This window comes from Akebia trifoliata, chromosome 10 (assembly GCF_017979445.1).
Source record: "Akebia trifoliata isolate Shusen 1 chromosome 10, ASM1797944v1, whole genome shotgun sequence".
Taxonomy (NCBI): domain Eukaryota; kingdom Viridiplantae; phylum Streptophyta; class Magnoliopsida; order Ranunculales; family Lardizabalaceae; genus Akebia; species Akebia trifoliata.
Window position 1 is genome coordinate 3,049,930 of NC_141384.1, and position 71,614 is coordinate 3,121,543.

Sequence of the window (71,614 nt, forward strand, 5' to 3'; positions counted from 1 at the left end):
TTAGGGTGCCGAACGGGACCTACTATTATATATATTATATATATATATATATATATATCTATAGGGTCCCGTTTCGGCCCCTAAGTTTTACCACACACTTTAACAAACGTGTTTTGTCTTACATGGGTTAGAAGTTTCGGAATGGGCTGATTTTTGGTGAGGATGATCTCTATGATGAGGAGATCATCCTCACCAAAAATCAGCTCATTCCAAAACTTCTAACCCCATAAAAATGGTTTACAAAAAATGGACGGTCCACGATTTTTCAACGTGTAACATGGGGCTAAACATTTCGGAATGGGCTGATTTTTGGGGAGGATGATCTTTAATCATAGAGATCATCCTCACCAAAAATCAGCCCATTCCAAAGCTTCTAACCCATGTAGGACAAAAAACATTTGTTAAAGTGTGTGGTAAAACTTAGGGTGCTGAACATTTCCCATATATATATATATAGGGAGCGGTTCGGCGGCCCTAAAGTCTAACAACTTTGTTGCCAAGTTTTTTTGGGCGTTAGATCGAGTGGCATCCGACGGTTCGGATGGAAAACACGGTTTTAAAATTAAAAATCACGTTTTTACAAATTGCCCCCTATAAAAATATTTTATTCTATTTTAAGTCCCTAAGCCTTCTCTCATTCTCTTCTTCGAATGTCTCTCCCTCACAAAACCCAACTGAAACCCATCTCTCTCTCTCGCTCGAAAACCCATCTCTCTCTCAAGTTTCACTTTGGCGCCATCTCTCTCTCTCTCTCTCTCTCTTTCTCTCGCTCACTCGCTCTCTCTCTCTCAAAAGTTTCAGTTCGAACGACCCGAAGCCATCGCCGACGAATGTGACTCGATCTCTCTAGTTTCAGTTCAAACTTACTTGAGATCTCATCGTCTTCGGAGCTCTCTCAACCCTCTCTCGCCGTCGCCGTCGCCATCGCCATCGCCGTCAATCTCTTTTTATTTCGATCGAACGGGTATTTATTTAACTCTTTTTTTTTAGGAAAATCGATTGGGTATTTAATTTTTTTTTATTGTAGTTCTTGAATTTGAAAGATAATGTGGATGGGTTTTTTTTTTTTTTTTTACTTAGACATTTTAAAGAAATCAGTTTTTTTTTTTTTTGGGTTGTAATTGTTACCCTTGTAAATTTTGTAGTTTTTACCATATGAAGAAGAGGGTTCTTCTCGCTTTTTCTTCCTGTTTTTTTTTTTTTCTTAAGAACAAGATATGATTTTTAAGAAGGTTAAATATGATGGGTTTTGAAGATGATGTTTTATCCAAAAAAAAAAAATTATGAAGTCTGATTTCGACTAATCTGAACTGAAACCCTACCAAATAATGGTCGAACCCGAACTTGTTTACCATTGTTCACTAAGAAATCTTTTAAAAGTAGGAAAAATTTTAAAAGACATGTGCACTTCTAATGCTAATTTTTCATAATTTACAAGTGCCTATATCGAGATCATTTCCCACGACAGCAATGAAGAATCTAGTGTACAGATCTGTTCAAAAAGCTCTTATTATAGTGCTGTTAGATTCAGCTTTGCTCTCATAAAACTTACACAGGTCCTTTAACTTTTCTTTGCTAATTATAGTTCTCACCTAGTACTGTAAACACCATGTTTCCATGTATTACTGTTCTAAAAAATTCACATATGTATTTTTGTGTACATACAAGGTGGTGCTTGCTTGGCTCCATTTTGGTCAGTCACTAATTTTTTCCCACCAAACAATGTTCTCCCAAACAATGCAGGTGCGGGGGGGGGGGGGGGGGGGGGGCTGGTGTAACTCTCCTCAGCACCATTTTGATCTCTCTCAACCTGTCTTCCAATACATTGCTCAATACAGAGTTGGGAGTTGTACCTGTTGCGTACAGAAGGTATGTTATGTGCTATTGTGTTGTCCATCAGTCCATGTCTTATAACACCAATTTTTTTTACTTATAACACCAATCCTTTCTTCCCAAATCATATCAAATAGCAATCCCCTAACTTAATAAATGAATTGCTGCGAAATTAAAACTTTAGTTACATTCAATCAGGTTAAAACCATCCTGATTTTATGCAATCAGTACCTGCATCAACCCTTCTCTTTTGAAGTTTCTGCAATGTGGGGAGCTTATAAATTTTGAACATGGTGGTCACTTGCTTATAACTTAATCTGCATATTCAGTGTTCAAGCTTATAACTTTTGAATGATTTGTGCAGATGAGTTTATACGAGGACTTGGTAGCAACTCGGGTACCAGCAAAACATAAATAGTTGAAACTTCGATGTTTCCAAGTGGGGATGCTGATGGCTAATGCCAGACCCTAATCATAATTGTAAACAACAATTGGAATTGATTGTACGAGTGTGTTTGTTATAATGCTTTGTAATGTTGAGATTATAATATGAGCCAAACCTTTGTAATGCTTGAAGAGTGTAATAATCTTTAATTGGGATGTGATTAAAATTTTTTTTTAAGAAATTGGGGTATAAAAATTGGGTTGCTAATAGAAGCTCTAATTAAAATAGTCCACAGCTTTAATCTGCTATTATTGATTTTTTTAGTTTTGAAATTTTAATAAGAAAGTTATTATTGCAGCTGGAATGTCAATAGAATTACCAAGTGGGGATGCTGATGGCTAATGCCAGACCCGTTATTACTCTTCTTTTTGTATTCTGTTTGACAATGACCTTCACACATTGAGGGGTATATTACCCTTTATTCAAAGTAAACTATCTAAAAGATTGGCGCCATTGCTTTGCTTGGGTAGATCTATAATCATCTCAAAGATTTGTTACAGCAACCATCATTGGTCTAAATTTATCAGTTTTATTCTTCAATTTTTTTTATTTTTTTTTGAACTAAGCTGACCGAAAGGTAAGAATAACAGAGCTAAGATGACACAACAGAGTCATCTGTCCTTGAAGTTGTGAATTTTGTGTCACCAACTCTTAAAGCTATGAACTTATTAGATGAAAATGAATCTAGCTCTAAGCAACAAAAAAAATTCAACAATGGATCTTTATTTGGAGTCTATGATTCTCTTTAAGATAGCAACTTTGGAAACCTCATCAGCTGTTGGTGTAATACTGTGACTTTTTTATGAATACATTTTGAAAAGGGTATATTCCCAAATAATTATCGAAGTTTTTCTGTATTTCCAACATGTGGTCTTGAACTCATGTCCTCCACTCTCCCAAGCCCATCTCTTCGACCCTTTCATAATCTCTGTCCGCAAACATCATTTGATGCAACCTTCTCTCTGATGGGTGCCTCCCGAAGGTGAAACCATCATTTTTGGTGTCCTCCAATCATTGTTGCCTTTGAGGACATTGATTGCACCAGCAAGTGATGCCATTCCCTCGGTCCCAACATGCCAAAGACCTTTGATAGAAAACAATAAAGAGCCTGTTGTGATTGCACGTGTTGCTGCACTAGCAGCCTGAGACACTCATGTTGGAAGCCCAACGTCTTTCTTCTTCAAGCTATTTGTTGTACCAAGCTTCAATGGAATATGCTGGAAGAGACAATCTAATATTCTTGAATTGGCAAAGTCTTGTATACATTGAATCAGTCTCTGCCTTGTTGGTGATGATGACAACAACAAAGCCCAGGTAATGAAGACATGAACCTAAAGATTAGAAAAAAAGAATATCACAATCAACAAACTCCCAACATGTGGAAAAAAATGGTTAGATGGTCCTCAAGATTTGTGTGGCATTCACAAGTGTTTTGGTTTATGAAAATTGGTCTTAGTATAAGAACTCAAATCATTGGTGGTGGTGTGTACAGGCCTCTGTAGGATTTGCTGATAAAAAATTATTGGTTCCTTTGAAAAAAAAATAGAAGAGGAAATTGCTTCTGATATTTACAATTGTATGGACTCTGTAGGATTTGCTTATGAAATATTATTTGGTTCCTTGGAAAAAAGAAAGAAAAGGCAATTGCTTCTGATAGTGAAGGCCATAGCTAAATTGCATGTTTGAGGGTTGAACCCTTCTCTACCACTCCAATCTTTTGTGATAGTGAAGGATTTTTTACCAAATTGAAAGTAAAACTCTTAATCTTAAACTTACAAGTTTTGAAGCATGCTTCTTGGTTGACATTCAGAATTGTTAACCAAATCGTAACTACCTAAATTCGACACCTATGGGACCATATATGAGTTGACCCATACATGTTGGTACCTATGTACCAACATGTGATAGCTTCATTTGGTGGACATGAAATCCTAACCCAACTGGCCATTTATTGCAACATAAACATATTGGGAACTATTTCTACATTTTTTCCGTAGACATTCATTTATGCCCAACATAAACATACACCATTTCATAAATTCAGAGTACAATTCAAGAAGAAAAAAACTATAACAGTTCCATTTTGTTTTCCTAACATACACCATTTCATATACGAATCAATGTCAATTATAATATGGGTAATTCAACTAAAACTCAGTACAAGAACCTCTTGAGCAATGTCCACGCGACAGCAATGGCGAGAACTGTTGTTTGGGTGCCAAAATCCGATGGAGAACCATTGGGTTCTCTTGAGAGAGAGAGAGATAGAGAGAGAGAGAGAGAGAGGGATTTTAGAGGGCGAGAGAGTTTCAGTTCTGAGATGGAGTGAGAGTTTCAGTTGGCGTCGAAGTTCCCTTTTGGAGAGAGAGTTCGAAGAAGAAGAGGGTATTTACAATCGGTTCTGTGTAAGAAGAGGGAGAGAGAGATAGTGCGAAGATGGAGTGAGAGTTACAGTTGGCGTCGAAGTTCCGGTGAGAGAGTTCGAAGAAGAAGAGGGTTTTGCCGAATCGGTTCTTATGTAAGAACAGGGAGAGAGTGCGAAGAGAGAGGTTCGTGTATGAAGAAGAGGAGGGATTTAATAAAGAATTAATTGATTGATTAGGGGGCAACTTGTAAAAACGTGGTTTTTAACTTTAAAGCCGTGATTTCTATCCGAACCGTCCGATGCCACTCGATCTAACGCCCAAACAAACTTGGCAACAAAGTTGTTAGACTTTAGGGCCGCCGAACCGCTCCCATATATATATATATATATATATATATATAGGGAAATGTTCAGCACCCTAAGTTTTACCACACACTTTAACAAACGTTTTTTGTCCTACATGGGTTAGAAGTTTTGGAATGGGCTGATTTTTGGTGAGGATGATCTCTATGATTAGAAGATCATCCTCCCCAAAAATCAGCCCATTCCGAAATGTTTAACCCCATGTTTACACGTTGAAAAATCGTGGACCGTCCATTTTTTGTAAATCAATTTTGATGGGGTTAGAAGTTTTGGAATGAGCTGATTTTTGGTGAGGATGATCTCCTCACCATATAGATCATCCTCACCAAAAATCAGCTCATTCCGAAACTTCTAACCCATGTAAGACAAAACGCGTTTGTTAAAGTGTGTGGTAAAACTAAGGGTGGCGAACGGGACCCATATATATATATATATATATATATGGGAAATGTTCAGCACCCTAAGTTTTACCACACACTTTAACAAACGTTTTTTGTCCTACATGGGTTAGAAGTTTTGGAATGAGCTGATTTTTGGTGAGGATGATCTCTATGATTAGAAGATCATCCTCCCCAAAAATCAGCCCATTCCGAAATGTTTAGCCCCATGTTTACACGTTGAAAAATCGTGGACCGTCCATTTTTTGTAAACCATTTTTGATGGGGTTAGAAGTTTTGGAATGAGCTGATTTTTAGTGAGGATGATCTCCTCACCAGAGATCATCCTCACCAAAAATCAGCTAATTCCAAAACTTCTAACCCATGTAGGACAAAAAACGTTTGTTAAAGTGTGTGGTAAAGCTTAGGGTGCTGAACGGGCCATATATATATATGGGAAATGTTCAGCACCCTAAGTTTTACCACACACTTAACAAACGTTTTTTGTCCTACATGGGTTAGAAGTTTTGGAATGGGCTGATTTTTGGTGAGGATGATCTCTATGATTAGAAGATCATCCTCCCCAAAAATCAGCCCATTCCGAAATGTTTAGCCCTATGTTTACAAGTTGAAAAATCGTGGACCGTCCTTTTTTTGTAAATCATTTTTGATAGGGTTAGAAGCTTTGGAATGAGCTGATTTTTGGTGAAGATGATCTCCTCACCATAGAGATCATCGTCACCAAAAATCAGCCCATTCCGAAACTTTTAACCCATGTAGGACAAAACGCGTTTGTTAAAGTGTGTGGTAAAACTTAGGGTGCCGAACGGGACCCTATATATATATATAGAGAGAGAGAGAGAGAGAGAGAGAGAGGTAATAAGCTATCTTGTAGAGGATAAAGAGTTTGCTTCTAAAGCCTTGGAGGTGGCCTTTTATACAACTCTATTTCCCATTTTCTTGCCATTTGGCATATAATGTGTGGAGACTGCTTTTTCATATATTTTAGACCTACTCTTTTGTGAATCAATGGATCAAAAATCAATCTAATTAACTATTTTAAAATATAGGTTTCATGATCATTTTTTTTTTTCCGATATCGTAGAGTATCCCCACACCTTATGGGATGGGACTATGGTCTCATGTCCTGATTCCACAAAATTTTTCTAATGTGCAACAAAATAAGTTAAGAGATTATCCAGTTTTAAATACACGATCAAAGAGAGAAATCCGTCATCCATTAATTGAATAAAAATCACTAATAATTTTTTTTTTCTTGCTAGTCCAATGAAAAGGGTCGGTGGGCCCAGAAATTGTGCCATGTGGATACACAGTAGACATGGAGCAAGATAACTACCCAACTCTCAAGAGTACAGGATATCCTTTATTGGGTTGGTAAATCCTGTTGAGGTGGACCAAAACTGAGTAAGATGTTACACAGGTGGGGCTGACATATCCATGTTTTTGTTTCTATTACTTTGAATTTCTGTTTTTTCTAATGATGCTCTCTGACATTTGCATGGCCATAGAACCCCAAAAAAATTAAAATAATAATAATTGAAAAATAATAATTTGGAGTATAAAATATGATATTGCTGCCATGATCTTCTTGACCCCACCAAGTTCACCAAACAAAATCCCAAAGTGTCACACTCTTGTGGGCCCACTTATACATGAATGTTTGATTTCCCTTGATTTGATGGATCCACAAAACAAAAATTGGTATGATTAACTCTAGTCATTCATTTTTTCATCATTTGTGGCCAGATGAAAGATAAAAAATTAAAAAAAGAGTCGCGATCCAAAACGGTGTCCTGTAACAACGTTAGGGTTCTACGTGACAAATTTTTGTTGAAATTCAAACACATCTAGATGTGTGCACAGGTTGGTTAAGAGCCCTAGTTGTTTCAAACTCCAACAAAAACGTGGCATATAGACTCTTTACCTTTATTATAGGAACGGGACACCATATTGGATCCTCGATCAAAAAAATAAAAAACAAAAAATCTCAAATCCAATAGATTGAAATCATTGATCTATGTAATTATGCGACAACAATAGTTGTAGATATTATTGCATAGTATCAAATAGAACCTACTAAGCAAATTCTTCTTTAGGTAAACTAACAAGTGTTGGTTATAATGGTCACGGTCTCTCTCCTATAAAGGAGAGGTCTTGAGTTTAAAGACCCTTGTTGGCCACCTTAAGGATTAATTCCTACTTACCTCATATGTGTGGTTTGTGGGGTATGCATACATCAGGGGGGATTTGGTAATATATGGTTCTCTAAGATACCAGTTGCCTCACTCTTACTAATCTAGCCTACAAGTTCGGACACCCTCTTGTACAAAAACATAATAATTATCTTCTTCATATAAAATGATAAAATAATACGCTTGGAAGGGGGGGGGGGGGCAAAATCAAAGTTTTTCCTATAATTTTATATTACAATTAAATATTAATAAGTATTCTCACATAAAATGATAAAATAATACCCTTGTTATTTTTAACGGGTTTTACTTTTATCATTTAACATCATTTTTTTTTCACACCATTCTCTGCGTTTTTGTTTGTGGTTTCTATGGAGAACATTCAAAACTCTAACTGTGGAGGGAGTAGTGGACAGGCGATCCAAATCCAACGAAGGAGTGAAGAATGGCCAAGTTCTAGTGAGTTCTTCTCTTCTTCTCTAAAACTCTATACCATTCAATGTTTTCATTCTAAAAAGCCATTTTCTACAGACTCTACAAGACTACAAAAAAAATGGGTTTTAAAAATCCTCCCTTCTATAGAAAAATCAGCTTCAAAATCCACCATTTTCTATCTAAAAATTTCATCTTCATCAAAATCTTTTGTGGGATTTGATACATAGTATATGATTAGGATCTGTACACACATATCTACAACGTGTTTTGTCCTATGTGGGCTAAAAGTTTTGGATTGCGCTGATTTTTGGTGAGGATGATCTCCATGATGAGGATATCATATTCACCAAAAATCAGCTTAATCCGAAACTTTTAACGTCATATTTATGAGTTGAAGAACTATGGACTGTCCATTTTTTATAAACCACTTTTGATGAGGTTAAAAGTTTCTGATTGAACTGATTTTTGGTGAGGATGATCTCCTCATCATAGAGATCTCCCTCACCAAAAATCAGTTCAATCCGAAACTTTTAGCTAAATTGGACAAAACACGTTATAGATATACAAGTAGATATATGTGTACAAAGAACCTGATCTATATATAATTATTACATTCATGCACTTTTTTAGAAGTTTGGTGTTATTTAATACTACTTTTTATTTAAGTCAGAGTGAAGCATCTATATTTTTGGTACAAAATCATAACATACATGTATAAATATAATAGCGAGTCAAACCTGGGCATTTTTGGGTTCTATCCCAACTCGGATTTAACTGGCTAGAAATTTTTGAACCCGACCCTATCTTGGGAGTCTCAAAATCAAGATCCTAAACCTATTTTTTGGCCGGACGAGTCCGAGTTTATGAGCCAGCGAGTCAAACCGACAACCCAATCACCAAACCAGCCCATATGTTTATATAAGCACCTATATAAACCATAATGAAACAGTGGGCCCTACCAATAGTGCACGGATCAGAAAGACGGGGAACCAATTACATGTATATGGTGTACGTTTTTTTCTCTTTTAAGTGTGTTTATGATATTGGTACACCATCAAACATTGTATAACGTACTGAAGGGCCCTCCCTTCACGAGTGACCAACATTAGACTTTAAAGCGAAAATTACTTGAAGGACCTTGAAAGAGGGATTTGTTTTTAAATAATCCCTAAATTTTGAGCAGAAACTTTATAGGATATTTAATAAATTTTTTATTTCCTAATGGTCCCTCATTATTAGCTAATTCACCAATTTTTTATTTATTTATTGTCGAGTTCACCATTTTATTTTATTGTCAAACTCAACACTTATAAAATCCACGCATTTTCGATTTTTGAGTTTTTATTATTAAAATATATCGAAAGATAAACTAAAAACTTGAGATAACGATTTGTTTAGACGATTTCAAATCAAAAGAATCATTTTTAATCGATTTTCATCAAAAAATTAAGAAAAAAATTCTAATTTTTTACACGCATCTTCAAAATATTTGAATTTTTTTTTTTAAATGACTTCTTCTTCCTTTTTAAATCCTTTCTGATGGAATGGAATCTCCGAAACTCGATTAAGATGTCAAAAATCTATTTTTATTTATTTATTTATGAAAATGATGAGTTCAAATAGTTAGAACATTCAATCTTGAAAAATGCGGGAGATGAGGTTGAGGACTATTAAGAAAAGAAAAATTTATTAAATGAATTATTAAGAGATTGTCTAAAATTTATAGACTATTTAAAAAAAAACAAATCCTTCCACCAGGGTTCTTCAAGTAAATTTCTCAACTTTAAAAGTAACAACCTTTGTCATAATATATATACGTGTACATCTAAAGCATAAGTTAAGTGTTAAATAAATTTGAGGTACTTTTTTCTATAATCTTGATCAAAATATTGTGATGGTAAAAATTATCATTGTGGGTCCACTTGATATTGTCTTATTGATTTAACGGTGAAGATCAACTAAGAGCAACTTTGATGATATGAAGTGGTACAAAAAAAAATTATGGGTCATTGGACAAGCACTTTTTTTTCAAAAATTTCCGAACCAACGTCTTCAACTTTTATTTATTAATTTTGAATTTTTGATTATATGTTTCTATTAGGAGTCCCAAATCGAACCAAAGAGACTAGAAATTGACATGATAGGAGATATGAAATAGTATCAAATCCTTAACATGGATAGGAATAGTTGAACGACAAGAACATATTCTGCCATGTCACGAACTATAAAATGACTGAAATAGAAAATCATCGTTTCTGCAACTAAAGTAAGTCAATGACGTCAACACGATAAAATAGTTTGCATGAGTTGCAATTGTTAACTAGAATTCAATGCATAGATCGTACATTTGTTTTTTTTTTTTTTTAATAACTGGGTATCCCTACAGACAATGGATCGGACCCGTATTTGGGCTTTGCCTAGTCGATAAACCATGGTTTTGTCGATAAAACATGTTCTTGCCTAGTTGAAAAAATAGCTTTCAAGTGGTCGATGAGAAATTAATGCTTATACTGGGTATCGAACTCACGACCCACATTTTTTTACTCTTTTTTAAATACATACAAATGAACTTAATAATGCGCATCTCAAGGATATTTATTTCGAGGGTAAGTCTTAATAGGATTTCGTATTTATATAATCGGATTCATGTGTTTTTTCATAAGTCATTTTCCACGAATATTTTTAAAAATGTGTTTGGACTTAAATTTTTTGATAAAATACTTGCCTTTAAAATTTAAAAAAAAAAAAAAAAATTTAAAATCTATGAAACCAAAATTGACAATAATGGGATATTATTGTCATTTTGCAAATTGTAAATGGTGCTAAAGAGAATCTACACCCTAAGCTAAACCTTTGTTTAAAATATGAGATTCGTGAGAAAAGAAACGACAGGGACCTAACAATAGGCTAAATCATAGTCAGCTTTGTCGTCCACCAAGGTAAATGAAGTACTCAAATTATAACCTTTGAAATTCCTCGAAATTCATTGATCTAGTGGTGTGAACGTAAGGATGACTTTACGTCTTAGCTGACAGCTTTGTTAAAAATTAACGGTAGATATAGATAACCTACCTCTACGACTAGCAGTAGAATAGTCAAACTAAAAAAGAAAATAGTGATTTAGTCATAACCCCTCCATGTTTTGATGAATATTTGAGATACCCCTGTGTTTTCAAACTGATGACGCTGACAGTCCCCTTGACCTCGGACTACTCTAAAAGACTCATGAAAAATGACTTAAATGCCCTTTTCTTCAACATATAACAAAAACCTCTTCATTTTTCTTCTCAGAATCAATAATTTTTTTTTTTTTTTTTTTAATCTTGATCCTAGACCCTAAGAGTCAATCTATTTCAATCTTCAAACCTTAAATAAAATAAAAATTATAGAAAAATAGAAGATGGAATTTTGGTGAGAAAAGATCATGGATTTTCGACCAAAGGTTAAGTTGAATTTGGAAACAATTGATTGAAGATGATGTTGAACAAGCTAGTTGATTCTTTTGGTAAATTTTGAGGGTGATGATACAATAGACCTAGGCTTAATTCCCACCTTCACTGAGTTAATTATCTCCTAAAAAACATTCATATTAAAAAAAAAAAAAAAAAAAAAAAAAAAAAAAGAGGTAAGGTTTAATATATTAAAATGATTTACCATAGGGATTGAAGGGTTTGAAAATGAAACATTCTTAGAGAAAATTAAGAGGTTTGATTGGAGGTTGAAGAAGAAGGCATTCATGTAATTTTTCATTAATCTATTAGAAAACACTAAGGTCAAGGGGTGTATCATCAGTTTAAAAATATTAGGTAGTTTTCTCAAATATTAACCAAAACTTGAAGGGATGTCTCTAAATCACCCAAAAGAAGAAGGGAAAAAGTCTTATTTTCGAATTAGATTAAGAGGTGCCCCATACGCAATTCTCATCATAGTTTTCCAACCAATCACGCCTAAAATTAGGATGTCAGGAGTGTTTGCGAGCGACTTTAGAATCTATTTTCCTATAATGAGACTTAAAATACTAACTAAAAATAGAAATAGAATTGTGGTCCATTTTTTGCAATTTCGACTTATTTTTATTATTTTCAAGTAATGTTTTTTTACTACCCCAACTGTTACTACTTATACCTTATTCAAAAATAAAGAAAATAAGTAAATGATTGGAAATAAGTAAAAGTTGGGGTGACAATAGAAGTTCTCTCATTTTTTATTTTATTTTTGCTAAATTTCTATTTTTTGAGTTTAGGATTTATATGAGCCTAATCATAATAGTAAACAATTACTGAAATTGTTTGAATGAGTGTTATAATGTTTAATTGGGGTGTGATAAATAATTTTAAAAAAGGTGTAAAAGTTGGAGTGCCAATAGCAGCACTCTATTTTATATCACAACTGTACACATAATTAAGGTGGGCAAAATGAGATTTTGGTTTTAGAGTCTTAAATTAGTTTCTAGAAATAATGCAGCCAAACGAGATTATTCTAGATTCAGAATTCCATTGTTATAGTTTGTTTCTAACAATGAAGAATCAGAATCTAAAATCAAATCTAGTAATCCGTATTGAGTTGTCAAATTATTGAACTTGAAGTTCGAATTGAGTTGTCAAATTATTTATATTTTATAATTATTCTTTATTAATATTGTTAATTCATGGAATAATCAGCAATGGTCATGATTGATAAATTCAGGATAGATATTGCTACATTTTCTAAATATAATGATGAAAGGGTAGGTATTGTTGTCGACAATTCACCTTAAGTAACTTTCAATTAAATTTATAAAAGAACTCTTCATCAAAGATGTATTCATCATTTTTTTTTCGTCTCTTTTTTATTTTTGTGCTTATTGTGGGTATCACTACCCTTCGGGTGAGACGAATCCTACCATCACATGCACTACCTCCTTAGAAAGTCCTACATGTGATCGGTTGAGTCAAGGGACAAACATTTGACCTTATACCCTTTCTCCAAAAATTCTTATTGATCTTGCCTTTGACCACCTTAGTTAGAGTTGTGTTGGGGTGACACATTTGACGTGATGGCATGCATATAATCGTAGATGTTTTTCTACGAAACATGAATAAAAAGCATCTACGATTATATGTGTGCTATTATGTCAGATATGTCTTTTATGTATCCCCCTTGTGTCACTCCAGCATTAGTCCCTTAATTATTATGATTAATGCTGGAGTGACCTCGGTGAGAGACATCTTAATGTGGTGGCGCGTGTATGCCCATAGATATGTTTTGTTTGAGATACGAGTAAAATGCATCTATGGACATATGCGCCACCAAGTTATATATATATATATATATATATATATAGAGAGAGAGAGAGAGAGAGAGAGAGAGAGTAAATTTGTTTTTTCTTAAGTGGTAAAATAAGAAGGTACAAAAGGAAAGCTAAAAATAATAAACTTTGAAGTTGATCATCATCGGCCATTGAAACAGAGGGTTTAAATCTTGCATTTTTGGTGTCTTAATAAAATATCATAGAAAGGATTCATTGTAATAGGGTGTGTATGGATACACCAAATCATGCTCTTTTCAAGTTTAATGATGGAGACTCATGTGCTGAGACACCAACATGCATGATGGTCTCAATATTTTAAAAACATAAGGTAACATGTTCTACTTTTCATCAATGCTTCCATCCTACGTGGTGCAGTGTATCCACGTGGCATATAATATACATATATGATAACTTTTATTGGCTCAAATAAAACTATAATTATGAATCCAATATGGCTAAAATCTAAGCAGCCACAAAGTCACCTTTTAGAATTACAAATATTTAAAGAGAAGAAACCTGTGTGTGTGTGTGTGAGAGAGAGAGAGAGAATTTGATTTTAAATTTTTTAAAAGAAATCATAATTTTCATTTCTTTTTAGAAAAAAATGATCTTATAATAAATCTTAGGGTTCAAAAATCTTTTAATATTGAATTTTTTCAAAAGAAGAAAAGTAAAAAATCATTCATATATATATAGGGTAAAGTGTAGGGTGTTGAACAATTCCCATATATATATTATATATATATATATATATAAGGGGGCGGTTCAAGGGTCATATGTAAAAACATATGAAAAAAACAATGGTTTTTCAAAATAAGGGTTAGAGATTTTGGATTGAGCTGATTTTTTGCAAGGATGGTCACTTTGATGAAAAGATCATCCTCACAAAAAATCAGCTCAATCCGAAACTTCTAAATCCATCAAAAGTGATTTACAAATTAGTGATAAAGATTGATAAAAAATTGACGGTCCACATTCTAAATCACTTTTAATGGGGTTAGAAGTTTCAGATTGGACTGATTTTTTTTCCGGATGATCTTCCCATCATAGAGATCATCCTCACAACAAATCAGCTCAATCCGAAATTTCTAACCCATATTTTAAAATTTTATTAATGTTACATTGTTTTTACATATGTTTTCTCATATGGGGTCAGGTTCAAGGGCCATATGAGAAAACATATGTAAAAACTTTGTTTTTAATAAAATTTTAAAATATGGGTTAGAAATTTTGGATTGAGCTGATTTTTTATGAGGATGATCTCTATGATGGGAAGATCATCAAAAAAAAAAAAAAATCAGTCCAATCTGAAACTTCGAACCCCATTAAAAGTGATTTAGAATGTGGACCGTTGATTTTTTACCAATTTTTATCACTAATTTGTAAATCACTTTTGATGGATTTAGAAGTTTCTGATTGAACTGATTTTTTGTGAGGATGATCTTTTTATCATAGTAACCATCTTTGCAAAAAATCAGCTCAATCCAAAACCTCTAACTCTTATTTTGAAAAACAAAAGTTTTTTCATATGTTTTCTCATATGGCCCTTGAACCGCCCCCTATATATATATATCTCAAATATTTGGAGGAAAAGAAATGGGTTCAAAACTCACTTTGAAAAGAAATATTTGAGGAGAGATCTTTTTGCTCTCAGAAAAGTCAATTCAAAATATCATAGAATAAAGAATGACTAATCGCATGTAATTGTCGATTCAGGATTGTTTCCCAATAAAAGATCTCTTTATTTATTTATCATGTCACTGACAATAGGTTTGTTTGGTTTGAGAGATTATTGTAATTCACATTGGATACCATGCAACAAATTATAAATCAAGGATAGGACAAAGCCCCTGAAAATTAGCTTTTTTTTTTTTTTTTTTCTTTTCTTAAATAAATATATATATATATATATATATATATGGGTCGGGTTCCTGCAACACACATTGCGACACACATATAGACAACGTGTTTTGTCTTATATGGGCAAAAATATTTGGAATGAGCTGATTTTTTGAGGATGATCTCTGTGATGAGGGGATCATCTTGGCAAAAAATCATCCCATTCCAAAACTTGTAACCCCATCAAAATTGATTTACAAAAATTGGACGGTCTAGAAGTTTTGGAATGAGCTGATTTTTGGCAAGGATGATCTCCTCACCACAGAGATCATCCTCACAAAAAATCAGCCCATTCCAAACATTTTTGCCCATATAAGACAAAACACGTTGTCTATATGTGTGTTGAAATGATTGTCGTTTGAACCTGATCCTATATATATATATAGGGTCCCTTTCAGCAACAAACATTTTGGCAAACATTTTGGCAAAACATTTTTCAAAACATGGGTTAGAGGTTTTGGATTGGGCTGATTTTTGGTGAGGATGATCTCTATGGTGAGGAGATCATCCTCATCAAAAATCAGCCCATTCCAAAACTTCTAGCCCCATGTTTACAAGTTGAAAAATTGTGGACCGTCCATTTTTTGTAAATCATTTTTGATGGGTTAGAGGTTTTGGAATGGGCTGATTTTTGGTGATGATGATCTCCTCACCGTAGAGATCATCCTCACCAAAAATCAGCCCATTCCAAAACCTCTAACTCATATTTTGAAAAATGGTTTGCCAAATGTTTGTCAAAATGTTTGTTGCTGAACATTTCCCATATATATATATATATATATATGGGTCCCGTTCGCCACCCTTAGTTTTACCATACACTTTAACAAACGTGTTTTGTCTTACATGGGTTAGAAGTTTCGGAATGAGCTGATTTTTGGTGAGGATGATCTCTATGGTGAGGAGATCATCCTCACCAAAAATCAGCTCATTCCAGAACTTCTAACCCCATCAAAAATGATTTACAAAAAATGGACGGTCCACGATTTTTCAACGTGTAAACAGGGGGCTAAACATTTCGGAATGGGCTGATTTTTGGGGAGGATGATCTTCTAATCATAGAGATCATCCTCACCAAAAATCAGCTCATTCCAAAACTTCTAACCCATGTAGGACAAAAACGTTTGTTAAAGTGTGTGGTAAAACTTAGGGTGCTGAACATTTCCCATATATATATATGGGAAATGTTCAGCACCCTAAGTTTTACCACACACTTTAACAAACGTTTTTTGTCCTACATGGGTTAGAAGTTTTGGAATGAGCTGATTTTTGGTGAGGATGATCTCTATGATTAGAAGATCATCCTCCCCAAAAATCAGCCCATTCCGAAATGTTTAGCCCCCGTTTACACGTTGAAAAATCGTGGACCGTCCATTTTTTGTAAATCAATTTTGATGGGGTTAGAAGTTCTGGAATGAGCTGATTTTTGGTGAGGATGATCTCCTCACCATAGAGATCATCCTCACCAAAAATCAGCCCATTCCAAAACTTCTAACCCATGTAAGACAAAACACGTTTGTTAAAGTGTGTGGTAAAACTTAGGGTGCTGAACGGGACCCTATATATATATATATATATATATATAGAGAGAGAGAGAGAGAGAGAGAGAGAGAGAGAGAGAGAGAGAGAGAGAGAGAGGTAATAAGCTACTTGTAGAGAATAAAGAGTTTGCTTCTAAACCCCTGGAGGTGGCCTTTTATGCAACTCCATGTCCCATTTTCTTGCCATTTGGCATATAATGTGTGGAGACTACTTTTCCATATATTTTAGACCCACTCTTTTGTCAACCACTGGATCAAAAATCAATCTAATTAAGTATTTTAAGATTTAGGTTTCATGATCATTTTTTTCCCCAAAATTGTAGAGTATCCCCACATTCCAACTTCACAAAAATTGTCTAATGTCCAACAAAGTAAGTCAAGAGATCACTCAATTTTGAACACACAGTCAAAGAGAGAAATCTGTCATCCATTAATTGAATAAAAATCACTAATAATTTTTTCTTTTCTTTCTAGTCCAACGAAAATGGTCAGTGGGCCCAGAATTGTGCCATTTGGAAACACAGTAGACATGAAGCAAGATAACTATCCAACTCTCAAGAGTACAAGATATCCTTTATTCGGTAGGTAAATCCTGTTAAGGTGGACCAAACTGAGTAAGATGTTACACAAGTGGGCTGACTCAATGTGTTAACATATCCATGTTTTTGTTTCCATTACTTTGAATTTCTGATTTTTCTAATGATGCTCTCTGACATTTGCATGGCCATAGAACCCCCAAAAAAAACTAAAATAGTAATAATTGAAAAAATAATTTGGAGTATAAAATATGATATTGCTGCCATGATCTTCTTGACCCCACCAAGTTTCACCAAACAAAATCCCAAAGTGTCACACTCTTGTGGGCCCACTTAGACATGTGACAATAGTTTGAAATCATTGATCTATGTAATTATGTGACAAGGGTAATTCTAGATATTGTTGCAAAGTATCAAATAAAACCTACTAACTAAAATCTTCTTCATGTAAACCAACAAGTAATAGTTTAGTAGCCAGAGTCTCCCTCTTAAAAAGGAGAGGTCTTGAGTTCAAGAATCCTCGTTGGCCACCTTAAGGATTTATCCCGACTTACCTAATATGCGTGGTTTGTGGGCAGGGGCGGATTTAAAGTGGGGGCAATGGGGGCACTTGCCCCCATAAGAATTTTCAAACTTTCTGTAGAGTCATGAGCTTTTACGACAGATAATAGTCGCAAATAAAGAAACCTGTCGTTATTGCCCTCACAATTTGTTTTATACTCTTAGTTGCCCCCACAAAAAAGTTTCCATTTTCATGTTGCCCCCACAAAAAAATTACAATCTTTGTTGCCCTCACAAAAAAATTTCCTCTTTAATTGCCCCCACATGAGTAAAATCCTAGCTCCGCCCCTGTTTGTGGGAGTATTGTATGTATCAAGGGGATCTGGGCAATATATGATTCTCTAAGATGTGCGATAGAAATCATACTAACAGTCTAGAGTGCCAGCAATGCTCTATCCTCTCTAGTGATGTGGTGGATTCATGGCGCCTACATGGATTTATTCTCCAGGATGAGATGGCAGCACCCTAAAGCGACACCTGTTAACGAAGTCTTGCCCTAATGTTATTTAAGACATGAAACCCTACTTGTAAGATCACCTTATCCGTCTATTACACAAAGTCGAGCATTTTAAAATTGGGAGGCCAAAAATAAGTTTTTTTGAATTTTTTTAATAATCTGATCTAAACCAAGAATAGTAGAGGGATGAGGTGTCACTCAGTCCAATGTGACAGTCTACGTGACCCAAATGAGAACCTAGGTCCAGACTCTACATGATCCTTGACCTACTTAACCATAAATCTTAGTAATACTATATACACTTTTACATGGCTTTACTCAATAATAATAATAAAGTGTTAATTTAGCTAAGTTGGTAAAATGAGTAGAGTTTTGTTTCCACATCCCAAGTTCAAACCCCTTTGAACCCAACTTCACTAACTACTAAACCTTTGCCTACTATTTAAAAAAAAAAAAAAAAACAAAAAGTGCGAATTTTGCAAATTAGTCACAATGAGTTAGGAATCATGCTAATTAGTGAGAGTTATAATTTTAACAAATTTCTGTATGTTAACAGTATATACTACAAAATAATTTAACGAGTATTCTCATTTACAGGTTTTGATGAATAAGGAAGAAAGGTCATGTAAAATTACATTTCCTTCACTTGGCTCTAAACTCAATAACCAAAATTTTTAATTTCTGACACGAGAGAAGTCAGATTTTCTTGTTCAAGAAAATCCAAATATTGAATGTTTTGGAATCCATGATGTTTCATTTCAATCACAGTGAAAACCGAGACATCTCAGCCGAAACATTCCGAAAAGAAAATCTTACTACTCTCAATACTTGACGAATCCGGTGTTTTTCTGAGCCTTGCCCAAAACTGACTCTATGCCGCCTTGGTACAAACCGAGTTTCTTTGCCACAGCAAAACCAGCATACAAGCCATCAACAGCAGCACTCACAATCCCTCCAGCATAGCCTGCACCTTCTCCTATTGGGAATAATCCTTTCAATGACATGCTCTCATAGGTATCATTATTGCGAAGAATTTGAATAGGGGAGCTCGTCCTCGTCTGAAAGCAACAAATATGAAGTTTTAATGAAACATCTGATAGAGACACAAAGACAGTTATGATCCAGTTGTACTATAGACTTCAGGCAACCAATATTGTTGGGTGGAAGTGTAACAAGAGAAACAAATAAAGACGAAACAATCACAAAAGCTTTACGTAGTTCAGCAAATTGCCTACATCCACGGAGGAGAGGAAGAAAGCAATCCACTATCAACGATAAAGATTATGCACTCTCTGTCCTCTACAACTCTCTCAGCTGAAAGGAACCTCACAAAGTAAAAAAAAAACCCCAAAAATACATTTGTCCCATTCGGGAAACAACATTAGGGAGCCAATGTTTGTCCTATATGGGTTAGAAGTTTCAGAATGGGCTGATTTTTTTGTGAAGATGATCTCTATGTTGAGGAGATCATCCACACAAAAAATTAGCCCAATCTGAAACTTCTAACCCTATCAAAAGTAAATTAGAATTGTAGACCGTCGAGTTTTTGCCGTTAATTTGTAAATCACTTTTGACGGAGTTAGAAGTCTCAGATTGGCGTGATTTCTTGTGAGGATGATATCCCCACCATAAAGAGCATCCTCGCAAAAAATCACCCCAATCCAAAACTTTTAAGCCATATTGGACAAATTTTGACTCCCATCGTTGTCTCCCTAACATTGTTTGTCGAATGCTACCCATATATATACATATATACCCTCCATTCATGCAAGAAGTATATAAAAAGTCAAACAACAAAAACTTGGATATATTACCTCCACTCCATGAAGAAGGGCTTCTTTGGAGACAAAGCCCGGCAGCTTTTGGTTCCCACAAGGTTTGAGCAAGAAATAAACCATGTAAGCATCTCATAGCAAATAAAAAACAGTTGTTTCTCACTTATAAAAAGGCAATTAAAGATTACATAAAAGAATAGAAAATCACACCTCTCTTTCGAACATTGAGATAGACCTCTGTAAAGCCTCTGTTATATGAATGGGGAACAATTCATGGAGATTTGCTGCCTTTACTCCCAACCGATAACTTGATGGTGGTACAGAGGTTGCTGGGGAGTAATGGAGAAGTGAGAACTAGTTGCAGAGTTGGAAGTAGAGAAAATAAGGAAGGAATTCAACAGGTTCTACCTGATAACTTGTTTTCAAGAAAATCTGTTACAGTCTGCACAGGCACGGAAAAATTCCCCCCTCCCATCGTGGCTGCTCTTCTCTCAAATTCTCTCTAGATAAGAAGGCTAAAGTTAAACTAAAAGGAAATTCTGTGCGGCATGAATAAATTTATAAGAACCAAAGTAATGCCATCAAATTGGTGGTGCAGGTACTATTTTATAGGTTCAACCTAGGCTGAAAATTAACCTGATTGGGTGAAGAACTATCTTATCTTCCATTAATTTGGATGGTCAGACTCTGCAGAAAGGTTGGAAGAACGTATGGGTGGAATCAAGGTTTAAGATCTCGACTCGGACAATGTTTCGATCAAAAGAGAAAACCGAGACAGTCTTGACCGAAAATGCGAGACATTCCAAAACGTTCCAATATAATCCAAACTATTCAATGTTTCATTGCATGTCATAGATGATTGTTACAGTGCCATATGGCAGCTTAGATTTCCACAGAAGAAAAAAGGGGGTATCAAGGAACTAAAATCTATACAAATACGAGAATAGTAGAAAGTAGTCAAAATATTCAAGCAATAATACACAAAACAAAAGCAGAAATGGTACCTGAAATTCAACCCCAGCTAAAGGTCCATGGAATCCCAAAGCATCGAAATCCTTTGATGAGACTGTGACAACAAGTGCTGCATTTGCCCATCTAGATGCACGTCGAGAAAATGACATGCCATTGATACAAAGCTCTGATGGATTTGTGCTGGTGAGAACAACCTACAAGCACTTTGTTTAGTGTTTCTTTCCATGGAATTGTAATTATTACTGTCTCCTGTCCCTCAATGTATCAATCTGTGGTTCTAGACTAAATAATTGATAGGGAACCACTGGGATGGGCAATTAAAGAACTGCATTGACTGGCAATGCTACCATCCGATTAATGAACATTGTTGATGTTGTTTGCAGGTATTTTATCAACATCCCAGAAGAAAGTTATTAATCAGCTTGTTAAAAATTTTCATCAATGCTATTTCGGGCTGCTAGCCCATCCAGAGGTGTTGTATCAATTGGACGATTTGGATCAATATTACCAGGTTTGTGGGTTCTCTCGGTTCGAATTCAGGTTCACGAATCACCACTCTAGAATGAACCCAGTTCGTAGGGGTAGATAGAGATGAGAGCAATTGAAACTTGAAGTGAGAAGAGAAGGGTAAAAAAGAGTTTGAACATGGTTGGTTTAGAGAAGAAACATTCAAGATTTTTTTAATTACAGGTTAAAGATGAGGGCATTTGGAGGTCAAAGGGGTATGCAATCAGTTTGAAAACTTGGTGAGATACCTCAAATACTTTCAAAAAACATGGAGTGTTATGTAAAGATAAGTTGGATTGACACAGTCCTTGCGGACAGTACTGCGAATCAGTTCGATTTGAACCAATTCGCAGTTCACTTTATGTGCAACGAATTAGATAACCTGATTTGGATAATTAGAACTAATAGAATTGGGTGCTACGGTACAAAAGAAGATTATCAATGATAAGGTACTGTTCAATGAAAATCATCCCAACTGTATGCAAGACAATGATGTCTCTTAGTGGCTATGGAAAATAAAGTGTACCTGCCCTCCTGGACACATGCAGAAGGAATAACAACTACGACTTAATTCCCTTGAACTAGCGCTTGTGCCGGCATCTTCTTCGTCCACATACTTGACAACTTTGTAATCTGCAACTGGTACTTTTCCACGTCCATTACGAACTTCAGTGGCCAACGCAGAATACTACAAATACAATGAATGGGTTTATTCAGAATTTCCGTTAACATATGAGCATTAAATTGTAAATATTGGGCAATTTATACAGGACTATCAAATAAGCTAATAGTAGAGGTTGGAAAGTCAGAATGATCGGCCAAACCAACTTCCCTAAAACAAATTATCTCAACTATGGAATAGCATCTCCTTCATTAACACTCCTGTCATACCATCCTCCAACACAATTTGGTCCAGTGATTCCCATTGTGGTCTTATATTTATACGTTGCCTCTTTATGTTAACTAAGTTCACATACGTGTCATGTACTGTAGAATATAGGTGTCAGATTTGCTTCACCTCCTAATTACACAGCATGCTTACATAATGATACTAAAAATTCATAATAAATAAGATATGCCTTCACTTGTTCGATTACTACTATTGCCTCCTAAAGTTTGTACTCAAAATATTTTTTTTTTTGATAAATATAAATTTTATTAATGAAAGAAAAAGGATAAGAGGAGGCTGAGATAGCCCCCAAACAACAAAACCATAAAAACAAGAAAAAAAAAACAAAAAAAATAAAAACACGCCCAACGGGAGGCTATGGTTCACAAACCATATCCCAATTAAAAATAAAATCTTGGAAGCTTTGTACTCAAAATATTACGTATTCCTAATTTGTATATGTGCCTACATACCAATGTACCTTATCAACATGGATAGCCCAGGAAATTCTGAATGAACCAGTAACTGTTGGAGTGCTTAAATATTAAAACAAGGTTAATATTAAAATAAAAAATTAAGTGTTTTTCCTGTTGGATATAATTCTCTGGTCTTACAGAAAATGACCTTTTGGCATTGTCAGATGTATGCACCTCGCACATTAACCCATGCTTGCATATGAGGGCACTATAGCCACACTTTGCACTTTACATGTGGACATCAATGAGATTCATTTTGACCCATACTACATGATGCATCACTATTGGTCAGAGTGATGAGAGTCATCAGTGTGATGTAGTCAAAGGAGTCTTGAAGGCAAGTTTTGAACCCAGGTTGTGTTGATATGCTTACAGACTTCAACCAACTCGGCAAGCTAGCAACTTGGTCTTTTCACACATCTAAGCCTTGGTTCAGATTCAATATTTAAAAAAAAAATTGAAAGAAACATAGGATATCATAAAAAGTAAAAAACAAAATAAATTGTGTGATGCATACAGTTCAAGGTTGGCATAACTATTGAAGAGGTGCATCTAAGTGGGTATACAAGTCTTTCTGAATGCACTTCGACAGCTTGTCTCCAAGCATAAACCCCAAATGTCTTTAAAACACTGATCTGAATGCAATGAAATTTGCTAATTTCAAACAGTAAATACATCACTAGAGTGTTAGGTCTCATGTAGATCAAGTCTCTGGTAGAATGATTCCAAAAGGCTTCCCATCATAATTTTAGAAATTTCCTAATTTCTTTGAAAAAAACAAAGCAGTTTGTGTTTTATGCTTTTCTAGTGGTTCAGTCATATGAACACCACATCCTTAATTACTTAGAAGTCTGGTTTCAAGATTTTAAACCGTGTAATCGAATGAAGGAGGTATTAGCTGGCAAAGCGTATTGCAGGAAAAACAAATCCTCTTCTCTAAAGCAGAATATGAAAGACTAAAGTTTGACTTCTCATTGGATTACAGGTGTGAACTTCACGAGATAAATCCCAATCAGAGCATAATTCAACAGAAAGAAAATGGACCGTGAACCTAACCTGTATGCTGTTTATCAGTTCTTGGGGATGCTCAACTCGTAATCCAACCTATTAAGCCAATTAAAAAATTATTAAATTGCAGAAAATATTGAGAATCTCAAGTGTAGTAACCAACTTTCTAGCATGGTTCACACTAGATCAGATGCTAATAATTACAAGTCAAGCAAATGAAGAATTATAACCACTCCGAGCATTCCATGGCTGGACTAACCAATGTATCTGTAAGGTAATATATTAACTACAAGCTTATACAAGTCAAAAGCTCAATTATAAGATTATACACATCAAAAGCTAAGAGCGAAGCACATGAAGTTCAGATGCAAATATCATCACATTTAAGGTATTAGTAGTTGTCCAAATTATCAAACTTTTGGTGTTATATCTCAATTTAAGCCACAATCTCTTCATAAAATAGCTTTTTTTAAAGAATTACAGCATTTTATGGAAATCAAGATCCAACAAATCAGTGGCCCAAAGTACAGCCATCAAGCCAATAAAAAAAATCCAAGAAATAAGAAATATTGTTTTTTTTAATATCAAGCATAAAAACATAAGAAATATGTGGCTATGGTATAAAAAATAGTAATTATTGGCTTGCATTTCTATGAGAAATAAGAGCATGTAAAATTTCTATAACTTCATTTTTTTTTTTTTTAAGAAAAGAAAGCAATATTATTAGGAGATAAAACATCTCCAAAAGTCTTGGCTCGCATGTATTATTAGGAAGTAGGAACTCACAGCAAAATCTTTTGGGACTAGGTCTACATTATAAGAGAGAAGCATTTGATATATATCCCGTGCAGAGTGCCCAACCGCTAGAACAACTGCATCATATCCCAACTTCTGGCTATCAAAATGCATGTCGTGTCTTGAATCAGAAACTTTGAGTCCTACAACCTGTGAATTCTCTAAAAGCAGATCATCTACCCTTGTTCCAAACTTGATGGTAACCTAAATAAATAAAACCAAGAAATGAAATAAGTAAATCTTCCGAGTTATGCCAAAATCATTCAGAAATATGCAATTGAAGTTAAAAAAAAATATGCCACTCACACCCAGCCCTTGTAGATGTCGTCGAAAATTGCGCAGTAACGGAATCAACTTATCTGTTCCCAAATGCGGCTTCCCATCAACTAAGATATTTGGTGGAGCTCCAAAGTGGACTAGAGTTTTCATTACCTAACAAAAAATGAATGAATTCAACTCATTTAAGGGGTAAGAACCAATGGAAGAATACATGTGAAAATGTAAGGTAAGCAGAGGCCAGATAGATATTTCCCTCCCACCATTCTCCCTCTAACGAATGAATTGGATAAGCTATACATTCAAGGATGACAATCTAAGTCAATAAGATGGTTAAGCATAATTAGTTGAAAATGTAGCTCAAGAAAACAGGAGTTGCCCTGTTATTCATTTAAGAAGTTTACATCATACAACAGACATCATGCAAGCAACTGATATGATTTATGGACATTGCTGGTATTAGTAATGTGTTATATTAAATACTAAATCAATTACCTGCATGGTTACACCAGAAATAAAATATATATTTAACTTTTCAAGAATTACAAAACAGATCAGATGACAATCAATGGTGGTATTATAGGAAAAGTTGCAATTATTCAATATGTGGACAACATGTCAACAAAAGTAGGAGAAAATAAATAATAGAGAACTATATAAATTCATAAACATGGATCCAAAATTTCATGAGTATAGAAACAAACATGTCATGCTGAAGAGTGGTAGCTGTTTTACCATGAAGACTATAGATATTTGGAATCAAATTTGTAACACATTATTCAAATAGTTAAAAATGAAAGTCACTAGGATGGGATCCTGATGCTCACTGCAACAACACTGTCATTGTTCCTTCCTATTCTGGTCACCAACTTTCCATCACTCCAGGTACCTGCACCACCCTGCGATGCATTAGTTCTAAATAAATGATTTGCAAGGAACAAAGTATAGCAGAATCAGAGAATACATTAAAATTAGCTCACAAAAATAATAATCAAAATACGGGAAAAAGTAACAAAATGATGACGATGAAGGAAACAAAAATACAAACTATAGCTAGAGTTACAACATTAATTTAGTAAGCACATGCATTTTTTTTTTCTTGACAGAAATAAGCAATGCATATCAAAGAACTGATATGTATCTTAACCAAATAAAAGAGGATCAATCTACCTTTCTTTCAAATAAAAACACAAGATTAATAGTTGAAAATCAATACAAAAAAAACATATCCAAAGTGATTAATTATGTCCATACAGGCAACGAACAATTGCATGGGTGTGATGTTCTACATACTAATATCTGAAAATGAAAAGAAAGAACCAAAAAGTAATAATATCTGGAAAATTACGACCCCTGACCTTCCATATAGCATTGAAGTATGACTAATTAAGGTGAAAATAACATGAAACACAGATCATTAGTTATAAAAGAAATAAGATCCAAAAACAATTGGAATTAAAGAAAACAAGTAACACTACTTTAGCACAGTTAAAACTTGAAACATTATTTTCAGCTGATCCTCAGATTTTAGATAACTAGATAAATGAATACAAAGAGGAAGAAATTTAATTAGGAAAGGTAATGGTTAGGTTCTTGTGACATATCAACAATCAACATTTTATTCTTGTATTTTGTGTCTTTACCATCTTGCCCACAACATTTCTCTGACTATTTTACTAAGTATTGTGGTTTCATTGAAGTCGTGTTCCATCTTATTACTACAAATAACCTGGTGCCTTTTGTTTTGGCTAATGTTGTGGGCAAGACGGTGAAGACATGAAATACAATAATATAATGTTAATCATTGACATAATAAAACAAACTTCAACAAAAGAATTAAGTAAATCAAGTCTAACCTCTCCAAAGCAAAAATTGCTTTCCAATTGCAAAATTCGACGAACTACAAGAGCGCCAATATCACGCCCTCTTTGTTCAACTGCTTGACCCCTTTCTATTAGGGTAACCTCTGCACCAAGTTCCGCAAGCACAAGAGAAGCAAACAAGCCTGATGGCCCACTACCCACAACTGCAATTTTTGGATTTTTCGTAGTTGGGAACTTAAATGATCCCTCTGGCAGAATCTTCTGTCCACCTTCTCTGGAACTCATACCTTCATTGGTCCTACAGTCACGTATAATATTGATCAAATCCCCAGAGATTCGTTCATGAGGCATATACTCTATAAGCCCCAGTTTAGGCTCTAGACGAGAAAGGAAGTCCCAGGTACGTGGTTCTAAATTCAAGAGCTTTTTGACATCCAAGTCCACAGTATACACAAATTTGGGCTCTTTCAGCAACTGAAAAGCATCAGGAAAGCATATTAAGTGGATGCACAATGAAAAGGAAATTGTAAACACATTAGTAGCACTATCACAAGTTCATATAATGTCCAAAGTAGCCTCTTCTAGTTAACATTTTAAACCAAGTTCTAATTGCGAATTAAATGAAATCGGATAAAGACAACTGTCATGTTAAATGATCAGAGGAAGTTATCATCCTATTATCAATAATGCTTCAATATGAAACTCCAAGTCATGTCTCGACTCTCAACAATGCTAACATTCAACCATGCATTACAAATGATGAATATTTATTTATATCTAATATTTGGTTACCAATCATATGGAAAGCATCTCTAGTCCATATGCTAAGGTAGAAACTTCACTGGTCATGTGCATGTTTCTACTGTAACTGATTTACCAAGCAATAAATATTCTAAATATTTGAACAACACATGTAAAAAAATGTGAACTTCGAAACCAAGTCATGGAATTGTTATGCTTTGTTATATCATAATTCCATGTTCTCAGGTACCTACACAGTGATGATGACTTGAATTGTGAGGACAAAGGACCCTACTATCTTATGAGGGATAAGTACAGCCTTCTTTTTTATATACTTGCACTCTTTGCATTTTGATACAGTGGACAAGACCAACGTTTCGCATTAATGCAATTATCTAGTCTTTTATTTCTTTGCATGCCTGGTAATGGGGATTGAGAGAAACATACTAAATTTGTACTCTAGTGAACAAAAAAAATGCAACCATTAAAACTTTATTTTTTGGATGGTCTATCTTGCTTCGGAATTTATATTAACAATGGTTCAAAATGCAGTTGGTTGGGCCTATGAATTTGAATTGGCTTTTAACCAAATGGAGATCAGATAACTTAGTAAAAACAACAAGGATGGTGTGTATCTTGTTCTTATCAATTTTTACCCAAAAGCATGCAAAGCTATATGAAACATTTTTTGTTCACTCCTCTAGAATGCCATAGAACATTTAACCCATTTTATAGAACTAGTTCTTCTTATGTCATTTTTCTCCTTTGCTTACTTAAATTTAGTGATCTTTTCTAAGTCATCTTATTTTTTTTATTATAGATTTACAAGGTCAAATATACCAATTCAATGCAACACCTATGCCCACATAATCATTCTAATAAAAAGGGACATTTATATGGGTATACACAATTAAATGACATCTAAAATAAATAAATCTCATTGTTAGATAACTAATTGGGTAAGACAGCATAAAGAAACGTCCAGAAACTTGATTTTATTATCTATAAACTACAAATAAATTATGTGATTTCTGAAGTTAACTAGAATTCAACAAGATTTTACTTCCCAACATATGCCGATACATTATAAGGAAAAGGACATGAGAATTATAATTTTTTATTTGACGAACCTTCCTTGCATCAAAAGACTTCCGAACAACAGTGAAAGCTTCTGGAGGCAACATGGAAGCAACCTAAAATGACAAGGACCACTTGTAAATCAACCCCATGATAAGCATCAACAAGAAGGAAATAATGATCAAATCGTAGCTCTACTAATATCAAATTCTAAAAAAAGATATCAGCATGGCTTGCTTTTTATTATTATTGTTGTTTCTGGTTTTGAAAATGTTCTCTCTACAGAAAATGGAGGGAAGAAATCTTCGCATTCAAGGTTTCTTACACGTGTCAGTGGCAGTAGCTTCACAGTAAGTGTCCATATGTCTATTAACTTCATCCTCTTAATTGATGGGAGAGTTTCATCCCACTAACCTCACTGCCACATGAGCAAAAATTGCAGTATTTAAATCATTTTCATTTCATAAATTAAAAAAAAATACAATTCCTCTATGGCTCTATCCAACGTAGTTAAAGTTCCTTGAGGAGTCACCTCACTAGCCAGGACTCCTAACACTTATGCTAACCTTCTAGGAGAGACTAGACACAAAGTTCCCGATTAAATTAAGCAAGCTAAGGTCTTACAAGCAACTTAATATAGTGTATCTTCCACACATAAGTATAAATCTCATAACATGAAGCACAAATAGCCTCAAAAGATTACTTTCAACATATTTATCCCATCCATTCACATTTTAGAGTCCTGGATACGATATTTTGGAGCCCTGGCCAAGATAGCCTTCTTCTATTTTTTCTAGAATAATTGCATACAACACAGAAAACAGACCTCTCTCTCACTCCATCTCTTTTGTTCCTATGGAAAGTGTCTCTTTCGTTTTTAAGGTAGGAATTGTATCTCTAAAACACGGGAACAATTCTCTCATTTTATTAGTTTCCACCTCTTTCTTTTTTATTTTTTCCTTGGAGAGGGATTGTGTTTGTGCAACAAAGAAACAATCTCTCTAATGAAGGTAGTATTAGAATAACATGTGAACGACCGGACCGGTCCTCTATTTCTTTTTGGTATTTTGCTATGTCTCCACTTGTTTTGTTCATTGGTTTACTCTCACCGTCTGAAGAAAACAAACAAAAAATGGCAATGTATATGTCTGCTTTCTCTAGAGCATTCAACGAAAGAAGTGTTATTCATAGTAATAGTCGATGACCAAATTTACAGTCAAATAGCATAATTAATAATCCTTGTTGGTCATCTATTACACATGGAAAATGCTGAAGTGACCGCGTTAGACACTGAGCTGACGTGGAGGTGTGCAGCAACCGTAGATGCTTTGCCACGAGATACAAGTGAATATCATATATGGTTCTGTGCACACCTCCACGTCATCTCAGTGTCTCTAGCAAGACTTGTTACACAATCTATAGCTCCAATGCTGCATGCTTTATTACTTTATTTATTTATTATTCTTTAGTTCTTATAGGATAAATTAATAATAATAAAAAAAAATGAATAAATAACTAAATTGCAGCTTTAAACTTTGTCTAAGCTTCACTTGAAGAATGCCCGCCACCTCATCTGCAATGTGCAAGAAAACCCAGACAGTGGAGAATTCTTTTATCCACTGCCCATGTAGGAAACCAGACCGAAATTGGGATTAGGGAAAGATGATATTTTTTTTTCCCCTCGCAGACAATGGAGACTAGAACTAGAAGCCTCCACAATCAAAATTCAAAAATTAAACTTTAATAGTAAAAAAGTAAGATTGAGGAAAAAATTACCGGAAATTCAAGAACCTTAGCTATAGCTTCGAGGAGAGCTTCAGAGATGCCCAGATAATCTTTACCAGGGTCTTTGTCAACTGGAACTCCAAGCTTAGATAACCTCCAATAACCTTCATCTTTGTTCTTGACATCATCTAGGGATTTTGTTACTCTCTGAAGTTTCTTCTTCTCTGATGGATATCTCTGCCTTCCAGTCCTCACTGTTCTCTTGGCACATCGAATTTGCGAGGTTTTTAGTGGAGAAATTGAAGAGTTGAACCCTAGATAGCTCGAGTGAGGGTTGTTCTTGTTTGAAGAGAAAAGATGCAAAGGAACGACCTTGGCAGCCATGGCCATGCGAGAAGTTGCAGAGCTCTCAGTCTTAGTGTGCGAGGGAATAATGAGAAATGAAGTTTGGGATAAGATTTTGAAAGAAAAACAAAATTAAAAAATCTCTCTCGTTAAATAAACTAGAAGGTGGCATGTGCAAACATACATCTATCTAAAGGGTTTATTTGTAATTTAAAATTTAATTAAAGGTTTTTAAATATTACATATAAAAAAAGGATAGTTTCATAATTTTGAAAGCAAACAAACTCGTGGGATTGCACTTTTCTTCTTTTCTTTCTTTTTTTTTTTTCCAAAATGACCCCTAGGGGTGCAACTTGGTCCGGTTCAAACTGAGAATCGAACCAAACCGATAGTTTTGGGGTAGTTTGATTTGATTTGGAACAAGTTGTGGTTCGATTCCAGATTATGAAAATGAAGAATCGATCAATTTGATTCAGTTCTCGATTTCAAGTTTGTATAGAACCAAACCAAACCGAGAACCGAACTCCTATGCAATAAATAAATATATGTGTATCTAATAATTATGAAGAATTATTTTAAGAGTTAGTACATAGATTAGTGATCTTTTATGGATAAACCAATGACTTTTTATAAATAGATTTGTGATTTATTATATGAAATTTTATTTTTATTTTTTCATTAAAAAATATTACTTATAATTTATAAAATATTTGCAATCCGTGGAATCGAACCAAACCAAACCGACTTTAATTCGGTTTGGGTTGGTTTGGTTGCAATGGAATTTGGTTCGGTTCTGGTTCTTATTTAGTAGAACCGACTTATGTCGATTCGGTTCCAATTTGACCTCAAACCGAACTGAACCAAACCAAGTTGCACCCGTACCAATTATATTAATTTTAGGATAAATTATGCATTCACCCCTATGGTTTGGCATAATTCAATTTCAACCCCTAATGCTTTGACAATTGCACTTATCTCTCTTATATTTATCTAATGGGCTGATCTACAACCTTTTTGTCGACTCATTGTCAATCAAACAGTTAAAAATGACCTTTGTTTTATTACTTTCACTTCTTATAAAAAGATCATTTTACCTAGGACTATAACTTACGCGAGTTGTAGGGTCAACCTAGGCTTAACTCAAGTTGTAGAACTCTCAATCTGATCATCAAGTTAGAATTCATTAACCTTAGTTCAACTTGAGATTGAATTTCTAAAATTGAGTTGAGCTTGAGTTACTTCAAGTTAGATAATTTTGGACGAGTTGGATGGATTGAGCAAGCCTAATTTCATTTTTATCAACACATAAATTTTATTTTATATCTTATATATAATATATAAAAAATAAAATCAATAGTAATAAATTTGCACACGATTTCCAACATAAATTTTTATAATTTTTTTTTTCTTAATTTTACAAATATATTTAGGAAGAGAAAATTAATATTTTTTTTTAACAAATCAAAATATTGTATGTAAATATTAGCATTGGGTTCAGGTTGTCCGGAACCTCAACCCAAACTCAACCCAAATTTGATTCGGATTTAGATTTTCTAGCCTAGGTTCAACTCATTTTTCATATAACCCAACTCAGACTCTCCCATCAATCAAGATATATATATATATATATAAGATAAGGATCCGTATACACATAAAGCTACTCATAAGCTACAATGTGTTGTTCTTACATGGGCAAAAATGTTTGGAATGGGCTGATTTTTTGGGAGGATGATATATATGGTGAGGGGATCATCCTTGCAACCATTCCAAAACTTCTAACCCCATCAAAAAATAGTTTACAAAAATTGGACGGTCTAAAATTTTTCAACTTGTAAATATGAAGCTACAAGTTTCATAATGGGCTGATTTTTGGCAAGGATGATCTCCTCACCATAGAAATCATTCTCACAAAAAATCAGTCCATTCCAAACATTTTTACCCATATAAGACAAAACACATTGTAGCTTTATGAGTAGTTTTATGTGTATACGGATCCTAATCCTATATATATATATATCCATCTAAATAAATGGGGTCATGCTTAAAAGTGTAACTATTTGGATAAGGACATTTGTCCGATTTTAAATTTGAATTTTTTTATATAAAAAATAAAATCAAATGAGAAGGTAAAATAGTAAAATAAAATTTGAACTTTAACGCTAATAAGTGTAATCGTCAAAAATGTCAATTATGAAATTATGCCAAACCACATGAGATCAAAGTGTATTTACTTTTAAGTTTAAGAAAAATATTGAACCTATTATTTCTAAATACTGATTTCTTATGGCAATGAGAGAAGAAGTTATAACAAATCTTAATTTCGAAATTGAATGTAAAAGAAAAATATTACCTAAAAAGAAATGGTTGAGGCGTGCACAAAGCACTGTCCTAAAACGAAATTCGCCCCTGCTACAGTACCACAGTCTATAGGCGTTCGTTATGCAAGATTCAACAATCCACGTATCCAAAAGGGTACTCTAAATTGGAACGTAACTTCGAACTCGACGATGTTGTGTGCTCTCACAACGAATAATAAATTACTGATAATTCGAAAATATAAAATAGCATAGAAAATCAAGTAGTTTAAATCGATAAAACAATTGATATAAATAAAAGAGAAAGTGACTGTTTAGAACAATCACAAACTAGTTCCGAACAAACACATTGTGCTATTTTGTGCGCACCCATGTGAGGTGTAAATCCGAGATTTTGCACCCCCGCATTAAGGTTTTCGGACTAGTGGATCAAATTCCAATTAGAACCATGAATTTTCCTCTTGGACTCCCGTGTGCGCGCGTGAACCCGCCCACTACTTCTATCCACTTTAAAGCTATTAGAACCACAACTACTTAAGAATTGCAAATCAATTCTTCTCCTAGTCGATGTGGGACTAAATTTACTTAAGGCAAAAACAAAATTATCAACTAAACTAAAAACAATAAAGTAAAAAGCATAAAGCATAAAGCAAACATGGGATTTAAATACCCTATGGTTAATAGATTGATTTACCATATGATTGCAATTAAATGAATATTAAAGGGTTTTCCAATTCAACCCTCTAAATTCCAACAAAACCAACTTTCTTTGACATTGCACTCAGCACTGCGTTGGTGTGGGCTTGTGGTAATGTGCAGTGAACCATATGTTTATTGTCTTGTATCTCAAGGAAAAAGTTCTAAGGTTCTCTACACGCTACCACGTCAACATAGTGTCAAAAGTAGTCAGTTTAAAATGGCTCCACATTTAAATGTAAAGGCAGGGGAATCACTTCGACAACATCTTCTCTCATTCTAGTAGTAAATATAAGGTCATTTATATAGACCCCTCATTTCAGTGCATATTTGAGATACACCTTATATTTTCAAATTGATGGCATTCCTCCCATGACCTTGGTCATATGAGATAACTCTTAGTTTTAAAAATTGATGATGTGTCACTTGACTTTGGTGTTTTAGGGGATTTAGAAAAAAGGGAGGGGGGTTTTGAAACAAGAGAGAGAGAGAGGGAGATTCTATTGCCACACCAACTTTTACTTAGAGTCTCTCAAGATGTATTTGAATTCTTTATAACATAGGAATTGGGATTTTCTAAGAAAATATTGGTGTGGCAATAGAAGCTCTAAATAAGGAAGAGTCACAATCTAGAACGGTGCCTCGTTCCACATGGGAAATCTACATGGTACGTTCAATTGGAGAGTAAACACGTTGGGCTGCATGTATGGCTCATTTCATCTACTTGCTTACGATACCCACCTTAATTTAAAAATATCCCTTTGCACACACCTAATAATATATGTTTTGACCTCCATTATTTATTGCACACACCTAAATGTATTTGAATCATTTCTCCATCTCTCTCTCTCTCACACACACACACACACACACATACACAACACACACGCATTTTTTTTTTCTTCTTTTTGACATCTTAAAATATTTCAATGAGAGTTTTAATCTTTGATCTTATTTGTTTTGCTTATCTTAACATTTCCTATTGAATCGAAATCATTTATATGAAAAATTTTATTTGGTAAGTACTTATCAAATATGTTTGGTAATCTTTGGTAGGTACTTACAAAATTTGTTTAAAACAAGTTCCTTTTAATGGTTACGTCTGAAGCCCAACCACCCACCTTGACCTAAAGCTTATGAAGGACTATAGGGTGATGGATACGTGGCGAAGTACGTAGCAATCAGGACAGGAGGACTAATCACAGATGCTGAACTAGGCAACCAGTCGGTGTGGGCCCAACATCTAGATTCCGCCAACGAAGAACACGTGGATCCATGGCTTCCACACCCAAACCCCACCCTTTAATTTACAGATTCAAAAACCCTACTTCAACTCAACTCTCTCTTGATTCTCTGCAACTTCAAAATCCAAACCTAAAAATGGTTTCTACGGGTTTCTCTACCAATCTCTCTGCAACAATCCCTTCACATGGTTTCACTCAAACCATACCAAACCCTTCTCCTTCACTGACTTTCCTCAATTTTTCCACCAAAATCCCATATGGGTCCTCAAAATCCACCTTTGTACACCATGGGTTCTCCCTTAAAGCTTCACAGTTTCCTTCCTTTCTGTTGAAATCTCCAAAAACAATGGGTGTTGTTTATGCTAGAGCTGCAACAGAGAAGAGCATCCATGATTTTACTGTCAAGGTATAATTTTTTTCTTTCTGGGTTTTATTTGGGTGGAAAAAAAATTCTGAATTTTGAAACTAAATTATATATAACCGAGAGCACCCATACAGTTCCTTCGTGTTTAATTGTTAGAATTATCTTTAGATGAGACTTCACTCGCTCCAAAAATGATGGATTACTAGACGAATTTTGATTGTTTATTTAAGAGAGATCCTATTGCCACACCAAGTTTTGCTAACAGCACCCCAATACATATATAAATGACCATAGAATTACCACACAAGGGGGGTGCTGTTAGTAAAAGTTGGTGTGGCAATAGAAGCTCTCTTATTTAATTGTCTGAATTCTTCTTCAGAAACTGGTTCGAAAGAACCAATTTTAGTATGACCTGGTAGGAATTAATTGCATTTTAATTGTTATTATGTGGAATTTTCTTGTTTAATTCGTAGAAAGAACAATCACTGAAATGGGTTAAAAACGTGATTTTTCATGCATTTTTTTTTTCATTTAAATTTGTAGAATTATTTCAGAATTTTCGATTCCATGACAAATTTAGGACAACAAGAGGGTAGACCATGTTTTTTTATTATTATTTAAATTGTGGGGTTTGTGCTTCGTAATTGATAGATTCTTTGTTGTGAAAATGGGTTCATAGAATCAATTGAAGTGGTATGGAAATTTTTTTTTAACTAGAATAAAAATTGATTTATATTGAGGGATGGAAGTAATCTAATGCAGGATATTGATGGGAAGGATGTCTCTTTGAACAAATTCAAGGGGAAAGCTCTCTTGATTGTCAATGTTGCTTCAAAATGGTAATTCCTTGTTTAGATTTGTTTGTTTATTCGAGTACCTTGTTTTGTTTAGCTGATCTTCGTCATCCATTGGTTTTTCATATTTAAGATCAAATTAGCTTTCGAGCTCCAGCATTTCTTGTTTCCGTTTTTTTTTTTTTTTTCTTTTTCATAAGCTTTAAGTAACTTGTATTCTTACTAAGGGATTGTGTTTTAAATGTCAGTGGTTTGACTTCTTCGAACTACTCAGAACTTTCCCACCTTTATGAGAAGTACAAAACTCAAGGTGAGTTAAATTATTGAGATGACTGCTTAATTTTTATTTCTATCTTTGAGGCTGGTGCTTCAATGTTTTACATTGGAACAAGGATGACATCGAAACGGTCAAAAGTGGTTTAGGTGGATGTTGGGTTTCCCCTTCCCATACCCCCTCACTAAGATTGAACCAGGCCCTTATCCTCCTCACCGTCAACCTAGAAATGTTATTAATTTATGTATTTTTGAGCTGAGGCATTGTTATACAATCACTTTTCATCAACATCAGCTATCATCATTCAATCTTTGTTTTATTCCTTATAGGAGGGAACGCAATAATGCAAAAATCAATTCTACTAATTAGATATGAGATTTTAATTTTAAACAATGAATTATGGTAAGAGTAATGATTTTCTGACACCCCCCTTTGACACACGCCCCCATCATAGAACCGTAGATCATTTGCCTTGGGATACGCATTACCATAAATCTTTTCTTTTGTATCCTGAGGCAAATGATCTACGGTTCTGTGATGGGGGTGTGTATTAGAGGGGGGCATCATATTATCATGACTCTTATGGTAATCATCAAAGCCTTATCCCAAAAACTTGTGGTCGGCATTTTTAAACAAATGAATAGTGAATAAAATTAATAGGTCTGAAAGTTTCATGCTGTTTTTTTTTTTTTTGTTTTTGAAAAATGGGTATCCAGACTTAGTCCGACTAAATCCCAAGTCCATCAAGGAAAAGTTTCATGCTTATAAGATGTAGAATTTGCTTTCTCTTCAAGTTGATGTACTAAATATTGTTTACTCTCGAACCCAAATGCAGGATTTGAGATTCTGGCTTTCCCTTGTAACCAGTTTGGGGGGCAAGAACCTGGATCAAATCCAGATATCAAACAGTTTGCTTGTTCGAGGTTCAAAGCAGAGTTCCCTATTTTTGATAAGGTGTGTAAATTGCCCCTACGCCCACGTGAGTGCAGAGACACATACAATGTTTCTTATATGCTAAAGTTTGTTTACATAACAGGTTGATGTGAATGGGCCAAGTACAGCTCCAGTTTATCAGTTTCTGAAGGCGAGTGCAGGAGGTTTTTTGGGTGACCTGATCAAGTGGAACTTTGAGAAGTTCTTAGTGGATCAAAATGGCAAGGTTGTGGAGAGATACCCTCCAACAACCTCACCTTTCCAAATTGAGGTACACTTGATTTTGACCGCTTTTACGAAGAGAGCTGCTATTGGCACCCCAACTTTTACTTCTTAAACACAACACCCCCCCCCCCCCCCCCCCCCCCCCCACAACAACAACAAAAAAAAAAAAAAAATCCTAATTAAAGATCAAAACACACCATTTCAAACATGACAAAAGTTTGGTTCAAGTTATTACCTTGACATCACAAAGCATTATAACACATTCAAACAACTTCAGCAGTTATTTACAATTAGGAGTAGGCTCATATAAAAATCCTAAATCTAACAAATAGAAATCTAGACAAAAAAGAAAGAGAGAATTTCTATTGGCACCCCTACTTTTACTTATTCTCAACCATTGACTTTTTTTTAATTGGAGGTAATAAGTAAAAGTTGGGGTGCCAATAGCAGTTTCTAGAACTGTAGATCTCTGCAAAAATTGATGAATCATAGTGTGGGTACAAATAAGCCATTGCTGGGAATTTATCACAGATCAGAACCAAAATTCCATTTGAATTTTTCAAAGAAGCTGAAGAAGTTGTAGGCTTGCCATTTATATACTTTACACCATCTCATCCAGCATGATTTAACCATATTTGTATGTTTATGCCAATCAGCTTTTAGAGCTATTCTCGGTTAAGCAGAAGTTGTTTAAAAAAAAGTGAGCAAACCATGCATATTAAATCAATGACTTTCTTAGGACTGATAGGAAACACCTTAATTTACTAGTTCATGATTGAATAATTGGTCTGATACTTAACATATGATATTGATTTTCAATGCTCTTAGAAGCTTTGAGAAACATCTGTTCATTTGTCGTTAATAATGAGTTTGGAATGGACATTCACGACTACAATGACTCAGAGCAACTCCAATGCAATACCCATCCCTCCTCCCAACTGCTGTTTGTTTAATGTAAACAGACAGCTTAGTATCATAGTGAACATCATTATGAGTCAACAGCATGAATCTTATTTCATTACTAAACAAGGTTTGAACTCAGTGTAAGAGCCCACTTAATGAACCCAAGTTTGGGGGTAGGATTCAATGCAGTCTTCGTGAAGGAAAAAACTTTCTTATTTTGGCCGCGCTAACAGCTTTACTACCTTTTATGTTATGCAGAAGGACATCCAGAAGCTTCTAGCAGCATGAGACTTGGAAGCACCTCAGATAAAATTGGAGCTGTGTACTTAATAATATATTATGAAAATTGCAGCTTTGTACTTGCAATAGAAATAACAAGCACAAGTATACATAGTTGTGGATGAGGTTAATATATAAATTTATGATTCTATAATTTTTTTTTTCTGAAATTTGATTTTTGTTTTTTTTAAATAAATAAAAATGAGAACTCACATTTCACAACTTGTACATCTTTCTAGGAAAATTGGAAGTGGCCTCGGCATGAGTCAGTTTCAAGTTTAATGGGGTTTTAAAGGGGGTGCTTCTTGAGGATCTTTTATTTTGATGGGATTTGATTTGTATTGGAGTTGGTAGTTCTTGACCATTGTTTCTGTTATTTTTGTTTGGTAGGTCACTTGCATAGTTTTAAAAAGTCATTTGAGATCTTGGTATCGTTAGGTTGATGAAACAATGAGGCTGAGATGATTATTCTTCTTTTGGTTTCAAACATTTGGAAAAAATAAAAATAAAAACCGAGATATCAAGATCGAAAACTATGGTCTCTTGATTGCCATTTACAATATCATTGTTTATCTATTTTAAAAGATCAAAAAAAGATTTTTAGTGCTCAATGAATTACGACAGTGATAATTAATGACACATAATATTGGTGACCCAACCAAGCTACTTAAATAATAGGCACATAGTCAATCTAGTTCCCAACTTCCAACCACATAATGATATTAGGATTTTTTTTTTTTTTTTTCTTTCTATTTTATATATCTTGGGTATCCCCACCCTTTCGGGTGAGACTAATTCCGTGGTCACATGCATTGCTGCCCTTTGAAAAGTCCTATGTGCAATAGGTTGAGCTAAGGGTCAACCAGACCCTGAAAGGTGGCCCCAAGAAATTCATAACTTCGCGGGCTTTCGATCAACCCGATGCTCCAATACTATTTGTCTTCATGCATGATAACTAATGGGAGGTATTAAGATTCACCAAAAAATGATTTTATTTTTCATGTCTCCATTTTCATTTTTTCTCTAATTATTTTTTATTGATTATTTATATTTTATAGGCAGGAGAGGGTTGATAATGATTGACAAGGAAGGAGATAAATTATAATAGGATGCTTTTATTATTATTATAATTTTTGTACTAGGCTATGAGCACATTTTCTTTTTCTTCTTTTCTCGTTGCTTTAAGTGGTTATGATACACATTTTTTATTATTATGAAACTTAGTTTATGTTGGTACATATTAGTTTTTGTTTATGTGATTTTATTTTTAGTAATGGTATTTTATTTTTTATGGTGGAAATAAAACTTATTTTTTTCAATTAAGATTCGTTTTGAAGTAAAATTGAAATGTACACCGTGGGGATATTTCTGACGTGGATGTATGTCAGAACCATAAATGCTTTCATCGAGATCTCATTGAAAATCATTTATGGTTCTGATACACATCCACATCAAAAATGTCCCCCACGATGTACATTCTAGTGTTCCTTCAACATTTTCCTTGTATTAAATAAAGGGGTTGGGTTTAAGTTTTGACAAGATTTTTAAATGGGTGGGCTTGGGTTTGATAAATTTTCACAATACCCTTACCTCAACACAACGCAACCCATTGCCAACCCTATTTTTCACCATCACCATTGCATGAAATAAGGGTTTTTAAGTTATATTATAAATATAAATAATTACTAAAAGATGACAATAGTAGAATGATCCCCTCTTTCTCATTTGTAAAAGTTACTTTTAAAAAGGTAGAGTGATAAGATAGTAATAATATTAAGATTTGAAAGGACTTTTAATATCATATTTATTGATAAATAAATAACACAATACGTAATTAGGAACAATGACAAAATGATAATATTGTGTGATTTTGAGGTTTGAAATACTTGTAAAATTTGTGCAAATTTAGGATAGAATATTGGTAAGATTGTGATAGAGAAGAAAACGAGAAGATCATTAGGACATGACTTTTGTCTTTTCCTCCTCAAATATAGGTAAGGGAGAAAAATGGGGAAGTCATTGGAGATGCTAGTGAAGAAGATGAAATGATGAACAACATCCTAAAAGATAAATCTTCTTAAATATATGTAAAGACATTTTAGTAAATTGTGCATTGTGGAGGCATTTTTGGATAAAATATAAAAGAATCATATATAATCTCATCATCTCACATGGCATACTCAATCGACTACCTGGTGTGACAAGTTTTAGAATTGTAGAGCTATGTTCCTCGAGATACATGAATCTCTCAAGATACACTTTTTTATGGGAAAGTGCAACCGTGCATCCTGAGGAACATAGATCTACGATTCTTAAACTTGTCACGTCAGGACAGTCAATTGAGTTTGCCACATGGGACAGTGAGATTATCACAAATTCAATATAAAATTATATCACCCTAGCAATATGGGTATAGAGGTTCTCATCTATAATAATATAAATTTATGTAATTTTTATTATTATTTTATTTCCCAAGAAAGTGTTCTACTTACACCCATCATTTAGACTCTATGCACCCGCATAAAGAGATAATTTAAAAGTCTCTCCAAACTCAAAGCTTAACTTTTAATTGCAAACAACTAGTGACATTGATTGAACGTGTGTTATGATGTTTTATAATATTGAGATTCTAATCTGAGCCAAATATTTGTATTGTTTGAAAAGTGTGTTTTAATCTTTATTAATTAAGAAATCGAGGTGTAATAAGTAAAAGTTGAAGTGCCAATAGCAGCTCTAAAAAACAGAGGTTGCCGACGGAGTCAACTCGACATGTGAGGAGAGTCAACTCTGCTGAACTTCGAGTCAACGCAACGAGTTTCAAACGTAGGTAGGTTGGTTGGTTCAAATGTTGAATGCCTGTGTCAGCAGGACGAGTTCCTCGATAAAACAAACAAACACCATTAACACTGCCGTGCGAGATTCATCCGTCTGTGGAGACGAAGAGTGAGTCTAGGTGCGCACTGCGCATCTATTTTGCAGAATCAGCGTTGGGGTTAGGGTTCTTATTCGACTTGATCTTCCACGACCACGAGAAATCGATGGGGAACACTTCATCGATGCTCACTCAGTACGACATCGAAGAAGTCCAAGAGCACTGCAACAACACCTGTAATCTCTCTCTCTCTCTCTCTCGTGTTTTGGATTTCTAGAAATTCGCTAAAGCACATTGTTTTTTTTTTTTTTAATTGTCCGTACAGTTTCACAGCAAGAGATCGTTTCTCTCTACCAGAGATTCTGTCAACTCGATCGAAGTGGTGGAGGATTCATCTCTGCAGATGAGTTCTTATCTGTACCTGAATTCGCTGTCAATCCTCTATCTCAGGTTCTAATTTCCCTTTGATTTGTAATCTGTGAGAAACAAGTGTGGAATGTGGATAGTGTTTCTTAGGGTTTGGTTAATTTTGGTTTTTTCTTCTCCAGAGATTGTTAAGGATAGTGGACGGCTTGAATTTCAAGGAATTTGTGGCCTTCTTATCCCCGTTCAGTTCTCGTGCGACTGTGCTGCAGAAAATCGAATGTAAGTGCGTCTTTAGGACCTGTTTGGTTGCAAAATTTCAAAATTTGGTTAATTCAAACAATTTTATCCCCCCCAATCATGATGTTTGCTTGTTTGAAACTGGAAAAATATTATTTTGACGTTTGTTTGTTGTAGTTATTTTCAAGGTCTACGATTTGGATTGCAATGGCAAGGTTACCTTCAACAATATGTTGGACGTGTTGCGTGATTTGACGGGATCGTATATTTCTGAGCAGCAGAGGCAGGTTGGTTTTGGTCATTTTTATTATTATTGCTTTTGCTGCAATTCATTTGAATTTGAATTCATTCCGATGGTTATGACATTTAAGCATTTTTGACCCAATATTAGTCTGCGTCATTTTCATGGAAATTAAGTTTTGGTTCCTCATCTTTAGGTCAATCCTTGATGGTTTGGCCCTTAATATGATTTATCAGGGCCTAAAGTGCTTTAAAGACACATCGAAAGTGGTTTAGGTCAATCTTTGTAGAGGCTATTTGGAGTCTGGGAATTTATTGTGGTTGAGCTTTACAGTTGGATTGTCATAATCTAGATTCTATACAAGTGTTGGAACATTACCAAGGAAAGCTTCGTGTAGATTGTAACTAATATCATAAAAGGCTTTGGAAGTGCATCTATCCCTACCTTATAGCCTTCATTTTGAATTTTGAAGAAAGAAATAAAGTAAATCAACAATTTTTGACCAATTAGCTTTGGTGAAACTTAATTGCTTAAAAAGTTGTCAGGATAATTACATCTAGATTGATGGGATCGTATTTCTATAGTCTCTTGCAAGGATCCATAGATGCAAATCATCTTCATGAGGACGTGATCATCTTCACCAAAAATCATTACTCGATCCATCTTCGTGTAGACTATATAGATGTGTATAATAATATCCCATATATATATGACTAAAGCTAACAATGAGATGAATTCTAAAGGTTTTTTTTCTGGGCTCCCATAGGAGAAAAAGGACTTAATTTTTGGGGTAGTTTGGAAGCTAAGGGACATATTCCTGTGTTATCATTGGCGGTCAACCCATCAAATGGACCTTAGAGAGTCATCAGTATGCTTGAATGCATAATTTATTTATATCTATATCTTATACTCATTAAAAACCACTTATTTGTTCATGTAGAGAAAATTTTCCTAGATACATATGTAAAGGGGATAAAACTCCACGACACGGACTCCAATAAATGAAACCAGATAAGGATTTGAGTATGCCATCAAATGTTTTCATTGTGCTTTAATTTTAGCTAGCTTTTAAAAACTTTATATTATGTTCTGTACATCAATCTAAATGTAGGTTGTGTTTGATTGCCCATGGAAAATGGGTGGGAAATCCAATTTTCTTTTAAAAACACATTTTCCATGTGTTTGATTGGTTTTTTCAATGGAAATGGATTTCCACCCACATAAAAAAATTCAACAGAGGTTGTACATCATTTTCTTACCTTTTGTCCATGGGAAAATGAAATCCACCCCGAAACCAAAACCCTAAATTTCTTCTTCGGCCCCCCTCCCCCTCTTTCTCTCTCCATCCTCCTCCCTTTCTTTTGATTTTTTTTTCTGGATGCAATCAAACTTCTGATGTGTGGTTTTTTTTAATGTATGATGGATGAAGTTGGTTCTAACTTTGTGAATGGAGTGTTTTGTGGAGAGACGAGACATTTATAAAATGGTTCGTTGCACCACTTGGATGAAAATATTGCTCTATTGGTGGAGCAAGTTCTCAGTGCTAATTAGTTTATTTTATTTTATTTATTATTTTGACGCAGCAAGTTCTGGCCCATGTCCTTGAGGAAGCAGGCTACACAAAGGATTCTTTGTTAAATTCAGCTGATTTCATAAAGGTACTAGTGTCTATCTTACATGATTATATGAACATTTCTATGTACCAATGTCTGATATTTTGGCAGATTCTTGGAAACTCTGGTCTGAAGATGGAGGTTGAAGTTCCAGTGGATTGATGAAATGAACATTCTTGCCTTTGCTCGTGTTAAGAATGTGTCCTTAGTTAATTTGTATTTCCCTACTTTGTGTTTTGTGTTAGTGCATCCTTCCCAGTGTTCTGTAATTCATTTTATTAAACATGAATGCCCATACGTTTGTATTATATTTTACATGAAAATTTCAAATTTGGGGAAGAGAAACTCCTTTAAATGTGTTTATGTTTTAAGTTTTAACCTTTCCTTACTGTTGAAAGATTTAGCAAATTAGACACGGTGAACCGAGATTGGGATTCTTGGCATATAGTAGTTACAACAAGACGATGAAAAGACATGAGTCAATTGCAGTTAACAATGTTTGTTTCAGGTTGATGTGATGACAACTCTTGATCCCTTTTGACATTTATAAGGATCAATCAAAATATAGGGCTTCAGACTCCCTTTTATGTGGGAATCATCATCAAGGCATTATACTAAAAAGTTGAGGTTGGCTAAATGAATCTTGTTCCTCCATTCCACTCTATCCAGAGCAATTTCTCTTAGAATAATGCTGAAGTGACCTGAAGATTGTATCTCATATCTCACTTTCTAGACATGGAAGTGTGTAGGAATCATAAATGCTTTTCATCGAGATACGAGTGAAAAAGCATCTATGGTTCCTACACACTTCCACATCAGGGAAGTGAGATATGAGGTACGATCTTGAGGTCACTTCATCACGACTCTTTCTCTTATTATCATCTACGATTTTTTTTTTTTTTCCGGCTCTTCCTCTTGTTCTTTTAGAACCTTCAACTGGAATATTTCTTCTAATAGGGATTCTAATAAACTTTTGTTGAAAATGTCCAAACCATCTCATTAGGCTTTCTCTTAGTTTATTGCCTTTGGAGTTATTCCTACACTTTCTCGAATGCATTCATTTAATTTTAATGAGCTGGGACCGGACTTTTTTTATTGTTACTTCTTTTTTAAATAGGTTCACACCTAGCCTGGTCTTCCAATTCACGCCCACAGGACCCCCATATTGCCACCTCTAGCTTTTACCCCAACCATATTCATTTACATGCATTTTGTGTACAAGTGTACAATGGGTTGTGATCTGATCCTATGAATGATAGATCTAAACTTACCCGGTCTCCCACTATACTTAGTCGGGTCTGTCAGGTATTGGGTTGGTATCGTGTCGGTGCAATCTGTTCTAACCTGAACCCAAATCATTGGGTTATTTGACTACCTGTTTACATATAATGGTGTGAACTGGTCGATTTTGGTTTGGTTCCAATTATACTTAGAACTGAAATCTAACAGAATATCACTTCCAGTTCTTATTTGTTCTGATTTTAGGTATGAAATCCTTGGAACTATAACTAGCCTTTCAAGCAACTGTTACACATCAAGTGCGCAAAGTTATTTTTAACCAAATAAAAAAAAAGGAAATTTAATTCCCCCACTTGATGGCTGATGCCAATAGTGGATGCAAGAAAACACCAGAGAAATAGTCTCTAGCTTCTTTGTTTGTAGTGGTAGAGATTTAGAAGGATTGGAGACTAAATGTTTGTGGTTGAGATTTAGAAGGATTGGAGACTATAAATGGACGTTTGTGTAAACTGGAAAGGGAGTAAAAAAAAAAAAAAGTACTGTGATAATCTGACTTACCCACATGGCATACTCAATCGACACGCTAACGTGATAGGCTCAGGAATCGTAGATATGCTTTCCTTGGGGTAAAGAACTGCATCTTTTTATGGGGTACCGTAGTTCTGTCCCGATGAGAGCAGATCTACAATTCTCGAACTTGTCACGTCACGGGTGTCGATTGAGTATGTCAAGTGGGTAAGTCAGATCATCATGATTCAAAAAACAAAGATGCAATGCTCTCTTAAGATTCTAATTCTAACTAAAGCTCATTAATGGGTCTTGTTAACATGTACTCGTTAAAGTGCAATAAATACACATGGGGGAATAAACATCTAGGGGTATTTTGGTAATTTTTTGAGGGTATATTTGGTACAAAATTCAATTTAGTAAGAATATCTAGTGGGCTTGGCCTATTTGCAAACATCAATATGGCCAATTGTACTCGCTTGTGATACCCATCTTAACTTTAAAATACCTAATTGCACACATCTAATAAATATACTTTAACCTAAATTACTTGTTTCACTCATCTAAAGGTATCAAAAGGTTTTGATGAAGGTTTTAAGCTTTGATTTTATCACCCTAACACTTTCAATCGAATCAAAACTGTTCATATGAGAAAGTTTTGTTTGATAGGTACCAAATCGATTTTGTAATGTTCGATAGATACCTACAAAATTTGTTTGGTAATATTCGATAGGTACTTACTTAATTTGATAAAACAAGTTCGATCTGAATTTACTAAATAAAATTTGTCAAAAAATCTTTGAAATCTTTTATTCAAAATCGTCGTGTTGAGATTTTAATAATGATTTTTTACATATTCCTTTGATGATTAAATGTAAAAAAAATTAAAAAAAAAAAAGATAATTTAAAAAAGAATCCTAAAACCAAATCTTCATTAATTCAACTTCTCTCACAATTTAGAATGAGATGAATATGAAAAAAAAAAAAAAAGCTTAGGAAGGAAGGAAGAAAAAGTGAGTTTTGAATATTTTTCAGTAGGTGATGGTGTGTGCAATATAAATAATAACAAAAGAGTAAAATGATTTAAAAAAAAAAAAAAAAAAAAAAAATCATTTAAGTGGGTGTAATTGACCATTTTGGTGTGTGCAAATAGACCGACCCTATCCAGTGTCGTTATAAATAACAAGTAAAACAAAATGTTGGATCACGATTCTAAATGGATCCTTAAAAGGAGAACTCAGAATTAAATCCAAAAAACAAAAAGATCCATGACACTGACACGGACGATCTATCACTACTAAGTGGGTCCAATCAATTTGACATATGGACCCGTATACGTCCCTTCAGTTTTTTTTCTTTCTTTTTTTCTGGGAATTTAACTCTTTCTGATTAAAAACAGACCTCATTAAAATTGTCCATTTATTGAATGGTTAGGATCATCGGATTGGATTGACTTTCAGGATACATGTTCAGCTCCATTAACATAATCTAGATGTGTCTCTCTTGTTCTTGTGTTTTAAAAAATAAAAAATAAAAAATTTTATGAGATTTTTTTTTTTCTCGAATCACAAAGCTCACAGATGTGCCACCTCAACCAAAAGGGGATAGTTTTGTAAATTAGGGATGCATTCAATACACGTTGGCTCATGTGATTGGTGGATCTGAAGTATGAGAGAAAAAATTTTGTGAGTGACTTTTTATTTTTTATTTTTTCCTTCTGTATATAGTCATGGACCATATGATATCCAAAATTACGAAGACCTCTAAAACAGTATCTTCGTTTAAATTTTAAATTTCAGATTTCAATGGCCATTCATTTTCAAAGTCTTCGCTTATTTAATTTTCTTTAATCCGATAGAGGAATAAAGTATTATTTGATGTGCCGGTCCATGTGAACCCAAAAAATGTTAGTCAAAGTAGGAGCGTGACTAAGTCATGCTAGCCTAACTATACAAAAAAAAAAAAAAAAAAAAAATCAAATATAAAATGAATGAAAGAGAAAAATAAATTCTTTATAGAATAATGATTTTGTAACGCTCCTCTGACAAACACACTCCCGATGTGATAAGTGTTAGAATCATAGTAAAAAAAATATATGATTCTAACACATGTCACGTTAAAGGATGTATGGGAGTGTGTGTTAGAGGAAGGGAGGGGGTTTAAGAAAATGTTAGTCATCCTTAACATGTAGTGGATTATGGGCCCATCATAAACCATTAGAAAAATCAGATTGATCAAACTGACGGCCGATCATCATCGACCCAAACTGTCATTGATGGGCACACATAAAATTCACCAACAAGCTGATCGTTCAATCGACGGTCTAGATCAATAAGAGCAGCATGGCTAAAATGTATGGAATTACACACAATCATGGCAAAAGAAAATGGTAAAGAAGTCAACTTTTACCCTTCACCATGATGATCAGATATTATTAACCTTTCTTTATCAACCAAAACAGCATCCCATCTCTAGTGCTGTGTGGGGTTTTCATCATAATTAGACAAAACAAAACAAAAAAAATGGACCCACACAACACTAAAGGAAAGTAAAATTGTGTTATTATAGCCGTTGGATCCGACAATAACGACTTTTTAAATTAAATACTTGAGTAAGAGATTGCGTGAATAGCGAATATTAGGGCCCACGTGTTAAAAGATATATATGAAAAACAAAAAGTCGGTTTCTTTTACGCGTTTTTTACTTTTTGAAAAAAAAAAATTAACTAAATTACGAAACCCGTAATTTAATCTTGAAAGATATTTCTGAAAATGGGTTCTGTTCTTCACGAGGTTTAATTCACTTTTTCTTTTTTATCATTGGGTTTTTTTTTTTTTTTAGTTTTCTTTCTATATTTTGGATTTATTTATTTATTTATTAGTATACAAACCTTGTCTTTATGCAGAAGCATGATTTTTATTTTAAAATACTAGAAGGTTATGGCTTTTTGTTCTTTGGAGTTTGTTGAGTAGTCCTTGTTTAATCCCACAAAACCCATACATTGATCCTTAAAGATAAATTTGAAACTGGGTTCTATTTTAGGTGGGTTTTAGTTTCACTTTTTATTTTTATTTGTTTTTTATTATATATTTTGGATATTTAATTTATTATTTGTTTCTGTCAACAACCTTTTCTTTATAGAGAATTTTGATTTTTTTTTCTTCTTCTTAAATACTTGAATGTTGTTGGGTTTTTGTTCTTTTTCAATTTATTGGGTAAATCTTGGTTTTCGTCGTTTATTGGGATTGCGTCCACAAAAAGTTGAGTTTCTTAGAGAGGGAATTGATTCTAGTAGTCCCTTTGCTTTCATGATCCAGATTCCTCTTTAAGCAGATTCTGTTTTCTTGTTGGATTCTTCTTGATCAGGCCCAGTTCCTCCAATTGATCAGGTAATATTTCAATTTTGTTTTTCTTGTTTGAGCAGAATTCATTTATGTTTACTTGGAAGTTTCGTGGATGACATATCGAGTTTTCTTGGATTAATATAGAGTTTTGGATACTCATTTTGTTTCTTAAATTTGGATTTTTATTTGAACTAGATTTCGATTTGAGTGGATATGTTATGGCTGAAAGTAGAGTATGTTCTTCAAATAACGCTGAAACTGAGATTATAGCTATAAAAGAAACTCTTCAAACCCAACAACAACTTCTTCAGAATCTCTATATTGAGTTAGAAGAGGAGAGAGAAGCATCGGCAACGGCGGCTAGTGAAGCTTTATCGATGATTTTACGTCTACAAGGAGAAAGGTCTAGGGAGAAGATGGAAGCAATTCAATACAAAAGAATGGCAGAAGAAAAGATGCATCACGCCGAAGAATCTTTAGGGATGTTTGAGGAACTCATGTATCAGAAAGAAATGGAGATTGCTTCTCTTGAGTTCCAAATTCAGGCTTACAAGTACAAATTGTTGAGTATGGGTTTAAGATTACCCGAAAATCGATTTTTGGAAAGAAATGAAACTCAATTTGGGGAGTTGGGTGTTTATGGAAATGTGAGAAGGAACAACTCTTTACCTGCAATTGGGTTTAAAGATTTTTATGCCAAGAAGGTGATCGGAGAACGAGGACCCGGAGTTCTACCTGTAGAATTATATCCAAGGGAAATTTATGAAGACCCAAACCGTGAATTTGATGTTGATAGCGAAGAGATGCAGAAATGTTCCGAGGAATCTGTAGTTGGAGGCCTAAATTCTTATGGGGAACAAATCAAACGGTTGGATGAACGAGTGAAAGAGTTTTCAAATGGTAAAGATATTGATAGTAGAAACGAATCTGATTGGGTTGAATCAAATCAGGGTCTTCGACCAACAATAAGGGGATCCGTAGGTACAAATTTGGACCGTGAAGGTACGTTCTCATGTTCAAGTTCTCAGGCCGATGATCTTGATAATACATTGGGGTCTAAAGTAATTGGAAATGCAACCCATTCTATTTGTGTCCATGATATATTTGAAGTTCCACAAAATCATGAAAATCAAATAATTTGTGGATCAAAAAATCAAGATCAAGAAAATGTGATCTTGGAAGGCAAGAACAGGCTCGAAAAGCCAAATTCAATCCCAAAGAGAAATGTTGAATGCTATTTTGAAGACGAAGATCAGAGTGTAAAGAAATTGCTACAATATTCACATCTTGATAACAAGTTGTCTAAGCCAAGAGATGGGGTTATAGCTGACTGTCATTTACGTCTTGAGGAACCTATAGTTGTTGCTTCATCTCACGCCGAGGTTCAAAAGCTCAATAAACAATTGGAAAAAGTAGAGGGGGAAAGGATTGGTAAGCAAAAAGTTATTTATAGAGAGGAAGAGGAGTTGACGTTGTTGAGGGAAATACATGAGAAGCTCGATTCGATAAAGTCCGAGATAAAAAATTCGAGACCTACAAAGCGCCCTCAGCCCCCTCCAGTGGACGAGTCTTCACTAGTTTCTCTCATGGAGGTGTGTCCCCTCTTTTTCCCTATTACATTGCTTCTGTTTTAGACACCATTACTGAATTCTTTAGGGAACAGGCTATTTGCACCCACTTTTTTGCTTGTTTCACCCACTTAAACGCTATTTTCAAATAAAAAGTGAAATTACTCGTCACACCCACTTAAAAAAAGGACTGATTTCTTGTTCGGTAGAAAGATACTGAAAATTTTCATTGAGACTCTATTGGATCATATTGAATTATCTGAAAGGACTCGGTAGAAAACTACCGATTGGACATTGTAGGAGCCTAGTGAGTCCTTTTTAAGGTTTGTTTTGCATTGTATTATTACTTTTTATTTTTTCTTATTTTATTACAATCATAAACGTAGATATATAGATAGCTTCGATTAAAGGGAGATGGGATTTTCAAAACACTATTTGCTTGACATGGGTTTGTTGTGCTCACAGGCAATGCTACTATATTCACTTTAGTCCTCCAATCAAAATTGTACGACTCCTGACAACACGCACGGACTCCATGCTCCATGTAACATGAGTTTCAGACACGTGTCATGGGTACCGCATACTGACTCATGGTGGAGTGTATTTGGATTTTAAGAAGTGCTGGAACCAATGAAACCTATCGTGGATTGGATTTGTGAAATTTGCTTCAAAATGTATACCATGTGTGAATTGCATAGTGTAAATCAAATACATCAATATAGATATAGTGTGCTTTCTTAGGACTTTTATGCCAAAACATGGCTTCGTTTTCGCTCTAATACCTCATCGGAAGTTGTGGAGCGTTTTTGGATTTTGAGAAGTTCAAGAACCAATGAAACCCATTGCGGATTGGATTTGTATATTTTTCTTCAAGATGTATACCAAGTGTGAATCAAATTCTTCAATATGGACTTTGTGTTTTCCAATTGATGAGTGCTTTCTGTTCCAACTCTGTTTTTTTTTTTTTTTTTTGGTAGAAAAAATAAATTATACGTGTCTCTTTCTTGGGGAAAAAAAAACCCTTCACCTTGGAAGGTGGCATCGAGCCATTTCGAGATCACACATACATTCCTCTCTACTTTGGGAAGAGTTCTCTGAGATTGCTCATTCTTTTCAACTAACATATTGCATTTTCCATACATTCTTGTATAAATTAGCAATTTTGGAAAGTGGCGTGGAGCCTTCCTACGATCACACACACACACACACAATTCTCAACTTTCGGAAGAATTATCTGATATTGCAAACTAATATGTATACAATATACATGGATCATTCTTTTCAACTAAAATATTGCATTTGCATACATTCCTTCGAGAATTCATTCGCTCGTGTGTCTTTGTCTTCCAAAGTGTTTAGACTCTGGATTGAACATACAATGGCATGATGTCGTAAGGGCCCAAGAAATTAGTGACTCTGAAGATTAGGTTAATAAAATGAACTTAAATTCTTGTTTTCCCAACCAGAATCCTCAAAGCCTTCTCATCTTTTTGGTGGACTCAGTGATGTCCAATGAACTCCAATGGTATTGGCCTACTTCTGTGGCCATAACCACATCATTATCTGCCACCTCTAAGCCAGCCTTTTGGGTTTCTAAAATGGCTTGACTAGGTCAGCTCTTCAACAACCCACACTTTGTTTCCTCATGTGACAGTAGAAGATGTTATCCCAAGTGATGATGCAAAAGTCACTGTGGTGTCACCAGAGAGATACCTTTTGAGTCTATCAAGGTCATCGGCAGCATCGATCATTGTAGGCCGTGTTGAAGGAGAATCTTGTGTGCAAAGAAGGCCCACTTCAATTAACTCAACCATTGCAATTTCCCACATTTTCTTAACTTCAGGGCTCTGATCGCGTGAAGCTTTCACAAGAGAGGGATCGATAACCTCTTCTAGATGGCCATGGTAATGGCTCTTCACCCATTTAGGCAAGCTCATACCTTCTTTGAACATGTTATCTGTTGGTCTCTTTCTGGTCACCATTTCCAACACAAGAACTCCAAAGCTGTAGGCATCACCCTTTGTAGAAGCACTTCTTCCCAATCCATACTCTGAAGTAACATTATATGTGAAACAAATATCTTAAATCAAGATTAATGCCAGTATGCACATAAATATTTACAAGTTTGCATAATACCCAATACCTCATAGGAACATTAGAATTTTCCATGACATTCACTTTCCAATAGTACCCCTGCCCATTTTGTCTTTTACTGAAACAGACAAGGGTATGTTGGTCTTTTACATAATATATGCTAAGGGTCTTTTAGTCTTTGAATTTATATACCTTGTTTATAGTAAATGCATTGGCAATCATTATCAACAATACTTTTGTAAATATATCTATAAGATTTTTTATATTTTTAGAAATACCATTGCACAAAGACTAACATACTCTTGACTTTTTTTAATAAAAGACAAAATGAGCAGGGGTATTATTGAAAAGTAAATATGGTGGAGAATGTTAACATCCCCATGAGGCCTTGGACCTTAGCATTCCCCTATACATATATACATGTAATTTAGAAATAGGACTATATTCCAATTTTGCAAAAATAATTCTCGTCACTTTGTGCATTAAGAACCGATCACACGATACTATTTGTTTAAAAGTTAGATTGAGAAGAAGATTTTTGTACCTGGAGCAATGTATCCGATTGACCCACGCAGGATATTAGGCATTGAGTTAGTTGTGTTTTCCGCTGTTACATTCACCTCGCCAACTTTCATAACCAACCTTGCAATCCCAAAGTCCGATACAAGTGCGGTCATGTCATCATTGAGGAGAATATTGCAAGGCTTCAAGTCACAATGGATGACTTGAACCGGTGAATGGTGGTGCAAGTAAGCCAACCCCTCAGCTACATCACTACAGATATTCACCCGTGTAATCAAGCTCAAGTCCGAAGGAGAATCGGGCTTTTGTGATTTTGGGTAAAGATGGCTTTCTAGGCTTCCATTAGCCATGAATGGTAGAACCAAAGCCTTGAATTCTGGGAGACTACAAGCAGTTATAATCCTCATAAGGTTCCGATGCCGAATTCTCTTCAACACCTGACATTCTGTATCGAAGCTCTTCGTGGGATTTCCAGCTTGAAACTTTAAAACCTTCACAGCGACTACATTTCTGTCTTTTAACACTCCTTTATAGACATGTCCAAAGCTACCAGACCCAACTAATCTACTTTTCTCGAACCCTCCTGTAGCCTCCACAATTTCTTTATAAGTGATCCTCGGATGGCTCGGTCTTAATGCCAAGACAGATTTACTTGAAACACCATTTTTCGCTATAAATCTGAATCGTTTGATCACCTTGAAACCCAATCCACAACAAATTGTAAAAAGAAAAACTGATGCCGACACAACGCCAACAACCAAGATCAAGAATTTGAATGAATGTAATCTTGGTCCTTGCTTTGGATGGCAACTTTGTTGCGATTCTACCGACCAACAAAGATTTGGGTTCCCCTGAAATGATTCAAATGTTAAAGAATCAAAGAGACCACCTTGTGGAACTGACCCACTGAAGTTATTGAATGAGAGATTTAGTTGGACTAGAATCATGGATTTACTCAACGAGGCTGGAATTTCTCCAGATAGTAAGTTATGCGAGAGATCCAACGTTTGGAGGTTCAAAAGATTTCCCAAGGATACAGGAAGTAATCCTTGAAGAGAATTGTGAGAAAAATTGATCATCTCTGCCGCTTTGCAATTCACCAAATTGGAAGGAATTTCACCACTAAAATTGTTCGAAGACAGATCAATGAAACGAACCATATCCATTTTGCTAAGTTCAATCGGTATTTCTCCGCTTAGAAAATTTTTCGACACATTAAAGTATATTCCCATATTTACCAAGCCCGCAACTTCTGCTGGTATCGTTCCATTTAGCCTATTATGAGAGAAGTCGAGGGTGTCTAAGGTTACACACCCTCCTAGGCTTGATGGTATGGGTCCCGAAAGCAAGTTTTCGTAGAGAAATAGTTTCCTCAATTGGGCGAGGTTCCCCATTGAGGCTGGAATCGGACCCGAAAGTTTGTTTCTCGACAAGTCTAATAGCCCCAAGTGAATTAGACTACCAAGAGAATCTGGAATTTCTCCACCTAACGAATTATTAGATAAAAACAGCCTTTCTAACTTGGAAAGAAGACTTATCTCAGAGGGGATGTTTCCAACTAGAAGATTATTAGACAAGTTCAGCAGAGTTACACTAGAAAGGTTCGCCATATGTGGTGGAATCGCACCATATATGCGATTATCTTCGAGATGAATATACGAAAGATTTGTGTGAAGCATACCGATTACTGACGGCAATTCACCTCCGAGCATGTTTCCCGCCATTTGAAGCTCTCTTAAACGGGTTGAATTTGAAATGGAAGTGAAGAAAGGTGTGAGATTTTTGTTACCATCGTCGCTCTCCAAATTGTTACCCGAAAGATACAGTATCTCTAACAAAGGCATTTTATTCACAATTTCCGATGGCAACGTACCGACGAGAAAATTGTACCCAAGATCGAGCTCCTCCATGTGAGATGAATTGGACAGAGAAGATGGAATGATCCCATTCAATTGGTTGAGATAAAGACGAAGTGTTTCGAGATCAGTAAGATAGTTTCCTATCTGTGAAGGAATGAAACCAATGAACGAGTTAAGGGAGAGGTCTACATACTCTAATTTGGTGCAGTTGTAGAAAAGTGAGAATGGAAGTCGGCCACTTAGCTGGTTTTTGCTAAGGTCGATAAACCGAAGTCTTTTTAGCTGGCCAAAGGTCTCGGGAACTTCATATTGAATCTGATTCGCTCGTAAACTGAGTAATTCAAGGCTGGCTAGAGCACCAAACTCGATAGGAATCGACCCATGAAGTAAGTTTTCTGACATGTCAAGTTCTTCGAGGGACGAGAGGTTACAAAGAAATGGTGAGATTGTTCCTTGGAGATACTTACCTTTGAGATCAATCTTAGTAACTCTTTCTATCTTTGGATTGCAAGAAACTCCATTCCACCGACAAACATGGATCGATTCATTCCAATTGGCGAGAACGTTTTGAGGGTCAGCACTTATGCTATTCTTGAATGCTAGAAGTCCTGTTTGATCTGTGATGATGTTTGGGTCTTGGAGAGGAAGAACAAATCTTGGGAAGGTGAGGAAGAAAAGATGAGAAATGGCCATAATCCAAAAACCCATTTTGTTGTTTGAGTTATTGTGATTGTTGCAAGGTTTATAAGTACAGTGGTAAGGAGAGCATATAAAACTAAATTAGTGAACAAAAGAAGGGTAGATATACAGTAGAGGAAGAGAAGGTGGTGGAGAAGCTGACCATCAAAAAAGAAATATACATATAAGTTGATTGGATGAAGATGTATTCTGTTTTCAAGGGTACCTTAGCCAATTGAGGTTAGTGGAATCTAAAGTTGATGTGCTTTATTCATGGAAGGGGGGCAGATGCAGAGTTTGAGTGCAACTGCACCTCAGAAGTGCATGTCATATAAACCTTCATGATCTCTTTATCTTTTTTGAATTTTTGAGAAAAAAAAGTCTAGAAAAATGGGTAGCTTTAATTTTAGCTTCATCTGCTAAGTTGACTTCTTACATGTTGTGTGCAAAAAATTCTATAAAAGCCATCATTCCCTTTTGTGAATTATTTGTTTTTTGATGTGTGTATATGTGTATGTGTGTGTGGGTCCTCATTATGAGAATAACAGAAAGGACTAATGGCTTGGGTATCTGTATTTTGGGATTCAATCAACTAAAAAATTACTTAAAATGGTTATTTATTAGATTACATGACATACTAAACAAGATTAACCTTTCTCTCTCTCTTTCTCTCATAATATTCAATGATTAGACATCAATGGAGATTTTCATGTAAGTGGCTTACTTCACCCCTTTTAATGTTTTTCTATTAGTTTTAGTTTCAAAAGTGATGATAAGGGAATATTATATGAGAACCTTAAAATACACAAAACTTCATTGAGAGAAAAGATGTTGGATTGCAGCATAACAATCCTAAGACAAGGTCTAGACAGATTTATAACAATTTGTTTGTCTTAAGAACCCTTTAGTATGTTAGTGCTCTCATAGACACTTCAAACTGCATTGGGTCCGTTAAGAAATATATATGAGATTGAATCAGAAACACCAACATACAACACAACAATGCCCAAGAAGAAGTAATACTTAAACACAATAAGTGCTAACCTTATTAATCATGCACATTGAACTAGAAGCGCGACAAATGTGAACACATTCACATTTCCTAATTACAAAAACCTTGTTGTGTTATGTGTTCTTTTATTTTTATTTTTTTTTTACATTTCATGTTTAACTTGAACATATTCAAGCTTATGCAACATGGCCTACCAGCAAAGGAAGCTGGGACGATATTTCAAGTCTTTTGCGCTTGAAACACGTGTGATCACAATGATCTTCATAAGGGGACACCCCTTAGTGGATTGACACTTGGAGCGCACTGTACTTGTGCCGAAGGGTGTGCCACTTCTGTGAATGAGAGTGATAGAGATAACTACTATCACTAGACATGTTAGTATCTAGTAAAGTTCAACGTGTTCTCAAACCGACATTGTACGAGTGTTTCCCTCAAAGGCAGAACTCTCAATTAGACCTCTAAGAGGACCAAGGATATTGTAACGAAGTTATTAATGCATCGATTACCCTTTTATTACTCAACCAATTATATAAATCTATAATATTTTGAACCAATTAAGGATCAGGATTCGATCCAAGCTTCCAAAGAACCTTTTCATCGGTTAAGGGGATCATAATCAGGTGAATGTTGGATATACCGATGCGAACCTCACCCATTGATTCCCCTAGTCATTAAGTCATAAAATGAGGTTTATGTTGATAATAAAACTGTGGGTGATTTAGACATGCCCCCTACATTTTGCTGAGTATTAGAGATACCCCCCTATGTTTTGAAATTGATAACATGCATTCTTTGACCTTAGTCTTTTAAATAGATTAAGGGGAAAAGACTCAAATGCCCTTATCTTCAACCTCTAGCCAAAAACCTAAATTATTCTTCTTAAAACCAATCTTCAATTTCTCCTATCTCCATGGTATATCTACTCAAACTTAATCTTGAATTCATCGTTTTCTACCTTGTCTTCTTTGTAGGTAATTTTAATCTAATTAATCTTATTTGTTTTTTCTTCTCAAATCAAGTCATCTTCAACTTGTAGGTAATTTTAATCTATTTAACCTTATTTTAATCCATCGTTTTCTACCTTACCTTCTTTGTAGAAAATCCTAGATTTTTCTACCTAAAATTTCATCATTTTATACTTCCTAAAAAGTTCTATCTTGTCTTGAGATTTAAAAGTTGAAGACTTGAAGTAAATAAAACCTTAAGATAGTCGATGAGATTTAAAAATTTTATCCAATAAGATTTAAGATGATTGGTTTTTAAAAGAAAAATATAGATTTTTTTTATTAGAAGTTGAAAATGAGGGTGTTCAAGTCTTTCCCCTTAGTTTATATAGAAAAACTGAGGTCAAGGGATGCATGTCATCATTTTTAAAATATAGGCGGGGTATCTCTAATATTTAGCAAAATATAGGGGGGCATGTCTAAATCACCCTAAAACTTTTATATATCACATCATATCTCTTTTCTTTTTCTTTTTTTCCTTTGCATTTCATCTATTTCTAGTTTCTTTCGCCCATGTATTGATGATCACTAGACTTACCTGTACTTGATGGTGGTCACTATCATGGAGCACCATCACCCATCCCTCCTCTCCTCTCCTCTTCACATGAACCTAGAAAAAAGAAGTATGTGTGAGTCCTACTACTATAACCATAGGTGATAATCAATCTATCCTTGCTCAAGTGGTGGGACCAACATGCAATTTGATAGGTCACATCTAAAGATGTACTCAAAGGTCAATTTGATTATACGATTGTATACGTTCGATTTGTGGGATTCCTTTTTCATTGGAATCTTCATGAGATTTAATTATATCACTACGTGAAAAAAGGGATAAATTCGACACCAAAGTCCATCGAACTTATCCCTTTTTCACTTAGTGTTTCAAAGGGTTACGTCAAATTTATCGCTTTTTTCATGTAGTGTATGCTAGGGGTGCAATTTGGTTCATTTCAAATCAAGAATCGAACCAAACTAATAGTTTTAGAATGGTTTGATTCAGTTTGAAATAAGTTGCGGTTCAGTTCCGAGTTACGAAAATGGAGAACTGATCAATTTGGTTTGGTTCTCGGATCAAAGCTTGTATAGAACCTTACCAAACCGAGAACCAAATCTCGATGCAATAAATAAATAAATATGTATATAATAATTATTATGAATTATTTTAGGAGTAAATACATAGATTAGTGATTTTTTTATGGATAAACTAATGACTTTTTATGGAAAGATTAGTGATTTATTGTATAAAATTTTATGTTTAATATATATTTATTTTTTCGTTAAAAAATATTATTTACAATTTATAAAATATTGACAATCCGTAGAACTAAACCAAACCTACTTGAATTCAGTTTGGGTGGGGTTGGTTCCAATGGAATTTGGTTCGGTTCTGGTTCTCATTTTGTGGAACCAACTGTAGACACCTCATTTTTTACATGCACCTGATTAATCAACTCGTCAACTCGATTGCGACAACTCCTAATAATGGATGAATATTCTAATGTTTTTAGTTGTTACTAAATGTGTTTTTAAAGTTCAGATGAGATATTTCAAGTAAGCAAAATTTTATAAACCACCTTACGCTAGGAAAATATGACCCAAAATATAGAAATCATCATTTTAGACAAAAATAAATTTTACGAGAAAAAATCATAAAAAAATGATCAAATGATCAAAATACCCCTAACATCAGAACATTACTAGAGCTTACATTATGGTTAAGAAAACATTTTCGAATACATAAAACAACAACCTAAAATTAAATAACCTGTTTCGCCAATTTTTAAAAAATTACAAAAACACCCTCATAGGGTCCACAATCATTTCAAGTCGAAAACTCATAAGTGACACAAACCAATATTTTCATTAAAATCCTTATGAAAAACTGATTTCAAAATATTTTAAAACTTCGAAAAATAATTTATCAACGCAAAAGTCTTTTTTGAGGGTAAAACAGTAATTTTTCAACCTTAAAATTCAAAAATTTGAAATTAATAATTAAAATATTAATGAATGTAAAGTGAAATTTTAATAAATCAAATTAAAATCCTTGAACAAATAAAATCAATTAATTAAGCTCACGAGTCAAATTTTAAATAATGACTCATTTACTTAAGTGGGGCCCACATGATATTTAATAAAGAACCTTCCACCGGGAGTCCTAAAGAATTAAAAAAATAATTTAATAAAGAACCCTCCATTAATGGGGGGGATTATAAAAAAAATTAAAAAATTCTCATTCTACGTAAGTCAAAAAATTCAAAATTTAAATAAAACTTATCTAAAATATTATCCTAATCTAAACAACTTAACAGATAGTTAAATATAAACCTTATCTCTAAGAGATCTAATCCAAACTCTAATCTTTAAAAAACTCTTTTAAAAGGGACATCTATTACATAATTTTGGAGGTCAAGAAAAATTCTACAAAAGAGAGGTAAAAAACTCTCTCAATATTGTCAAAAATCTTAAATCTGAAGTCCCAAGTCTATACCTAATCCCGAAGCCCTAATTTTTCACCTAAAAGACACCTAGAAACTCTTAAAAATATCTTGAAAAGTCAGTAAAACATTCAAATTCAAGAGAAGAAAATCTCATTTCGAAGATTAAAAGCAGATCTAGCAACAAAAATAAAAACGAGAAGATTCACACGATGAGCGCTTACAATCAATTTCTTAGGGAATCAATTATCGTGATCATTCAGGTAAAGAAAGGCAACTTTTATTTTAATTTTTTTAGGCCATTTGTTGCAATGTAAATTTTTGAAAAAAGTAGAAACCGACGTTCGCTAGGCGGAATTGATGTTTAACACCTTTTAAGCTTATAACTTGATCCCTGTACCCACAATTGTTTCATAGTTTAATATTTCTTATCCTTTAGAGTTATGTTTCGATTCTTAGAAAGTAAAAGTAGGTGGTGACTCCTAAAAAAAATAAAAACGAATCTGCACTCACGGATCAAGTGCGTTTTTACCAACCTATGTTGGTTCGGTTCCAATTTGACCTCAAACTAAACCAAACCAAACCAAGTTGCACCCCTAGTGTACATGGTCATATTGTGGGGAGTTTTTTAAGTTCTATACACCTTGAGATCTATGTCACAAACTACTTGTGTTCTAGTTATCTTCTTCTCTTCTTTATTATGATACTTGATAAAGATATTCCGATGCTTAAGTCAATAAATAATCTAATAGTTATTTTTCATAAAAAATTTGAATGAGTCAACTATGTTAATTCCTCTCTTATTTATAAATTTTCTTTTCTCTATGGCATAGCATGTTTCCTTCTCTATTGGAATTCTTGACATTTTTGCTCAATTAAGATTACCTATATGATGTTTAGGACCGTGAAATTGATCTATTTCTATTCTCACAGTGGACCAGTCTTTATTTCTAGTTTTGGCGATCGATTGGTTAAATACGATAACAAATTCACATAATCACAATGCATCATCCTAATAATCTAACAAAGTCATATTGAAGGTTAGACCCTGTCAATATTTTCTTGACAAAATGAGTTACAATCTCTACCTCATCGACACCTAAAACGATTCCACTATGAATTTATAATCCACACAGAGATAAATTGCCCAAAATGTTTCAAAAATTGAATCTTCTACCCTACATGTCACTCTCATGTCGAAACCCCCACCTTCTATTTCTAGTAATTAAATAATTAAACTTTAATTTTTGATAAAACTCTACACCCAACTTAGAGCCATTTATAGTGACTCTTCATCCGTTTGTAGGGGTCAAATCCAACAACAAATTAACATGTCTCTTTCTAGTCACCATCTAAGCACTTGAATGCTAAATGTTATGAACATTGCCCATTTCATGCCCTTCCAATCCCAAATCCACACTTACTGTACAAAAAGATAATTGACAAATATATATATATATATATATAACAAACAAATATCTCTAGATCATACCGATGAAAAAATATAGAGTCGTGTTGGAGTGACCTCAAGATTGTACCTCATATCGCACATCCTGACGTGAAAGTGTGTAGGAACCATAGATGCTTTTTGACTCGTATCTCGATGAAAGCATATATGATTCCTACACACTTTCACGTCAGGATGTGTGATATGAGGTACAATCTTGAGGTCACTTCAGCATTAGTAAAAAATATATACATAAATCAAGTATGGGTTTCAAATTCGGCAGATCTTAGTTTGACTCGCTGATTCATAACTGACTTGTTCGGGTTCAAGTGAGTTCCGGATATAATACACACCTCCATTTGAGTTGTTGTCCAAATTCACATTCAAAATGGTTGATATTTTGAAGAGTAGACCTGGTTTTTTGTTTGTTTGTGTTTTTTTTTTAAATTTAAGAATTTCAATGTTTTGCTACAATTTTTTTTTTTAAGAAAAAAACAAGGGATTTTATGATTTTAGCATAAATTAATCCTGTTTATAACAAAAAATACTTTTGAAATCTAAATGAATTGAGGCTAATAGATGTCAATCTGACTACTCGATATTAAAATCTGGTTCTTGAACCATGATGTTCAAAGTGGTATAATTGCAAACATTACCTTACAAAAGGCCCAACCTAATTTTGGGCCAAACTTTTGTCACCTCATGATCATGTTGGACCTGGGTTCGAATTTAGAATCCAACATAAAGTTGGGTTGGGCTAGGGTGGAGGACTTGGGCAAATTGTATCGTATTTAAAATGATTTTAAAAAATGATACAAATATTTTTTAAATTATTCAATTAAAATAAAATATTATTTCTTTTTTGTTTCTTGGGTTTAAGTAATTTTTTTGGGTAAGTTGAGTATTTTTGTCTCTTGTATGCTAATTTAAGAAACTAATTTTTAAAAGATAGTCCCACACTCCCACATATGTGTTTTTGAGGTGCACTTTGCACTTAGGATTTGACCAAAAGTCAACTATATTTGATCGTGGTCCGAAGTGTTGACCATTGGTCAAGGAAGGGGTGCACCTTCTGGATTGATAGAAAATGTGTACTTTCTCACTCTTGGACTATCAGATTGCATCTAAAGAGATTCATTATGTTGAGGCAAATAGTCATGGTGATGAGTGAAACAATTACATTATAGTCCATAAAATAGGAACTGTAGACACGAAGACATAGCATCACAATGTGAAAAAATCCCAAATTTGATTGTCTTAGGCCATCAAATTTCATAAAATTTGATAGACCAAGGGGTCAAATTGGCGTCAAATTTTTCATTGTCAAAATTTTTTTTTTGACAGGTTGAAACTGTCAAATTAACGAAGGATGGGAGAAATTCGACAGCTCTAAGCCGTCAAATCTGGGAACATTAAGAATTTCGACAATCCTAGACTGCCAAAATTTAGTTTCTAAAATTCATGGCCCTTAGCCCGTCAATTTTTTTTGTCGAATTTTCCTGTTTTCACGTAGTGCATTATTTGATATACGGAGACAAAATTTCTATCATCTTACTATCTACATCCAATACTTAAACAAATAGAGTTACCTAGTAATTTTTTGATTTTACAAATTGACGAATTATGATCAAGAGATTGGCACATTGTATCTTGGAGCTAGCACTTCATTGGATTGTGAATTCCTAGAAATTGCAACTCTTACCTAAAAGGGTCAAAGTTACTAAGGGTCATGAAGAAATCCAAAATTTTATTGAAAATTCTTGGATGAATATTACATGAGCCCTAATAGGGTTTTTATTATAGAGATTACATCAACCAAGATATGGAAACTAACATAAGATATAAATATTCTACTTTATTAAGATTCCTAATGTAGAATATCCTAATTGATATTGCTACATATATTGTTTTCCATCACTACCTTCCTTTTGTGATGAGATACATTGATAATAATACAATGTATCTCATGCATCATAATATGATACATCATATTCTCTTACAGGTCGTTTAGCCCACATGGATTATTGCCATGTTTGAGAAAAGAAAAAAAATTATGAGTTTTCTTTCTCCCCAAAAGTGGAGAGATTTGGAGAGAAATGGAGAGAAACCCTTTTAATATATTTTATAATTTCAACTCCGCTCCTAGATCTCTTTTAACATATTTTAAAATTTCAAAACTATCCCAAACTTTCTTTTGTCAATCCAAACATGATGGGGGGAGAAATTGAGTTTCTCTTCTCTTCTCTTAATGAGTTTCTATTCTCGCTACTTCTCTCAATCCAAACATAGTGGAATCAAGATTAGGATGATCAGTAAGGTGTCATATTCTTATAGAATAAGAACGGTGCCTATTTGACATGATCTGGTTAGAGAAGTAGTTTTCTACATTGGACGCAAGCCAATGTGTGTAATCTCCAATTACAATGTCTATATAGGAACATGACACCGTTATGGATCGCGACTCATGGATTTAGGGGGAAAAAGACTTTTTTCAGCTTCATCCAATATTTTGGAAATGGACAACCACTCAACTCCCAAATTTAAAACTAATAAATTCATCAATGGAGAAAAATAATTATATTTTTCTTTTTTAAGTTCTTAAAATTTTGAAATCTACCTCACTATGGCATTCCATCATGTTTTTGGAAGCCTCAAGGTGGTGCAAAATCAGGAAATTTTCTTCACTAGCTAACGTAGTCAGGAAAATGTTTTTCTTTTAAAATTATTTGAAGCACTCATATGTCACTAGGTTTTCAGAATACAATAATAGAGACAGTGATTACACAATCATACATTGAATTGAAATTGGCCAATAATAGATCAAACCAAAGACCTAATCAAATAAAAGAATTAAATGATCATCAAACCCACTACAATTAAACAATTCAGACAGGATTATTTCATCTCCACACCCAATTAACAAGATGGATTAAACCTTTGAAGCAGCTTCTTCAATGGTTAGAGTGGTAGAGTTAGACAAATACTGTTTCAACCAGCCCATCTCCTGTGCCATGTCCATCATGCTTGGTCTCAATGAAGGAGAGTATTGAGTACACATTAGACCGAGCTCGATCATCTCTAAGACAACATCTCGCCATATCTTGCTTGAGCACACCATGTTGGCCTGTGGGGGTGACCTCAGAAGTGCTTCTTTAACGATGGGTTCGAGCTTATATGGGTAGTGACTCTTCACCCATTCGGGTAAGCTTGAACCTTCATGAAAAAGGATGTCGGTCGGTCGTCTTCCAGTAACAATCTCTAAGAGTAGTACTCCAAAACTGTAGACATCTCCTTGCATTGAAACATGCCTCCCCAACCCATATTCTACATTTGATCGATCCATTAAAGATATAAGTTAGTGGGTTTTACGTGTTCATGATCTATAATGCGCGTGCTTAGTGTTAAACATGGCCTTGAAACTATTTTTTTATGCAAAGCACTTACATATAGGTGAGAAATTTTGTATAATTAATGATCATCATATGTAGGCTATATATGTGAGGATGGTGTGCTATGTATTTTATCTTTTATTGCTTTTGTGATTTGATCTAGGGTTTTGCATTCACAAGTATGTCTTCAATGAAACATTGGAGATGGATGAGATAAGAAGCACAGCATGGTAATTAAGAGACCTTCTTACCTGGAGCAATATATCCGACCGATCCACATAAAAGTCCGGCCGTGGAACTGAAGGAACCTGAATCCCAAACTGCTTTGCTCTCATCACCATCCTTAACCAACCTTGAAATCCCAAAATCCGTCACCAAGGCCGTCATATCATCGTCGAGAAGTATATTGCTAGGCTTTAGATCACAGTGTATAACCCTTATCGGAGAATGATGGTGCAAGTAGGCCATACCTTCAGCTATGTCACTACAGATGCACACCAGCTGAACCAAACTCAAACCATGGGTCGACCCATGGACCGGATATAAATGGCTTTCGAGGTTTCCATTCGACATCAATGGAAGAACAAGAGCTTTAAAATCTGGCCTACTACATGCTGTTATGATCCTTATTAGGTTTCTGTGCTTAGTCCTCTTTAGCACTTGACATTCTCTTTTAAAGCTCCTTGAGATCTCCACACCCATCTTCAAATCAAAAACCTTAACTGCAATTCGTGTATTGTCTTCGAGCATGCCCTTATAGACATGCCCAAACTGACCCGACCCGATCAAGCTTGACCTGTTAAACCCACCAGTAGCTTCAACTAGTTGACGATAGGAAACTCTCTGACACTTGGGTTGTTGTTTCCTTTCTTGTTCTTCGTCGTCCTCCAAATTATCGTCACCGAAGATTATTGTTCGCCTTGTTCTTAACTTTAGAATTAAAGGATATGCGAAGCAACATAGTACAGTGAGTAACATGAGGAGAATTGGCCAGATTTTGGACCAATGAATTGATTTCTTCTTGCAAGAAGGCATGCCAAAGATCCACCCACAAAGGCCGGGGTTACCTTGGAGTGAATCCAATGTCATCGAGGTGAATATTCCCACATTTGGTACAATCCCGGAGAAGTTATTGTAAGAGATGTTCAAGTTCCTGAGAGTAGATGAAGCTTGTAGAAATTGTGGTATTTCTCCAACCAATTTGTTCGAAGATATATCGAGTACTTGAAGATAAGGCAAGTTGCCAATTTGAATTGGAAGAGTACCTTGTAGGAAATTTCGCGACAAGTTGAGATACTCTAGAGCAATGCAACTCCCAATTTGGGCTGGAATTATACCTGAGAAGTTGTTCGAGGATAAATCGATCTCGAGAACCATGTCCATTTTACTCATTTCGAGTGGAATTGATCCTTCTAAGAGATTACTAGACAAATTCAAGTACAATTTCAAGCTTCTCAAACCAGCAATTTCATTTGGAATTGCTCCTGAAATTTTGTTATAAGAAAGGTCTAAGATCTCAAGGTTTACACATTGTCCTAGACTTGAAGGAATTGTTCCTGATAAGTGATTTTTATAAAGCAAGAGTCTTCTTAGCTGGGAAAGATTGGATAAAGCGTTTGGAATTGAACCAGAGAGCTCGTTTTTTGACAAATCTAGAAGACCCAAGTGGGGAATCTCACCGAAAGCTGAGGGAATTTCGCCCGAGAGTGCGTTGTTTGATAAATAAACTCGTTCTAGCTTTCCCATGCGACTTATTTCGGGTGGAATCGATCCATTCAAGAGATTACTAGTTACATTTAAGAGGGTGAGGTTAACAAGATTTGAAATGTTAGAGGGAATTGAACCATAGATAAGATTCTCGGCAAGATTAATTTGAACAAGATTAGTAGAAAGATCACCAATAATAGAAGGTATCTCTCCACCAAGATTGTTTCCAGCTAATTCGAATCCTTGAAGGTTAGAACAATTAGCAAGAGAAGCAAAGAATGGTCTGAGATTAGTGTTACCGTCGTGGCTAACGAACTTATTATCAGACAAATAGAGGAATTGCAAGTGTGACATTTTATGTATAATTTGGGATGGTAATTCTCCTCTTAGATAATTTGATTCCAAATCAAGCCATTCAAGCTTCGAGGAGTTCGATACAGCTGGAGGAATCTGACCCACCAACCTATTTGACCATAGTAGAAGAAATTTCAGTTCAAGGAGCTCACATCGATCCGAAAAAGGGATTTCACCATTAAGAGAATTGTTAGAAAGATCTATGTACTCTAACGAGGATGACCCATTGCAAAAGAGTGACGTCGGAATGTGACCCACAAGTCGGTTACTTCCCAAATCAAGATAAACCAACCGACGAAGATAACCAAATTCGACGGGTATCTCCCCTTCAAGAAGATTAGATGAGAAGCTAAGCTGTTTGAGTCGAAAAAGAGACCCTAACTCAATTGGTATACAACCACTAAAGAAGTTACCAGATAAATCAAGCACCGACAAATAAGAAAGATTCGAAAGAGATGGAGAAATGGTTCCACGAAGCGATCTTCCACTGAGGTCGAGCTGCACAAACCGATCTTTTGCACTATTGCATTCGATTCCTGTCCAATTGCACATGTGCACATTCAAAGAATCCCAGCTTGTTAGCGCTTGTTCGGGGTCCAAAACAATGCCTGACATGAACGAAAGCAACGAAGATCTATCATTCAAAATTCGAACATTATTCTCTCCATAGGAAACAAGAAGAAGACAAATAAAAAATAGTGAACTAAACTTTGCAAATCTAATCAAACCCATAATCACAATCGTGATCATGATCACAATCACAATCACAATCACAATCGATCTTCTTTGAGATAATTAAAATCTAAGAAGAACAAGAAGAATAAGTAGGAGTAGCAAGATGAGAGTAGCAGATATGCATGTTAAATATATAAAAGCTAAGATCTCCAATAAGAGGAAGACAAGAGAGAACAAATGACTAAACCTGCCTAACTGCCGTTTGAAAGGAGGGAACGTCCGTTTGGCGCCTTAATTCTTTGAATTGGTAGTCAACGAATCACATTTCGCCACGTTTGCATGTGTGTTAGGACTGTTATCTAACCGGAAGGCCCAGGTGTACTATTTGGGTGGTGTCCATGTCAGCCAGCCTACCTTCTTACCTTTTTTGTGGTTTTGCCTAATCTTTATCAGTAGTGGATTCCAGATCTTGTGGTCCTGGGAGTATGTTGCAGCCCTACTCCCAGTATCCTTAATACACCAAAGGGTTGCCGACGGGTCGGGTGAAGCATGTATCCACATCCGAATCCAAATATATATTTGGACCTAGGGCTGGCAACGTATCGAATCAATACCCCTCCAACATCAATCCAATTTTTTAAAACATGTATCATATCCGATCTAATTAATGAATATGCAAATTGAATCTGATCCGTTTTCATTCTTAATTTGAAATTGATCCGATCTAAACACATGTCTTATTTTTAAATTATCAATATTCAAAATATTTAAAAAATATAAAATCATATAATTTTTTTTTTAAAACCCACTTTTCAACTACAAATATTGAGGGGAACTAAAAAGACTAAAACGTGTTTTCTATATGTATTTATATGGAATACAAAACATGTTTGAATTTGTATTTTTTCAAAGTGGATTGAGGTATATCGAAATTCGATCTAAAATTGTATCAGATTTAAGATTTTAATACAAATTTGATTTTTTAAATCGGATCAATTCAGACATCGAGTATATTTTGAATTATTGCCAGTCTTATATGGGACTCTTATATCCAACTTTAGATATGATGCATATTAATATTGACGGTTCTGACTGTTAATAAAGTCATATGAAAATAGACCCATACCTAAATAACTTGGTTTAAATGAGTCGGGTAAGCCGATATCCTCTGACCCATTGTCAACTCTAGCACTAAAAATAACTGAGTAAAGTCATCTTGATTGGTGATATTAGCCTTGATTTTCCACGTGGCATTATAAGGAGATTGAGAGTTGGGTTGGGTCCCAAGTCTGAGGAGTACAGGAACAACTCTCTTATTAGTGGAGGATTGGTAAGGCTAAGATAAATTTGATTTTTTTTTTGATTATTTAAGTTTAAATATTGTTTACAGGCACGCCTAGGTTTTTAAGGGTGGATGACGTGGCAGCTCGGTTTTCCATTTATAGTTGGAAACTAGCATCAAACAGATGGTTGTGGCTCTCCATCTAACGGGCGGTTAAGATTAAAAGGAATGATTCTAACGTTACGTGGACGTACAGGGTAGCAAAGCCAAATCAAAGAGCCAATCAGATAGCGCAATGTGGCACGAAACATATCGAATTTTTTTTCTCACAGAGCTCAAAAAAATCGGGGATCCAACCATCACATGAACACACGTGTATTGGATGTATCCTTAATTTACAAAACTACCCTTCATACTTACGTGGCACGCACTGTGAGCACTGTGAACAAAAAAAAAAAAATCAATCTACAGATTACATACCACTTACGAAACTGTTGCCTACTTTTGCTCACAGACTCCTCAGTCGTTTCCACGTCAACCATACAAAAGGTAATTTTGGAATTAAAAGGGTATTTTTGTAAATTAGGAATACCATTCAATACAAGGGTAATTTGATTTTGTAACTAATAAGGGTACTTTTTAAATTAAAAAAAAAAAATTAAATTTTTTCACAATTTAACACTCATTTTTACATGAATTGGATGACGTGGAAAAGAGAAAAACTTGCTCTGATACCAAATAAATTTAAGATTCCAACTTAAAATTAATTGACAATAAATGAAGAGACTCAAGAGTTTATAAGAGAAAGACAAGGCAATATGTGTTTGATGTGGGACTAAACTCAACAATAATCGAAATACGACATATTAAAAGGTTAAATAATAAATATGAATCTTTGTTTTAAACGAACATAAAGTTCATGATCATAAATCAAAATGATTCACTAGTTAGGTCAATATCTAATGACTCATAAAGAAACAAGAATTCTAGACCGTTAAAACATTAAATTCAATTGTCCAAGTAAAACACATATCTTTATAATATGTTATTTATAAATATGATAAATTTGAGATATTAGATTTCAATTTTTTAAGGCATGGTCCGAATTTTATGTTTATTTGCAATCCCGACCCTACATTATATGATTGAAATACAATTTTTCAAGTAAATACGTTTGTACCTCCATAGATCTTGCCCAAATGTCATATTATGTTGGTTGAACCCAATTAAAAAAATTTATTGACCCGCAACGAATAGATATTCCACAATTTATTAATATATGTGGTTTATTATATTCTATGAATCAAGACCTAATTGTATTGTGATCTGATTTACTTCGTATTGATTTGTAATTGAGTGTATGAGTAGTGAATCCAATAACTAAGCTCTTAAACCAAATCCAACCGGTCTCTATATCTCTAAATTTAAAGATAGAGACATCTGAACCTAGTTCCAACTGGTCTTTAAATCTCTGACAACCCTTCCAAATCACTATTCACATCTTTAAATCTAGAGATATTGGAAAATTTTAGAAACTATCTCTAAATCATTATTCAACACTTTAATATATATAATATATATATATATATATATATATATATTATATATATATATATATATATATATATCATTTTGACTTGCATCTTTTCACAAAGCATATTTTAACTATAATTTTGCCCTCATACTTATTTCAATTCTTTTTTATTTAATCTTTGATTTTTAGAGATTTAAAGGAATGACCGGTTAGAGTTCAAATTGGTTTGGAAGAGAGCATCTTTTCTAAATTCAGAGAAAATGAAAATATAAGCCAAAAAATATGGACAAGAGTTGCTCTTACCTAGGGGTGGAGTCAGGATTTTGCTCATGTGGGGACAACTAAGACTAGAAATAAAATTTGTGAGGGCCAACTTAATTAGAGTGAAAAAAATATTTTGTGGGGGCAACTAAGAATACAATTTTTTTTTTTTGTGGGGGCAATAGTATGATAGATTTTTTTTATCCGCCACTAATATCTGTCGCAATAACTCATTAATCTACACACTTTGAAAATTCTTGCGGGGGCAAGTGCCCCCACTATAAATCTGCCCCTGCTCTTACCCAACGTATCTAAATTGTGTACTATTCAACAAATTTGAGTGATCACATCCATCAAAGCATGAGTGGGAAAATTAAATGGCTTTCCAATGACAAACTCTTACTACAAGATCTATGACTCAATCAATAGAGTGTCTTCCATTCAAACATATAGAAATATCTTGAATTCCACGGAGTTATGAAAAATGACACATATAAAGGCAAGTAGTCTCGATAGTTAAAACACAAATTCCAAATAGTCATGATGATGAGAATTAATTGAACCCATGGTCTATGGTATCATCACCGATAGGCTTTAGTTACCAACTAAGCTAGCTGGCACTTGAA

General features: G+C 34.6%; 6 protein-coding genes across 7 annotated transcripts; 3 read left to right on the forward strand and 3 right to left on the reverse strand.

The window, feature by feature from the left end:
* Positions 1-18,804: 18,804 nt before the first annotated feature.
* On the reverse strand, positions 18,805-30,838 carry PDE327 (FAD/NAD(P)-binding oxidoreductase family protein). The gene is made up of 13 exons (XM_086454973.1): positions 30,425-30,838; positions 28,702-28,764; positions 26,864-27,304; positions 25,835-25,906; positions 25,038-25,163; positions 24,723-24,935; positions 23,985-24,032; positions 22,090-22,251; positions 21,089-21,250; positions 20,493-20,586; positions 20,295-20,413; positions 20,124-20,168; positions 18,805-19,367 (listed from the first exon to the last, which is right to left on the reverse strand). The coding sequence occupies exons 1-13, from the start codon at positions 30,761-30,763 to the stop codon at positions 19,131-19,133; spliced, it is 2,121 nt and encodes a 706-aa protein (XP_086311099.1). The 5' UTR covers positions 30,764-30,838; the 3' UTR covers positions 18,805-19,130.
* Positions 30,839-35,034: 4,196 nt separating this feature from the next.
* Positions 35,035-38,899, forward strand: LOC147392759 (phospholipid hydroperoxide glutathione peroxidase 1, chloroplastic-like). The gene is made up of 6 exons (XM_086454974.1): positions 35,035-35,379; positions 36,100-36,176; positions 36,380-36,441; positions 37,241-37,359; positions 37,442-37,609; positions 38,725-38,899. The coding sequence occupies exons 1-6, from the start codon at positions 35,110-35,112 to the stop codon at positions 38,752-38,754; spliced, it is 726 nt and encodes a 241-aa protein (XP_086311100.1). The 5' UTR covers positions 35,035-35,109; the 3' UTR covers positions 38,755-38,899.
* Positions 38,900-41,605: 2,706 nt separating this feature from the next.
* On the forward strand, positions 41,606-44,431 carry LOC147392760 (uncharacterized). Its single transcript, XM_086454975.1, has 6 exons — positions 41,606-41,853; positions 41,943-42,067; positions 42,166-42,262; positions 42,398-42,507; positions 44,045-44,119; positions 44,186-44,431. The coding sequence occupies exons 1-6, from the start codon at positions 41,784-41,786 to the stop codon at positions 44,234-44,236; spliced, it is 528 nt and encodes a 175-aa protein (XP_086311101.1). The 5' UTR covers positions 41,606-41,783; the 3' UTR covers positions 44,237-44,431.
* Positions 44,432-48,742: 4,311 nt separating this feature from the next.
* LOC147392761 (uncharacterized) lies at positions 48,743-51,661 on the forward strand. 2 transcript variants are annotated; one of them, XM_086456118.1, is made up of 4 exons: positions 48,743-48,862; positions 49,138-49,209; positions 49,360-50,756; positions 51,198-51,661. In XM_086456118.1, the coding sequence occupies exons 3-4, from the start codon at positions 49,383-49,385 to the stop codon at positions 51,219-51,221; spliced, it is 1,398 nt and encodes a 465-aa protein (XP_086312244.1). In that variant the 5' UTR covers positions 48,743-48,862; positions 49,138-49,209; positions 49,360-49,382; the 3' UTR covers positions 51,222-51,661. The 2 variants fall into 2 exon arrangements, with proteins under 2 accessions (XP_086312244.1, XP_086312243.1); XM_086456117.1 differs by lacking the exon at positions 48,743-48,862 and having other exon boundaries at positions 48,882-49,209; positions 51,198-51,660.
* A 326-nt stretch (positions 51,662-51,987) lies between these two features.
* LOC147392762 (putative leucine-rich repeat receptor-like serine/threonine-protein kinase At2g24130) lies at positions 51,988-56,193 on the reverse strand. Its single transcript, XM_086456116.1, has 2 exons — positions 53,371-56,193; positions 51,988-52,782 (listed from the first exon to the last, which is right to left on the reverse strand). The coding sequence occupies exons 1-2, from the start codon at positions 55,913-55,915 to the stop codon at positions 52,376-52,378; spliced, it is 2,952 nt and encodes a 983-aa protein (XP_086312242.1). The 5' UTR covers positions 55,916-56,193; the 3' UTR covers positions 51,988-52,375.
* An 8,375-nt stretch (positions 56,194-64,568) lies between these two features.
* LOC147392763 (Leucine-rich receptor-like protein kinase family protein) lies at positions 64,569-68,003 on the reverse strand. Its single transcript, XM_086456490.1, has 2 exons — positions 65,427-68,003; positions 64,569-65,110 (listed from the first exon to the last, which is right to left on the reverse strand). Exons 1-2 carry the CDS (start codon positions 67,984-67,986, stop codon positions 64,716-64,718), a joined length of 2,955 nt encoding a protein of 984 aa, XP_086312616.1. The 5' UTR covers positions 67,987-68,003; the 3' UTR covers positions 64,569-64,715.
* Positions 68,004-71,614: the final 3,611 nt, after the last annotated feature.

What these genes read in the sequence shown, in the direction of transcription:
- LOC147392763 (XM_086456490.1), bottom strand. Translation starts at nt 67,986, where the DNA reads ATGATCACGATTGTGATTATGGGTTTGATTAGATTTGCAAAGTTTAGT. An exon ending in GGTCGGATATATTGCTCCAG is followed by an intron (nt 65,111 to 65,426) that starts GTAAGAAGGTCT and finishes GATCAAATGTAG; the next exon opens with AATATGGGTTGGGGAGGCAT.
- LOC147392761 (XM_086456118.1), top strand. Translation starts at nt 49,383, where the DNA reads ATGGCTGAAAGTAGAGTATGTTCTTCAAATAACGCTGAAACTGAGATT. An exon ending in CACTAGTTTCTCTCATGGAG is followed by an intron (nt 50,757 to 51,197) that starts GTGTGTCCCCTC and finishes TTGTGCTCACAG; the next exon opens with GCAATGCTACTATATTCACT.
- LOC147392762 (XM_086456116.1), bottom strand. Translation starts at nt 55,915, where the DNA reads ATGGGTTTTTGGATTATGGCCATTTCTCATCTTTTCTTCCTCACCTTC. An exon ending in AATCGGATACATTGCTCCAG is followed by an intron (nt 52,783 to 53,370) that starts GTACAAAAATCT and finishes ATGTTACTTCAG; the next exon opens with AGTATGGATTGGGAAGAAGT.
- PDE327 (XM_086454973.1), bottom strand. Translation starts at nt 30,763, where the DNA reads ATGGCCATGGCTGCCAAGGTCGTTCCTTTGCATCTTTTCTCTTCAAAC. An exon ending in AACTGATAAACAGCATACAG is followed by an intron (nt 22,252 to 23,984) that starts GTTAGGTTCACG and finishes TTGTATTTGTAG; the next exon opens with TATTCTGCGTTGGCCACTGA. An exon ending in TAGCTGGGGTTGAATTTCAG is followed by an intron (nt 20,587 to 21,088) that starts GTACCATTTCTG and finishes CTTCTTATCTAG; the next exon opens with AGAGAATTTGAGAGAAGAGC.
- LOC147392759 (XM_086454974.1), top strand. Translation starts at nt 35,110, where the DNA reads ATGGTTTCTACGGGTTTCTCTACCAATCTCTCTGCAACAATCCCTTCA. An exon ending in TGAGAAGTACAAAACTCAAG is followed by an intron (nt 36,442 to 37,240) that starts GTGAGTTAAATT and finishes ACCCAAATGCAG; the next exon opens with GATTTGAGATTCTGGCTTTC. An exon ending in AGTTCCCTATTTTTGATAAG is followed by an intron (nt 37,360 to 37,441) that starts GTGTGTAAATTG and finishes TTTACATAACAG; the next exon opens with GTTGATGTGAATGGGCCAAG.
- LOC147392760 (XM_086454975.1), top strand. Translation starts at nt 41,784, where the DNA reads ATGGGGAACACTTCATCGATGCTCACTCAGTACGACATCGAAGAAGTC. An exon ending in CTGTCAATCCTCTATCTCAG is followed by an intron (nt 42,068 to 42,165) that starts GTTCTAATTTCC and finishes TTTCTTCTCCAG; the next exon opens with AGATTGTTAAGGATAGTGGA. An exon ending in ATTCAGCTGATTTCATAAAG is followed by an intron (nt 44,120 to 44,185) that starts GTACTAGTGTCT and finishes ATATTTTGGCAG; the next exon opens with ATTCTTGGAAACTCTGGTCT.